Source organism: Sminthopsis crassicaudata, chromosome 2 (genome assembly GCF_048593235.1).
Source record: "Sminthopsis crassicaudata isolate SCR6 chromosome 2, ASM4859323v1, whole genome shotgun sequence".
Classification (NCBI taxonomy): domain Eukaryota; kingdom Metazoa; phylum Chordata; class Mammalia; order Dasyuromorphia; family Dasyuridae; genus Sminthopsis; species Sminthopsis crassicaudata.
Genome location: NC_133618.1, coordinates 343,821,571 through 343,893,659, shown reverse-complemented (window position 1 = coordinate 343,893,659; position 72,089 = coordinate 343,821,571). Strand labels below are relative to the sequence as shown.

Genomic DNA, 72,089 nt, shown 5'->3' with positions numbered 1-72,089 from the left:
TTGTCAGTAGATACCATTCCAGGATTTTTTTGGTAGTCTTTTATTGTAGCTGCTGATAAGTTCTCATACAATTTTAATTGTAGCTCCAGAATATTTGAATTGTTTTTTTCTTATTTCTTGAAAAATTTTCTCTTTGATCTGAGGGCTTTGAAATTTGGCAATAATGTTCCCATATTTTCTTCAAAGGATCTCTTTGAGGTGGTGATGGGCAGATTTTTTTCTATTTGTACTTTTCCCTCATATTCTATCATTCCAGGGCAATATACTGCATCATTGTGTAAAGGTTCTCTTTTTTTGGTCACAACTTTCTGGCAATCCCAATTATTATGTTTTCTCTTCTTGATCTACTTTCCTGATTTGTCATTTTTTTTTCCTTATGTTTTACATTCTGTTCTATTTTCTCATTCTTTATAATGTTTTGTTATTTCTTGGTCTCTCATAGTTTTCATAGCTTCACAGGCTTCTCCTTGCCCTATTTTAATTTTCAAAGAATTATTGTCATCTTTGAGACTCTGTACCTTCTTTTCTAGTTGGTTAATTTTTTTTTTCATAAGCTTCTTGTTTTCCTTGGATGGTTTTTATTTATTTATTTTTAAGAGTTTTTCCTCACTATCTCTAATTTGATTTTTAAATTTATTTTTAAGTTATAGTCTATAAATTCTCTCTGGGCAAGAAGCCATTTCCCATTTTTTGGGGGGTAGAAGCTTTTTTTTTTTTTTTTTTAAACTAAGGTATCCTTTTCTGAACATGAACCCTGGTCTTCCCTGTTCCCATAGTAAGTTTCTATGATGGGGCTTTCTTCTTTATGGATTCAGTTTTTGGTTTTTTTTTTTTTTTTTTAAATAATAGAGATTAGTGTAAGCACCTTTAATCATGGGGTGAGGGGATAGTTCCTTAAGCTTTCCTTCAGCTCTCCACTCTGACCAGGAACCCAAAATCAAGAGCTCTACCCTCTCCCAAGTGCCCACAACTAGCAGTATCGCTGGCCACTCTCTCTCCACTCACCAGGTACTGGTTCCTTTTTGGTCAGGTTAATCCCCAGCCCAAGGGATTTGTTCAACTCTTCTCAGGTTGTATCAGGAGGGCCCCAGTTATGCCTCAAGTCTTCTAGATTTTTCATCAGTCTATGTTTACCCTGAGGCGTAAATTTGTTCTCTTTGTGGGGGAAATTAGCAAAGTTTGAAATTTACTAACCTACTCCACCATCTTCCCAGAATCATTCATATGGCCTTTATCTTTGCAAATGTCTTTTGTTCAGTCATCATTAGCAGTAGTCAACTCTTCTTGACCCCATTTGGGATTTTCTTGGCAAAGATACTAAAGTACTTTGCCATTTCCTTCTCTAGATCATTTCACAATTGAGAAAACTAAAGCAAAAAGGATGAAGCCCAGAGTGGCAAGGTAGTTAAGTTATCTGAGGCCAGATTTGAAAAGTGTTCTTGACTCCAGGTCAGGTACTCTATCCACTGTGACAATTAGTTGCCCTAAATGCAAATTTGTTGCAGCTTACTTAAATTAAAATCAGACAATACTAATTGGCTAACCTTTTTTTTTTTTTAAAGGAAAAAAATATAAACCTTCTTGAAGAGTACTATACAATCCTTACCTGTATCTTCATCTTCAGAATCAGAATCAAAATATATGTCATTATAATAATTTGGCAGAACCATTGAAATTTTTCCAGTTCCTAGGGAAGAACCTGTTTTTAAAAATAATGAAAAGCCAAATGATAAAAAACACCCACATATACATTGCAACAGATGGATTTATCCAACATTCAAAGAACAATCCCATCATATAACTTGTAAAAAATAGGAAAAAAAAGCATCCTATAAACTCTTCCTCTAAAACAAATAAGATCTTGATACCTAATGAACTTGATATTTGTCTGGAATATAACCACACTTTATCCAAGAATTTAGTAACAACATGATACCCCTATGGTCCAATTTGGGTCAATGTTACAGGGTAACTATCAGAATTCACAAGACTATTTACTGTTATTAACTCAAAAAAGAAAAGAAAAAAGTACTTGTTTTTCAAGGACGATGCAAAATGGAGAACAAATTTCAATCAGGGGAACAAGAAGGAAATCAAATACAATAAATCTTCAAATCTTCCTTATGCAAGTGCCTAATCCTAAATGTATTTCTTTTTTCCTCTTCACAATATCATCTCATTCCTCTTCCAACACAAATAATATCATAAAAGTAAATATCACTTGTATCCTGGCAACAAGACAAGTACAACTTCTGTGGTAATGATACAAACCTCAGCTAAGTCTCTGGGAAAAAGAAAATGTGAGTCTGCTCTTTAAACTAGTTTAGAATAAACTAAGCTTAAAATATTGAGTTGCACACTTCCAGTTGATCAATGATGGACAGAAATAACTACACCCAGAGATGGAACACTGGGAAGTGAATGTAAATTGTTAGCACTACTGTCTATCTACCCAGGTTACTTATGCCTTCGGAATCTAATACTTAATATGCAACAAGAAAGTGGTATTTACACACATATATTGTATCTAGGTTTTATTGTAACACATGTAAAATGTATGGGATTGCCTGCCATCGGGGGGAGGGAATGGAGGGAATGGAGGGAGGGGGGGATAATTTGGAAAAATGAATACAAGGGATAATATTATAAATAAAAAAAAAAATTACTCATGCATATATACTGTGAAAAAAATTCTAAATAAAATAAAATTAAGTATATATATATATATATATATATAGTTGCAGATTTACCTGTTTCTAGTGATGACAATTTATCTTCCATTGTTTTTATAGTAGAATTTAATTCAGCTTCCATTTCTTTTTCAAATTCATCTTCACTGGATGATTCACTTTCACCAGTAAGACATTCTCTGATAAGTTTTCGTTTTTGGTCAGGAGTGCCATGTAAAAGTACATCTACTTCATCTTCAGAACTAAAATTTAAAGATAATCAATTAGCAGACCCTGGTATACAGTTTTATAGTAGATTTATAATTTTTAAAGGCATAGTGGCAAGGAAACAATGTAGTCAATAAGCATTTATTAAGTACTTAGTCTGTAGTAATAAAAAGAAAGGTATAAGATAGTTCTTGCTTTCAAGAAGCTCACAAATAGTAAAAAAAAAAAAAAAAAAAAAAAGTTATATACAGAATAAATAAGAAATAATCAACAAAGAGAAGGCATCAGGATTCTAGAAAAGACCTAAAGGAAGCCAAGAGATGGAAATGAGGAAAAAGAGCATATGGGACACCAGTGAAAATGCAAAAAATTGTGCGAAATAGTAAGGAGGCCAGTGTCACTGGACTGAAGAATATACCCAGGAGGATATAAGGTATAAGATGACTGGAAAAATAGGAAAGGGCATTATGTCTTTACTTTTTAACAACAGATACTTTTTATATTGAACACTGAAGGTGAGTTGAAATTACTGAAATTTAATGGGATGAAATAAATGGTCAGACTAGCACGTTAGGAAAATCACTTTGGTGGCTGATGTACTGGAATGAAGAAAGATTTGTGATGGGTATGCCAGTCAGTAAGCTACTTCAATAGTGCAGGTATGAGGAGATAAGGGCACATACTGAGTGGCAGCCATCTCAAGAGAGTTTTCAAATAATTTAAGGCAGGCTTTGGCAAAAGACTGAATTTTTAGTCTCTAAATTTTGGTGGTGAAGGTTTAAAGAATAGAAGTAGTGGGCCTTGAAATTTCTAATATATTTATTTTTTATTATTTTCCCCTTACATTTATTTATATAGGAGTTCAATTTTCAAAGCATTTGTGCAAGCATATTTAAGTTCATCAATGTAAGCTCCTTGAGCTGGGATTATTTCATCATTGTGTTTGTACACTTAGCCCCCAACATAACATACATGTTAGTTGCTTGTTAATTGAGCCTCATAAGAGCCTAGTTAAGTACAGCTAGTGTCATTTCTTTTACAGAGTAGTGCTTTAGATTCAGAGGAGGTTAAGAACAAGTAAGGGTAAATGATGATGTGCCAGTAATGAAATACTTACATTTAAATCCATATGATCTAGTTCTAAATACAGTATAATTCCTACTATACAAATCAATCTCTTTAAAAAAACCCCAAAAAACCTGTTTCTGAAGTCTTTTATATTTATATCAGCTAAATGGCACAATGATCAAGTACTGGAGAGAGTAAGAAAGATATGAGTTCAAATTCAGCCTCCTACATATAATAGTTGGGTGACCTAGGTATGTGGCTCAACTTTCTCAGTCTTAGTTTCTTCATCTGTAAAACACCGATGGGACTTTGATTAGAACTGAGTAAGACAAAATATAAAAAAGTTCTCTGCATATATAAATGCTAGTTTATACACACACACACACACAATATCCCTTCAGTCTTATCTATCCAGCGAGTCAGCCCTTGAAACAAAAATGCTAAAAAAAAAGTGGGGAAAGTAATTCAACAAAACTAATAGTTTTGTTGTAACAGCATCCACTGATTCTGGAAATAAGTGCAAGGCTCTACATTCATAAGCCTCCATCATTTGACCATATTGCCCTTTGTTAGCTCCTTACATAAGTCTGGTTGAATTTTTGGATACTATGAGATTTGAAGGATTATTTATAAATTTCATTCAATCAGTCTCAACTAGTTTTCTTCACCTCAACTTACTGACCTTGTGGCTACCCTAACACCCAAAGGCCCATATAAAGGAGCATGAAAGTACAACAGGATTGATGAGATAATATTTGTAAGGTAAGTATTTGTATACTTGGCATATACTATGAACTATATAAATGTTTATACCCCCAACCATCTCATGCCCAAACTCCGACAAAAGTCACAAGTCTCTCCCCACTAATCCATCCTAGACTCAGCTGACAAATATCTTTGTAAAAGCACAAATCGGATCATGATACCACTTTGTTTCCCATTTCTTCCCCCACTTTTCAATAAACTCCAGTGGATTCCAGTGACCTTCAAGTTCAAATATAAAATCCTCTAATTTGGCATTCAAGACTCTATAACCTGGTCTATTTTTCTAGTTGCCACCATTATTTTCCACAATTCAATAACACAAGCTCTTTTATTGCTTTCACTCACAAGACACTTCGTTTTCCAATTCCGTGCATTTTCACTGTCTGTCCCCTGTGTCTAATGTTCTCTTTCCTCATTTCTGCTTCTTGGCTTCTTTCAAGCCCTAGCTTCTATCCTCTGCCAGACTTTTCTAAAACCTGGAAAGATGTACGCCAACTGATGCTAAGTGAAGTGAGCAGAACCAGAACACTGTACACAGCAAAAGCAACATTGTGCAACTCTTTCTCCACAATTTAATGATCCAAGACAATTCCAAAAAACGTGTGGTGAAAAATGCTATCCACATTCAGAGAAAGAATTATCGAAGCAAACTGTTTTCACTTTTTTTTTTTTTTAGAGGGGGGGGTTGTGTGTGTTTTTTTCCCTTTTTGTTCTGTCTCTTCTTCACAATATGATTAATTAGGAAATATATTTAACATGATTGCACACATATAACATCATGTTGCTTGTTATTTTGGGGAGGAGGAAAAAAGAGAGAAAGAGAAAAATTTGGAACTCAAAATCACATTAAAAATTAATTAAAAGACTTTTTAAATGTAATTAGGAAAAATACTACTCGAGACTAAAAGAACACACGAAAATAAGACTTTTCTAATATCTCTTAATACTAGCGCCTTCCTTCCAACATTATCTCCAAGTTCATGTTGTATATAACTTACTTGTATAGCGTAGTTTCATTCTCACCAGACCCTGAGTTCCTCGAGATCATAAACTCTTTTGCTCTTAGCGCTCCGGCGCTTAGCATGGCGACAGGCACATACTAGATGCTTGTTGACATGGCGCCCGCAAACTGGCTCCCAACTAACTATCCCCTAAGTTTTATTTTATTTTGTTTTTCGAGAAGTTCCAAGCTCAGGAGGCTCCTCCCATTCGTTTGCGTGGGTTCAGTGGAAATGCATCAAGAAGCATACCAAGACCCCAATCTAGTTCATCTTATTCCCAGTCTCTACCTCAAGACTTCAGGGAGGGAGAACTCACTCTCCCTTCCGAGGCTCCAACCGTAATAGTTTTCCCACTTTAAGCCTACATCTGCCTTTGTGCTTTATCTCGGGGCCGCTCCGGGAACAGAGATCCTGAGCAGGGCCCGCGCCAAGCCTACCTGCTCAAAGCTGGCTCCTCATCGCTGGGCTCTTCAACTACATAAGGGTCATCGTCTTCAGAAGGCCTGTTCATGGCGAGCCGGTACCATAGCACAAACTGTCCTCGTAGACAAATCCACGGAACTACCGTAGCAAAAGTATTTTCTAATGGCTGCAGATAGATGCACTTCCGCCGTTGTCGCCTTGCTATTGCGCCTGCGCAAGTAGAGCTCAGGAAGGGGCGGGGAGGAAAGTGAGTACCGGGACGGAGAGAAACGAGGCTAGTGCTCTGGGCGGGGCAGTTTGGGGCGGGGAGGTGGCACAAAATGGGGCACGGGGGTGTGGTAATAATCAGTAGCAGTTGAGCTCCAGCTTCAGCACTCTCAGAGGAATTTTTTGTGTGTGTTTGTGTTTTCTTTTTCCCGATTACATGTGAAAACAATTTTTAACGTTCTTTTAAAAAAATTTTGAATTCCAGATTTTCTTCTTTCCTCCTCGTTAATATAGATCATACATATGCACTCATGCACAATATATTTCCATGTTAGTCATTTTGTTAAATAAAACACAGACACCCCCCCAAAGAAATCCCCCCCAACATAAAGAAGTACGCTTCCATCTGCATCCACACTCTTATCTGTGGGTGGATAGCATTTTTTACCGTAAGTCCTTCAGAATTCTCCCTGAGTACTGTATTGCTGAGAATAGCTAAGTCACTCACAGGTGATCATTATAATGAGGAGTAAACTGAGGGTCTAAACCGAGATGGGTCAGTTCCTTTTCTCTCTCTCCTTCCTTCCCCAAAGTAACCAAGGGCAGGATTCGGCAGCAAAGGAATTTGCTACTTAATGCTGAAAGGAAACAAAGTCTTTATTGGTAGTAAAGGGATAGACAGGCATTTGGCCTTCAGGAAGACCCAAACTGCCTGAAAAGGGGGATGTCAGTTGACGGGCATTGGCTGGTATACACCAAATGCAAATATTTCATTTTTCAGCCTTTCTTATATACATACATTGATGACTAGAGTCATCAAAACAATGTTTGCACAGAGATGTTATCAAGAGGTTCCGGAGATATCTGTCAATAATACAAGAATTCCCTGCTGTTGTAAATAAGACAGGAATTTTCTTATTATTGTAAATAAGACAAAAATTCTCTATTATTATCTCCTTCAGTCTCTCCCCAGAAAAGAATTTCAGATCATTAGAATGGGGGCTGAAAACCGAAACTAGCCCAAAGGAAGTTGGAGATTAAACAAGAAATATCAAAGGGGACTACCGCCCCCAACAATTATATATAATTACTGTCATTGTACCCAATGTTCTCCGGTCCTGCTCATTTCATTCTAAAATCAGTTCATATAAATCTTTCCAGGTTTTTCTGAAATCTGCCTGCTCATCATTTCTTACAGCAGAATACTATTCCATTACATCCATGTAGCACAATTTGTTCAGCCATTCCCTAATAGATAGAACCTGTTCAATTTCAATTCTTTACCACCATAAAAAGAGCTGTGATAAATATTTTTGTACATATAGATCCTTTTTCTTCTTTTATGATCTTAGGAGACAGACTTAGTTTTGGGCATAGTTCCAAATTACTCTCCAAAATGGTTGCACCAGTTTCACAACTCTATCAACAAGTCATTAGTGTCTCACTTTTTCCCACAGCCCCTCCAACATTTATCATTTTTTTTCCTGTCATATTAGCCAATCTAATAGGTATGAGGTGATAGCTCAGAATTGTTTTTATTTTAATTTTTCTCATGAATAGTGATTCAGAACATTTTTTTCCATATGATTATTGTGTAGTACAGAAATGGTGAGGGGTCACCATTTAATAAAAAAAAAAAGCTGGAGAAAGCTCTAGAAAAAAATCAAAGTTTATTTTACATTCTCTCAAGAAGGGCTTCCCACCCTTCGAGCAGACAATCGAAGAGAGGAAGTGCCTCCTGTGGGCAGGACAGCACCTTTAATGCCTAACACCAAAGACCCCCTCCCACCACTGACCCTCATCCTCATTGGCTGAGAGTCTTACATTCTAAACTCAAGATCTACCCACGAAATTGAACTTGACCAATAAGTACATAGTTGCCCATATTTGGCTGAAATAGGGAGGAGATATCATGAGAGGGAAACACAATTATGCCCTTGACTCCATGTTCAGAGTCCTTTAGGCCTACTCAAACACTGAAGTAGATGAAGCCTTACTCGATTTTCACAACTGTCTTGAAAGATCTCACCTCATCTCGTTCATTATGATAGTTTTGTTTTACTTCATTTGAAAACTGACTAGCTAGGTGGCGCAGTGGATAGAGCACCAGCCCTGAATTTATGAGGATCTGAGTTCAAATCTGGTCTCAGACACTTAACACTTCCTAGCTGGGTGACCCTGGGCAAGTCACTTAATCCCAGCCTCAGGGAAAAAAAAAAAAAAAAAAAAAAGAAAGAAAACTGTCTGTTCATATCCCTGGACCATTTCTCAGTTGAGGTATGATGGTATAACTCTTACTTCTCAGTTCTATATATGTTTAAAAATCTTTTTCATGATCAGAACAACAGTCTATTTTTTAATTTTCAAAATATTTGTATGGATAATTTTTGGCATATACCCTACAAAACTCTGTGTTCTAATTTTTCTCCCTCCCTTCTCCCCACCCCCATCCCCAAATGGCAAATGATACAATGCATATTAAACATATGTTTTCTACATATATTTCCACAAATATCATGTTGCACAAGAAAAACCAGATCAAAAAGGGGGAAAAAATGAGAAAGAAAACAAAATGCAGGCAAACAACTACAAAAAAAGTGAAAATACTATGTTGTGGTCCACATTCAGTTCTCATTGTCCTCTCATAGGGTGCAAAAGGCTCTTCTTATCACAAACAAGACCATTGGAATTGGCCTGAATCATCTCATTGCTGATGAGAGCCATGTCCATCAGAATTGATCATCGTAGTTTTAATCTCCTGGTTCTGCTCATTTCACTTCACATCAGTTCGTGTAAGTCTCTCCAGGCCTCTCTAAAATCATTCTTCTGATCATTTCTTATAGAACACTAATATTCCATTACATTCACATACCACAATTTATTCTGCCATTCTCTAACTGATGGGCATCCATTTAGTTTCCAGTTTCTTGCCACTACAAAAAGGCTGCCATAAATATTTTTGCACATGTGGGTCCCCTTTCTCTTTTATGATCTCTTTGGGATATAAGTCCAGTAGAAACACTGCTGGATCAAAGGGTCTCAAAGGGTATGCACAGTTTGATAGCCCTTTGGGCATAGTTCCAAATTCCTCTCCAGAATGATTGAATCAGTTCACAATTCTACCAATAATTTTTTGTTTTCCCACATTCCCTCATTATCTTTCCCTGTCATTTTAGCCAATCTGAAAGGTAGTGTATATCTAGTTGGTATCTCAGTTGTCTTAATTTGCATTTCTCCGGTCAATAGTGATTTAGAGCACCTTTTCATATGACTAGAAATAGTTTCAATTTCTTCAACTGAAAATTGTTCATATCCTTTCTTATCAATTGGAGAATGGTTTGAATTCTTATAAATTTGAGTCAATTCTCTATATATTTTAGAAATGAGCTCTTTTTCAGAACCCTTGAATATAAAAATTTTTTCCCAATTTATTGCTTCCCTTCTAATCTAGTTTTGCTTCCCTTCTAATCTAGTTTTGTTTGTACAAAACCTTTTTAATTTAATATAATCAAAATTATCTATTTGGTGTTCAATAATGTACTCCATTTCTTCTTTGGCCACAAATTTCTTCCTTCTCCACAGATCTGAGAGGTAAATATCCTTTGTTCTTCTAATTTGCTTATAATATCACTCTTTGTATCTAAATCATGGACCCATTTCAACCTCACCTTGATATATGGTTAGGTATGGCCTAGTTTCTGCCATATTAATTTCCAATTTTCCCAGCAGTTTCTGTCAAACAGTGAATTCTTCTATGCCCAAAGGGTTATCAAACTGTGCATACCCTTTGATCCAGCAGGGTATCTACTGGACTTATATCTGAAAGAGGTCTTAAAGGAGGGAAAGGGACCCACATGTGCAAAAATGTATGTGGCAGCCCTTTTTGTACTAGCAAGAAACTGGAAACTGAGTGGATGTCCATCAGTTGGAGAATGGCTGAATAAATTGTGGTATACGAATGTTATGGAATATTATTGTTCTGTAAGAAATGACTAACAGGATGATTGCAGAGAAGCCTGGAGAGGCTTACATGAACTGATGCTAAGTGAAATGAGCAAAACAGGAGATCATTGTAGACAGTCACAAGATTATATGATAATCAATTATGATGGTCATGGCTCTTTTCAATAATGAGATGATTCAGTCCAGTTCCAATGATCTTGTGATAATGAGAGCCTTCTACAGAGTGAGGACTGTGGGAACTGAGGATGGATCACAACATAGCATTTTCACTCTTTCAGCATTTTTGGTGGTTTGCTTGAATTATATTTTCTTTCTGATTGTTTTCCATTTTTGATCTGATTTTTCTTATGCAGCAAGATAATTATATAAGCATGTATGCCTGTATTGGATTTTACATATATTTTTACCATGTTTAACATATATTGGATTACTTGCCATCTAAGAGAGGGGGATGGGAAGAAGAAGGGGAAAATTGGAACACAAGTTTTTCCAAAGGTAAATTGAAAATTTTTCCTTGCATATGTTTTGAAAATAAAAAAACTTCAATAAAAATATGAGTTCTTTTCCCAAAAGCTGGAGTCTGGGTTTATCAAACATTAGATTTCCATAGTCATTGACTACTTTGCCCTGTGAATCTAACCTGTTCCATTGATTGACTACTCTGTTGCTTAGCCAGTACCCAATGGTTTTGATAACTGCTGCTATGTAATATAGTTTTAGATCTTACACAAATTCTCTATATATTTAAAAAATGAGGTCTCTAATCAGAGAAACTTGTTGAATTCCCTTTTTCATAGTTACGATTACTATGTATTTCCTGTCATATTTTCTCTTATTTATCCAACTTTCTCTCTGTGTGTCTATGTGTCTGTCTGTCTCTCTCTCTGTTTCTGTCTCTGTCTCTCTTCTTTCACCCTATTCATTCTAAAAAAAGTTTTGCTTCTGACTTTTACCTTCTCCAGTCTGCCCCTTCTTCTATCAACCACCCCTTTCTTTTATCCCTCTCCCATCCTACTCTCATGTATGGTAAGACAGATTTTTATATACAACTGAATATGTGTGTGTTGTTTTCTCTTTGATCCAATTTTGATGAAAGGTTCACACCCTACCCTATATTCCTATTTCAATCTCTTTTATGTCACATAACTTGCCCAATTTTATCTCTTCCTTTCCCCTTCTCCCAGTGCATGCTTCTCTCATCTCGTAATTTCGTTTTTTTAAAGATAATCATCTCATCATATTTAACTCACATCCATGTTCTCTACATATATTCCTTCTAACTGCTCTAATAATATGAAAGTTTTTAGGAGTAACAAATATCATTTTCCCATATAAAAATATAAACAGTTTAAGCTTATGAATCCCTTATGATTTCTCTTTCCTGTTTATTTTTTTATGCTTGAGTCTTCTATTTGAAAGTCAATTTTTTTTTAAATTCAGTACTTGTGTCTTTTCATCAAGAACACCTGAAAGTCCTCTATTTCACTAAATTTCCATTTTTTCCCCCTGAAGGATTACATCCAGTTTTGCTGAACAGGTGATTCTTGCTTATAATCTTGGTTCTTTTGTCCTCTGGAATATCATATTCCAATTCAATCCTTTATTGTAAAAACTGCTAAATCTTGTGTTATCCTAACTGTTTTTTATAGTATTTGAATTGTCTTGTTTGACTGCTTGCAATATTTTCTCTTTCACCAGATAGTTCTGGAATTTGGCTGTAATATTCCTGGGAATTTTCATTTTCGGATCTGTTTCAAGAGGTGATTGGTAGATTCTTTTAATTTATATTTTATTCCCTGTTTTTTTGGTACCTTCTTTACTTCTTTTTAGTTTGTGTTTTGATCTTCTCTGTTACCATTTGACTTTCTATAGTCAGTTTTAAAGACAGCCTATTTTGTTTATACAGCCATTTGGTAGGGAAATGCAGAATGTCTTCTAGAAGCAGGTCCCTATGTAATTTCCTAAATGACTGCCTCCAATTTAAGTGATCTGAGCATGAACAAAGCAAAGCTCTGGTTACACTCAGACACTGAAATTCTTTCCCTTAAATCTGTCAAAGAAGAGTTCACTCTTGATAAAGGAAATGCCTGATGTAGCATCATTTTTTTTTGCAGTTAATTTAATATCTTGCAATTGCATCCTAGACTGGATTGAGAGTTGGCAAAGGTTAATCTAAACATCTGTACTTAAGTCTTATGTGCCATTCTGTTAATGGGTGCAGATCTCACTGGAGCACAGAATTTTCTAAACATTGGTTTTAGGAGACCTTGGGAGTGATTATGGGAGAATGGTGCAATGTGAGAAATTTATTTGGTTTCCACAGTTATGAAAATTAAATTGGAGAAATGAAACTTAAATTAGAAAACTGAAACCTATAAGGGCATCAAAGAATAATCAAGGATATAGGTTATCTTCCCTTAAAAGAATGTAAGCTCCTTGGGAGACAGGGACTGATTATGTAATAAAGGATAAAGATTCATGTCATATAATTTCTGTAACTTCCAATTAATAGGGGATCAGGGGAGGGACTTGTGCTTCAGGAAAGGAAATAAAATGCTGCCTTTGAAGTTCCAAAGGTGTGTCTAGTAACTTAGGCCCCCATTTTTGCAAGAATGTAAAATAAATCTTTCCTGTATCACTGAGTCAGTGGAATTCAAGTTATTTTGTTTCTTATAAATGGGGGCCTGTCCAAGATCCAGAGTTCCATGTGGCCTCTGGCAAAGGAGGAGGAGATGCATGCCATTGATTGTTGATTTCAATGGCCTCATGGATCAGTTCCAGGTCTCCCACTCATAGATTGTCCTAGATCCTAGGACTATGTTGGTTACTAAGGTCACTGATGAATCCAGGAAATCAGGAAGGGAAATAGAGTACATTCTGTCACAGCCTAGTAACTCTGGCGCAGACCAAGGGTAAAAACGCATACTATTTATTATTGCCATTGGTTGTTGGGACCATCTTGCAGGGTCTAAAGTGTCAGACATATTGGTAAAATGGGAAATTTAATGGTGGCAAGGAGTGGGAACCTCTGGGACATATACTCCTGAAAGAGAGGGGATGTCAGGAAATCTAGAGCTGAGTACACATTAGTGTTAAGGTTCACACCTAAGTGTGAAGGGATAGGTTGATTCTCCAAAAGCCCCCACAGTTGTGAATCATAACATCCTTGAAAGAACTGAAATTTAGCCTTTACTGACACAGATGTTACTTGTGAATTGGAATGAAATAAATTGGAGGGAAGAGGGAAGAGGAGAGAAGTCAGAGAATACAACTGCCTTTCAGTCTCCTTATATCATTATCATTTTCTCACATGAAGGGATCTATTTTGCTGGACAGATTTAGATCCCGCAGCTACTAGCAGGTAGCTCCCATGACATATTAATGATCCCAGATCACTGGAGTGTGGAGATTTTTATGCTGGGGTGCATGAAGGATTTACATAAGAGAAATTTACCAAAAAACTCTAAGAAAGAAGCAGTAAAGAAGTTGGGTCCCAGAAGAGGTTTTTTTTTTTTTAAGAAGTAAGGAAGGAACAACTCTGCACTAGACAGAAAAGGAATTTGTAAAAGCAGTTTGCGTTTGTGTGTGTGTGTGCTTGTGTGTGTTTTGTCCTCTATTACAAAGTAAAAAAAAATTGGCCATTTAGGATTTAAAAGCACTTGTTTGGTATCTCCATTTTAAGTCTCTGTGTGCTTGTCAGGCATCTTGATACAAATCTGAATTTTTCTTAAGCTTTTAAGATTTCTCTATAGAGGGAAATGACCAGGGCTGATGCATATGAACTATGTCCACTCCAGCTTTTTCAAAGAATGGTAGGTACCCTAAAACCTCTATCCCAGTCTGGAGGCAGTCTCAGATGGGTCCTTATGTCCCCCAATGCTGTAGAGTCCCAAAACTCTTCTCTGGGGTCTCTGGGCTCTAAAAGGGTGTGATCTATTTCCATGAGGCTTGGGGAAATCTAGGGAAATCCACTTTACATGTTAAAATCTTTCCCCCTATACATAGCAATCCACATGGGTTTTAAAGAAGAATACAAAATTTAGGGGGGGGGAGATAGGAGCCATTCCCATTTGCTTCCAGAGGCCTGTGTCTCCATCTCAGATCTGAAATAGTTTACTCCTAATGTAAATTAAGACAACTCTGAGGTACCACTATATACTTCTCAGATTGGCTAAGATGACAAGAAAAGATAATGGTGAATGTTGGAGATGTGGGAAAATTGGGATACTAATACATTGCAGGTGGAGTTGTCAGTTGATACCATTCCAGAGAGCAATTTGGAACTATGCCCAAAGGGCTATCAAACTATGTATATATACCCTTTGGTCCAGCAGTGTTTCTACTGAGCTTATATCCCAAAGAGATCATAAAAAAGAGAAAGAGACCCACATTGCAAAAAATGTTTGTGGCAGTGCCTTTTGTCGTGGCAAGAAACTGGAAACTGAGTGGATGGTCAATTGGAGAATGGCTGAATAAGTTATGGTACATTAATGTTCTGAAATAGTCTTGTTCTATAAAAAAACGATCAGCAGGATGATTTCAGAGAGGCCTGGAGAGACTTACATGAACTCATGCTCATAAGTGAAATGATGACTTATAAGTGAAATGAACAGGATCAGGAGATCATTATACACGGCAACAGCAAGATTATGCGATGATCAATTCTGTGGCTCTCTTCAAAAATGAAATGATTCATATACTTTAACATATTTAACATGTATTAATCTATCTGCCATCTGGGGGAGAGGGTGGGGGAAAGAAGGGGAAAAATTGGAGCAAAAGGTTTTGCAATTGTCAATGCTAAAAAGTTACCTTGCATATATCTTGTAAATAAAAAGCTATAATAAAAAAAATAATAATGAATAAAATGATTTAGGCCAGTTCCATTAGTCTTGTGATGAAGACAGCCATCTGCACTTAGAAAGGATTGTGGTAACTAAGTGTGGATCACAACATAGTATTTTCACTCTTTTTTGTTGTTTGCTTACACTATGTTTTCTTTGTCATTTTCCCCCCTTTCTGATCTGATTTTTATTGTGCAAGACATTTTTGGAAATATGTATAGAAGAACTGCACATATTTAATATAAATTGAATTACTTGCTGTTTAGGGGAAGGGAAGGGGAGAAGGAAGGTAAAAAATTTAGAACATAAAGTTTTGTAAGGGTGAATGTTGAAAATTATCCATGTATATATATTTTGAAAATAAAGTTTTAATTTAAAAAATATATATAGTTTAGTCCCTTTTCAAAGAGTTTGGGCAGTATAGGAGAACAGAATTTTTGAGAGAGTTTTCTCCCAAAAAGATGACCTAAATTTCTGTGTTTAAATTTAAATTGTGTAAGAGAATTACTTTCAATTAATGTATTTGTGGATAAGATTTTAGAATTATATGTGCATTAATATCCTAATATTGCTTCTAGAAATTTAAGTCTATATTTGATTTGATTTTAAGTAAAAACAATGGTTATTAAAACAAAATTTTTCTGGTAACTTACCTAAAAAGGTCAAGTGTTTGTATATCATAATTAGATAAAATATATTTAAGTTATTATGTTGCTTTCTAAATTGTATATTGGTCAATTTGTAAAAATTAGGAGCTATGCTTTAAAATTGTCAGTTTTGCTAGATAAAAGCAATAAATTTTGTGAAATTTGGTCCAAAGTTATTTAGAGATTACCTTTATTGATTTATTGATAGGAATGAGAACCTATATGTATTGTTCTGTCTCTGTCAACCTGGAAAATATATCAGGAAAGGTTTCAACCTAGAGAAGTGGTTAGAGGAAACCTGTTATATAGCTTTTGGTTAGAAACCTGAATTCATGTGGTCAGATGAAGAATCAGACTCATCCACCTTCAAGTCTCTGACTTCTTACGTGATTGGCCATAGATCATGACAAATAGTGCTACAGGAGAAAGGGCATTGGCTCTGGAGTCAGAGGTTCAAATTCAAATTGTTTCTGATACTGTATGACAATAGATAAATCACTTAATCTTTGGATCTCATCCAAATTGGAGTCTGTGGCCCTTGGGGCCCATTCCAACTTTCAAACTATGATTCTATAATTTTCATAAGCAAATTATGCTTATTAAATTAAATTTTAAATTATGCTTAAATTTTCAAATTATGATCAAGTTATGGCAAGTTTGAGAAGATAACAAGATTTGTTTGATTATAGAAGAAAATATAGCAGTTGCTGATCTGGTGAAGAAAGAATGAATCAGTGGAAGGCCTTATGACCAAAGAGAAAAGTTTGGACTTAATACAAGAAATCGTTGTTCAATGGAGTGGGATATGATTCCAATTCTGCCATTATCTTCTAACTTGAACAAATTATTCAAACTCTCTGAGTCTCAGTTTCCTAATATATATATAAAACAAAGTGTTGGCCTCTAATGTTCTTTCTAGCTTTATAATATGATGACAAATAGCACATGAGAGACTATATCATTATCTGTAAATAGGTTATACAACAAGGGATGGAATTAGAGATACAGATTAGTTCAGATATAAGGTCATTAGCACTTGGGGCCAAGGTTTAACCAAGGAAACAGAAATGAAGGTCTGAGAGGCATCTTGAAAGACTACTGTGAGGGATGGTGATATGTAGGGAGATTGGTATAGCACTAAATAAATGCCCTCCTGGCAGTTACAATTATTAGTCTGCCCTAGGCCCAACAGAGTACCTTTGACCACTGTCCTTTGCAGTGTGAACTCTACCCGGCTTGCCTCCTCTGAGGCCTTCAAAGGTCTCTGGCCACAATCTCTTGAATCTATAGTAGCATGCTCAAGAACAGCCACGTGTAATCTTAAAAGCCTTTATTATACCTACTCACATAATGCCCTGACTTGTCAGTTCCCTAGTGAACACCTGAGTCAGAAGACCCATGTGTTCACTACCAAACTCCTTACCTCTCCATTATCCATCTGCTTGGCTTGGCTAGGCTACCCCAGGTTAGGGAGCCAGGTTAAAGAGCGCCAGGTTGAAGAATCAGGATGATTCTGGTACCATTGACCATGATGCAAAAATGAAAAAGGAATAACTTTTTTGCTGGCATATGAGGTTATGAGTTTTTGTTTTTTTAAAGTATGTTTAATATTATATGACAGCAATCATCTTAATGTTCTCTTAATAGCTATCCACATGGATCTTTTTATTAGGGAAGGTATTCCAAGTAAAAAATGTAAATAATTTCACAAAAGTTTTGTAAATTCATAACAATATAGAATCTTAATGGAAATCACAGGAGAATGGAGGGAGTAAGTTAGAGGGAAGAAAGTCAGTTGTGCTAGAACTAAGTCTCTGGGAAAAATTCATCTAGTATTGGGGGCAATGGCAAAGAGAGTATGGATTGACTTTTACCAGAACAGTCTCTATTTCAGAGAGTTTGGCCTGGATAAGGCCTCTTCCCTTTCTTTTTTTTTTTCCCTGAGGCTGGGGTTAAGTGACTTGCCCAGGGTCACACAGCTAGGAAGTGTTTTAAGTGTCTGAGACTAGATTTGAACTTGGGTCCTCCTGAATTCAAGGCTGGTGCTCTATCCACTGCGCCAGCTACTGCCCCCAAGCCTCTTCCCTTTCTAAGACAATCAGTAACAAGCAGCAACTAATGAGATCAGTCTCAGAAGCAAAAATGGACAAAGATTTTTTTCTTTCTTTCTGGAGAATAGCAAAGAAGCCCATTTATTGAAATTGGTATCAAAACAGAAAATCAGAAATCATATATAGGACATCATATGCCAGGCATTACAAAGTGAAAAAGGTCTCCCATTGGGAGCAAGACAACTCAGCTCAACTAGAAAAGTGTCCTAGATCTCACTCAGGGGAAAGTCTCTGGAGTAGCTATTTGGGAATAGAGGCATGATAGAAACTGGCAGCTCCTCCCATTGATGAGATCTAGATTTCTGGGTTCCTGATCAGGGAACCAAAATGATGAGATTAAGGTTCCTAGTGGTCAGGGAGTTAAATGATGAAGTTAGGGGCAGGTTTGCAGTTCAGGGAACCAAATGAAGAGGTTTGGCTCCCCTAAATCCCCCTAGGAATTGGCACAAGGTAGGGAGTTATGGGAACCCCCTTCTGGTGGCACAGAGGTCCTTTGTAAAGGAATTTACAAACCCAAGAAGCTAGACTGGTAAAAGAAATTTATTATTGGCATTGGGAAGTCATCCTTTGTTATGCATGAATAGAAAGACTGAATTATTTGGTGGCAAGGTCCTGATAGAGAAGTAAAATTTCTAGTGGATGAGTCCTGGCAGAGAAGTAAAGTTTCTAGCCGAGAAATCATGACAGAGAGGTATAAAGTCTTGTTAGCGAAATAGGTGAGAAAGAGATAAAGAGGGGATATCGCTGAAAGAGATTACCATTTCAATGGGCAGAGGGTTGCTGCTATGCCAAGGGGAGAGAGAGGTATCTTGGCATAGCAAGGCATGGCACATTAGGTCCTCTGCAAGGAGCAAGCCCCAAGTTGGCTCATTTTATAATTGAAGCCTAGGCTAGCAGCTCTTGATGGGGGCTGGGTGCAGTTTGAGCTGGACTCAGAATAGAGAATCTTGGAATTGAATGAGTGTCTCTGGGTTAATCTTCACCTCAATAGGGTGCTTAATCAATGAGGGTGGTGCCTATCTCTCAGGAAAACAGAATGAAGCTGTTTTCCTTCTTTCCCTCTGGCAGGGTTTTTTTATAGAGGCCAGGATTCAAGGAGACTTTCTCCTTGAAGAAGTTTTAGAGAGAAAGTTTGAGGTCCCCCCTCATTACCATGTTTTTCCAGACTTTTCCTTCAACAACCTGATGTGGGGATGGCTTCTTACAAGAATCTTGCCTTTTGAAGTTGGAAGCCAGAAGCTCTTGAAATGAATAGATATTACTCAATGCTTAAAGACTGAAGGAAGCCTAAAGAAAATTGTGAAGCGGGACTCAAAGGAAGCATCCCAAAAGGTTTGAAGAGCTCTTGTCTCTCTCATCAACTCTACCTACATTCTACTCCTTACCACTTTACCAAATACAAACTTTTAAAATTCAGTAAGTTTTACCTCTATATTTACCTCTCTTTCTAGAAAGATATTGCTACAAATACCTATTACATAGGTAGACTGAATTGCTCTTTTCTTGCATCTTACAGGAAAATACTTTAAAAAAATCCCTTTGCCTGCCTTTTTCTTGTTGTTCTGTTTTATTTCTTTGCTCTTCAAATAGTATGAACACAAACTACATGGCATACAAAGAGGAATATTTCTCTTGCTTAAATCTGTTTCAATAGTGGTCACTAAAATCAGACTAAAATCAGGTATTTTATTAACAAATTTCCTGCATGCATATGTTCAGGAAATGTAAAATGAATTTTCTTTTTAAATACAATAAAACTTTGTACTTGAATGATAAGGCTGTGCATGTGTACATACATGTTTGTTTTTTTAACTATTTTAAAAACACCCCAATATGTGGACCTTTGTTTGAATTCAAAGGTTTATGCTCCAATTGTTAGACAAAAGTAAGTACTTCACAAATGATAAATATCCATTTTAAGAACATCCCCCTCCCATCCTTTATCTGACAATATTGAAATGTCTTTTCCAAGCTCAAGAAATTTAGAATCGCATCTTATGAGCAGGAAGTGGGGAAAATTGATGAGAACTTCCTAGCCTAATAGAGGAATGAAAACTTCTTATATATAAGAAAGGACCAAAGCATTACCTTTGGATTGCTGTGAACAGCTATTAGCACTTAGCAGTATAGTACTTCAAATTGGATTTAAAGGATGGCACAGATTCCAAAAGGTGGAGATAAGGTTGACTCCAGGCATGGGGATAGTTTTGGGAGACAGTATCACGTGTGCAGAAAAGGAAACAGAATAATATGTTTAAGCTACAGAATTTGTAGAGAAGAGTAACACATAAGGAAACTAGAATGGTAAGAAATCAGATTGTGAAGTTTTAAATGCCAAACAGAGGAATTTATATTTGATACTAAAGATAACTGATAGTTATTGGAGTAAAGAGTGACATTGTTAAATTTGAATTTTAGGAAAATTACTTTGATCTTTGTGTGCAGAGTGAATTAAAGTGAAAAGGCTAAATAAGAGGGCATCTAAGACTAAAGAGGTCACAACAGCCTGGGTGAGAGGTGAAGGCCTGAACTAAAATAGTCATAGTATGAAGGGAGAAAAGATGCTATCCTAGATATGTTGAATAAAAAATGCATATGGCTTTTACACCCATTTACACACACACATTTGTATATGTCTCTTAGTTGTCTGTATTTTAGATAGCAAATACTTAAATAAGAAATTTTATCCATTTTATTGTTTGTAATTTTCTCTATACATTATTTGATTATGAATACCTCTCCTACCTATAGTTCTGTTTGGTTGGGTTTTTTTGCGAGGCAATTAGGGTTGAATGACTTGCCAATAAACTGAGTTTTGATAAGAGAAATTTAACATACAGAAAACAGTTTTCAGCTGACCAAAAGTTGAGGAAGAATGATCCTGATCCCTGATCCTTTCAGACAAACATAAATGCACAAAACATCAAAGCCAAAGTAATATAATAATGATCATCAATATTTTTAAAAAATATCAAGTCTCTCTTTTTTTTTTTTTCCTTCCTTGTGGTTTCCCTTTTTGTTTTGATTCTTTCACAACATGACTAATATGAAAATATGTATTTATATCAGATTGGTTACTGTCTTGGGGTGGGGGAAAGGTAAGGGAAAGATGGAGAAAAAAAATTTAACTGAAAGTCTTACAAAAGTGAATGTTAAAAACTATCTATACATATAATAAAATACTACTAAGTGAAAAAAAAATAGGAAGTCTTCCTCTTCCAGATAATCCACTCCCAATATCCATTTAACCAGCATATTTTATTTTGTGAACCAGATGTTACATATGGCAATCTGACTCCTGGAAGCATCTCTTGGAAATTCTGGAATAGGCCCTTCTCAGGGCACTCCTGTAAGGAACTTCCTGTTGGCAGATCTGCTTCTCTGGTTCCAAGTCACTTGTAGAAATTCCCTTGTTATTTCTCTTAAAATCTGTCAGTAACAAAGCAAAATTCCTCCTAAATTTGGTTTTCCAAAGCCAAAACTAGTGAAACTATCTCAAACCTACATTATGAAGCTAATTCTATGAAAGATAGATCTAAAAGAACATCAAATTCAGTTTTTGTTTACCAGCTTCACCTGATAGGAATAATGCGATAACAGGCTTCAAGAAGAACATAAAAAGAATTCATGATAATGAAGGAATCAAAGCAATTATTAGCAGTTATTTGATCCAATCATATGCCAATAAATTTAATAATTTAAATGAAATGAAACAATTCCTAGGGAAAAATATGAATTGCCTAGATTAAAAGAAGAGTAACTAGGTTGTCAAAATAAAGCTATTTTAGGAAAATAAGCTGAACAGGCCATAAATCAGCTTCCTGGATAAAAAAAGCATCAGGATCATATGGGTTTGCAAGCAAAACATTTAAACATCAAAAAACTCTTTTTATGAAATAAATATGGTGTTGATACCTAAATTAGAAAGAACAAAAACAGAAAGGAAATTTAAAAATGAATATGGATACAAAATTCCTAAATAAATTACTAGCCAAGAGGACTACAACAATATATCACAAAAATGCAGATATGATTTAACAGAAGAGAAACTATGAACATAATTGGCTATACTGATAACAAGAGTAACAATAATCATGATTATCCCTTTAAAAGATGCAGAAAAAGCTTTTAATAAAATAACACTTGTTCCTATTTAAAAAACAAAAAACAAACTTGAAAGCAAAAAATGATAAGAAATATCTACCAAAACTGTTAGCACTTTTTTTTTGGAATGGGGATAAGCTAGAAACCTTCACAATATGATCAGGAGTGAAACAAGGATGCCTATTGTTGCCAATATCATTCAGTATCATACTAGAAATATAGTAATAATAAGAAACAATTGAAGAAATCAGAATGGGCAATGAGGTAACAAAACTATCACTTTTTTTTTTCCAGATGATATGAAGATATACTTGAAAAACTCTAGCGATTCAACTGAAAACTTAATTGAAAGAATAATTTTGCCAAAAAGTCCACACATCATCATTTTAATAAATCCTCAACCATACACTGCAAGAAAGAATAGTAAGAGATACTCCATTTAAAATAACCATAAAAAGCTTAAAATACCCGGGATTATACCTGTCAGGACAACTTAGGAACTACATAGTCATAATTATAGAACTTTTATTATGTCAATCAAGTCAGATTTAAATAATTCAAGAAATATTAATTGATCATGGGTAGGCAGAGCCCCTTTCATTAAAATGATTATTCTACTAATTCAATGCCATCCCAATTAAATTACCAAAAAATTATTTTATTGAACTAAATATCATAAGAACAAAATTCATTTGGAAGAAAAAAGTCTAGATCTAAGGAATTAATGAAAAACATGTAAAGGAAGGATTGTAGTATCAAACCTTAAACTGTATTAGAAGGCAATAATGATCAAAACTATCTGATATTGTTTAAGAAATAGAAAGGTGGATCAGTGGAATAGAGTAGACATACAATATATACTAGTAAGAGACAGTAATCTTGTATTTGACAAATGTAAAGTTTTAAGTTGGTGGGAAAAGAATTCACTATATGATCAAAATTGCTGGGAAAGCAATTTGGCAGAAATTGGACATAAGAGTACATTTCTTTTAATCTTATGGCGTAGTTACCTTTTACAATGCTTTTTCAACCCAAGATTATAAAAAAATTGGATAACTGCTTCTATTTTTACTCTATTTGCTAGAAAGTGATGGACCAATTGCTAAGATTTTAGGTTTTTTGATGTAAAGTTTTGAGTAAGCTTTTATACTTTTATTTTTAATCTTTATTTTTCCTTTTCTGCAGCAATTGGGGTGATTTGCTCAGGATCACACAGGTAAGAAGTATTAAGTGTTTGAGGCGAGATTTGAACTGAATCCTCCTGACTCCAAGTGCCAATGTTTTATCCACTGCGTCACCTAGTTGCTCCTTGTACTCTCTTCTTTTATCCTTATCAAGAGGCTTCTTATTCCTGTCAAGAAAAGCAGGACATAACAGAAAATGGGTCTCTGGACCAAAAATGCTTCCTGCCCTAGTGTTAATGAACTTCTTTTAACTTTTACTTCCTTAGTTTTCTCTCTTGCATCTGGGTAAATGCTTAAACATAGAATTTTTCTTTTCACATTACTAACCTTTATTCTCATCATGAAAATGTTTTCCCTAATTTGACAAGAAATCTCTTTAGGCTCATGTTTTCTGACCCTTCTAGATGTCAGCTTTGTTTCCTCTTCTCCTATGGCAGGATGCTGTCTATGGAGGCACACCCTTTTCAGAGGTATAAATCTCTCTAAGCAGTAAATCTACTACAGATTAGACGCATTTTAAGGTCCCTTATGTCCAAATTATTGATTTGATTGGAGTACATCATACATTCTCCCTTCCTTGCTTTCTCTCCTCTCTTCTTTTATGTGTCCTCCCATTATGTAGTTTGGTCCCACAAATAACCACCACCACCACCATTGATTCACCTGTAGATATTGTGAGATTCAGATCACAGTATTTCTGGTCTGTTCCTCCACCATCAACTGTTATTTAAGTTTGACTTTTTCATTTCTCTGTGCACTTTTAGAAAGAAAACTCTTAATGAGCTTCTTTTAAAAACTGGTCATACTGTTCTTATTGTGTATTTTAACCCCATAGCTTTCTATAGGTGTGTTCATTAAGGGTGAAAAATTCAACATCTTTTTGTAGATCAATCTTGGAGTCAGCAATTTAGTATTAGAAAAAGAAAAAAAAACAATTTTGTTGCAGAATTGGGATGCTGTTTGGCAGAAACTGGACATTTCACTGCGATTTCACCATTAAGTTCAAATTCTATCACAGGCATAAACATGAAATTGCTGTGTCACTCTGGGCAAGCTTCCGTTTCCATATCTGTAAGTTGGGGATAAGAATAGTACCTGCCTCACAGCAATGTAGTGTTCTCTTCTCTAAAATATAATTGTTCTCTGGGAGCAGGTTTCTTGGGAAGCTTCTGGAGGCATCCTTAGTTTAAGTTCAGTTCAATAATCCCAAATGCAGCCAGGAGTTAAAGTCTAGATCCTTTATTTTTTCCTTCAAATTCTTGTCTCTCTTCCTGGGCCCGGTTAGTTTTCTTAGAGGCCTATCTCTCTCCTTGGTTCAGGGAGTTCTCTCCAAATGTCTCCAGCCAGCACAAAGGTGGAAGTTGGAATGAATCTTGACTCCTCCCAGAGAGTAGGCTCGTAAATCTCCCGGAAGTCCAAGAGTGGGCTTTGTCCTTTAGTGGGCTTATGAACTCCTCCTTATATATGCTCTCTAAAGGTGTGAAGTCTAATTTAAAGTACTACGTATATAATCACTTAGCATCTTGTTTCAAGTTCTGGCCCATAACACAGCAATGTTGAGAATCAAGTAATATATATTAAATGCTTTGGAAACCCAAAAAAGTGATGATGAGGAATGACGATGACAATGACAACAACACATCTGAGGAGGTTGGAAAAGGAGTTACCCTTTGTCCCCTTTTAGGGAGATAAGATAGGTATTACATTCAACTGGTCCCATAATAAGTTGCCACTATAACATGCTTATTATTGAGGGTCTCCAAAGGAGTTCCTAAAAATAATAGGTTTCATAAGTTAGATTGTACAAAGCCCTAATATGGCCTGCTATATAACTTATAGCTAGTCTAACTCAGGGGCAATTAGTTACTGCCTTCTTAGCAGAATAGTACTCTGAAAACTGCAGGCTTTAGCTACAGGTTTTACTATACAACTATGCAGAAGTAGTCTGATAAACTAGTAAAATCTGAAGCAGATATCAGGGCAATAGTGTCTATTTAAATAGGCACTCTGAGCATAAACACCACACTGCCAAGAATAATAACATTTTTTGGAGGGAGCTTTGGGTATGTAGTTCCTAAAACAGGGCTGATAATAACATAATTGATGACAAGCCTGTGGAAATATCAATACAACTGTATGAGGAAATATAACACTATGACATTAGGGGCCCTTCAGTTTCATCTCTGCCATGTGATAGGGAGTCAGCATATGTACTGAGCCCCTTTGGGGAACATCTATGTAGGTTATTTTGTGTCGAACATAGGGAAACACTTGGTGTTATCTGAACCCTCCCATATAATTAACCAAACAATACTGGATACCCATGGGGAGAAGAAGGGTTGTTGTGAAACATATTTCTTCTTTAGTGATGAAGATAAAGCAGAAGCCCCTCCAAATTTCCCACACAATTTTGTGTGGTCCATAGAGGAAGGTAAACAGCACCTTGCCACAGGGAGTGGAACAAAGTCATGCCTATCACAACTAATAGTTGTGACCTCTTCAATGTCACTGACCAAATAGCTCAAGTCTAGGGTAAGTGGTAAGTGATCACTGACTTCATCAGTGCTTTTTTTCTTCATTTCTGCAGCTGAGAAGTCCAGAGTATTTTGCTTTTACCTGGAAGAGTCTAGTATAACTTAGCCATCCTTCCACAGCACAACTTGGAATTGTGCTTCTTATTGATACATTAAGGTGGGAGGCTTCCCTTTATGAGGGCCTTGATATATGCCATCATACTGACAATGCTGACTGTACCATTGTGGCCTTAAACACAATCATTGAAGTCCCAGATAGCAAGGCAGCCTGGCCCAAATCAGCCTTGACTAGGCAGTCAAGTCTAAGCAAGTCCAGGGTCCAGCCTATTAAATTTTGGGGAATATGGTGGATAGGGAAAACTCAGGATATTATGAACACAGCATACTGACTTCTCCCTGTATTTGGGGGACTTCTATTTCCCTGGGTAAGAAGACCAAGTCTTTCTACTATTTAGGAGCCTTATGTTTCCTGCTTTGAGAGAAGAGGAACAAGGTTAACCTTCCCTTTGTCTCGGTCTTGCATCTGTTGTGTCCATCCCTGGAAGGGAGAGGAAACAGAAAATTTCTGTCTTCTGTCCACTAAATTTCTTGAAAGGCTGTGGTCTACCATAAATAGTTCTATTTTCTCTTAACATTTCTTAATTTTCTCAACTTTATCAATAATTTGGCTTCTCAACTCATTCCACTTAAGAGAAAACAGAAAATTTCTTCTGTAGATTCAACTTTCATTTCCAGTTGTGCTACTTTTTGCTTATTTTCCAGTCTCTGGAAGGTAGAGGGGTAGTGAAATAGGTCCTTCTATCTGACTGTCTGCCTTCCCTTTCATGCTGCATTTGTCTTCCATTTAATGATGAAAATTCTCACACCTGATCATATCCTACAATTCTTAGTGATTCTAAATCACTGTGGGTAATTATTCCCCACCCCCCACCATTCTTAATTTTCTTTAAATACTCCACCTCAAATACCATTCATTTCTTTGGTTACCTGTTTTTACTTAAAAAAAAAATTTTTTTTTGAAACAATTGGGGTTATGTGACTTGCCCAGTACAGCAGGCCACACACAGTGGGGGAACTCTGGGTGAGGTATAAGACCCTTCAGCTCAGAGGGAACCTGCTGATAATGTCTGGTTTGGCTTTCATCTCCCCTTGAGGCATCTCAGCCTTCCTGAGAAGTCAGGGGGCGTGGCAACCTGTGTTCTACATAAAGCAGAGATACTTGCAGTAAAGAGGCATCTACATAATAATAGTAAGATGCTTATAGTTAGCACCTGTGCAGTATGCTGTAGTGATGTAGTATGCTGATAGAACTTTAAATAAAGGGACTCCATATTTAGCCAATCACATGGGTTCCTGCCTCTTCACTCCTCTTCTAAGACCAAGGACTTTGGCTGGCACCAGATCCTCCAGAGAGCTAGTCTGGACGATACTGCCCAGGGTCATACAGCTAGGACATGTTAAGTGTCTGAGATTGGATTTGATCTCAGGTCCTCCTGACTGCAGGGTCCGTGCTCTATCCATTGCACCATTTAGCTGCCCCCCCTCCATTCACTTCTACTGCGGTGTCTGGAATGCCTTTGGAATGGCAACAAACTTCCCTGCCCCCTAAATCTTTTCCTCTCCAACTCCTACTCACCTCAACTTCTCTTGTCCACCCTTTCTAGTACTAGCTGTATCCCGACTCACTAGTTGAGACAAGGAAGTTGGAATACTCTTCTCCACTTCCATCACTCCTCTTCCTTTCCTCCATCCTTTCCTCCTGTGAGGTTCATGCAATTCATATCTATCACCAAATCAAAATCCTAGCAGCTCCCTTGCTTCCTCAATGAGTCTGGCTCACAATTTTTCTCTCTTCTCTAATTCCTGCTTTCACACTTAAGGACTTCAAAACACATAGACATCCTTTCACTTAAACCTATTTCTTTAATCTACTCACTTTCCAAGATTTATTCCTCCTCACCTCAGCCATGTACAGATTATACTTCTAGCTATTCTCTCTTTTCCCTGTCTTGATCCTTTAGTGAACCAACTCTTTACATTATCCTCTTCATTTGAATACCTACCTCCATTTTATCATTAATTGTACCCTGCCAACCCTCAGTTTTGTATGACTCCATATGGCATCTTTGTGTAGATACATGCTACTGAATGTTGGTTAGTCATACAATTGTTCTGAATAGATCCATTATAAATTAATACTATATAATATCAACTGGGATCTCATTTTCAGTAAGCAATCGTATATCTTCTGGCTCTCCCTTTTTTTAAAATCCCTTCTCAAATCTTCCATAGCTCCTCCCTCCCACCCATGCCTATCACTTCTGTCCCGATTCTCAGCTGATATTGTTCAGAAAAAAAATTGGAGCTGTTCTTCATAAGCTTCTCGTATTACTCATATACCATCTGCCACCATTTCCTCCTTAATCTATACCTCAAATGAAAAGGTAGATTTACTCCTTATCTGGAGTTAATACTTCTATTTGCACCTGTAATCTCAAGCCATCTATCCTATACTGCCTATTATGTCACCTCTGCTGTTATCATTGATTTTTAGTTTTTCCTTGTCTATGAGATCCTCCCCCACTGCCTACAAACATGTTCACCTCTTAAAATAAATGTTTACCTTTAAAATAAAGCACCCAAAATAACATTGTTATCTTATAATGAGGCCAGATTGTGAAAATTCACAATGTTTAAACAGGTAAAATAATGGTATAGTTGTGCCTGGAACATATGCAAAATAGGGCAAGAATAATCACTGATACTTTTTTAGTCCCCAAATACTAGCCTGAGAATTAGAATCCTAATATTCAGTATCTTAGTCCTTTCTTCATTTGTAAAATAAAGTTTTGATTATATTTCAAATTCTATGAAATTGGCCTTCTTTTTGTCTTTGCATGTAGCCCAATGCTTTTATTTTTTTAAAAATTGGCTTAATAAATGTCAGCTAATGAATTATTTCCTAAAATTTATCAATAATATAATCTGGGGATTCTGAAAATTAATCAGTTAGTAGCAATAAATATAGAACAGAAAAAATATATAGCATGAGATTAAAATTAAGATTAATTTTAAACAAAGAAATTTTCCCATCAGCTGATTTTCAATTTTGATCACCAGTCTTCACCACAGAAAAATTATGTTTTGGAAATACATTTTATATATATATATATAAAAAAATTTTTTTTTTGGGGGGGAGGTTGTTTTGGGTTTTTTTTGCTGACGCAATTGGGGTTAAGTGACTTGCCCAGGGTCACACAGCTAGGATGTGTTAAGTGTCTGAGAGCACATTTGAACTCAGGTCCTCCTGACTTTGAGGCTGGTGCTCTATCCACTGAGCCACCCAGCTGCCCCTGGAAATAGAATTTTTTACAAAATACACAACATACACACATCACAAAGTGTGAAATGCTATTTTAAAAAACAAGATTGTAAAGTTTCTTGGATTATAGTTTCATTAATTATTCACTGTAATATTTTATTTTAAAGCATCAGCTATAATCCTGAAATTCAGTTTTACAGTGTTCTCTTTATTGTGTACTTAATAAAATTACCATATAAAATCAAAATTTCATAAATAATGCTAAATAGGTTAATTACTTCTCCAAGTACTTTATCATAAAATATTTTGTCAATGAGAAATCCACAAAATAGGATTAAACTATTAAAATGGTAGGTATTCCTTTATTTTAACTCTAGTAGGATCTTCTTTGCTCTTTCACTAATAAGAATTTTTTTTAATAACATTAAAGCAAAATAAATATTCTATAATGATCACAGTCTAGATAGATGAAACTACTGTTAAGTGTAAACTTACAAAGGTCTCTTATGCTCAATTAAAATATTCCCACTTCGTCTTGTTATTATTTCTACAAAATTTTGTTCAATACTATAAATACAGGCAGGTAGATTTTTGTGCCAGACAATTGCTGAAGCAAGAAATCTAATGAACTCAGATTAAAAAAATAGAAGGAAATCAAAATTTTTCAATGCTACATTAAGAAAAACTTTCACAGAACAGTGAAACAAGTTTCAAAGGTTAAGAAAACACTGATATTTAGAATACAAACAACACAATATCAAAAAATACAAAACCATCATAGAAGGGAATATTTGAATAATAAATACAACACATGAGTGGAAATGGCTTCTTTGTCCTACTAATATGGAATTTAGTCTTTATATTAATAACATAACATATGTCTGGAATCTGCTGAAGTCTCATTTTAACCAAGGGAGGTTGCTTCTTCCTTTCAATGGATCTCTGGTGTGTTGCTTCTTGAGCACATTGTATTCACTGTACAATCTCAAAGTAATGTAATATCGCCAAGATATGTTGAGGCATGAAGATATATCCAGTGTATAATGCCATTCCAACAATGGAAATCAACATGGAATCTGAGTTGTAATTAAGGAAAATTATTAGATTATTTCTCGTAATACAATCAAGAATTTTAACAAAGGCAATTTAAAATATATTATATAAAAGTATACAGTCTAAAAATGTAAACTCAAAATTTTAAAATAGGGAATGTTTTCTTTTGTAAACTGTAGCATTTCATACTGAAATAATCACAAGTGGAAAAGCATCATAAACCAATACACGATGTAATTTAAATTAAAATTATGAGAATTTAAACCATAAACATACCTTCAGTTTATGCTGAATTACTTCAATTCTCAATATTTTTTTTAATACATTTCACAAGCATTGCTATATGGCAGCAAAATTTGTAACACCATTGCTTAAACTAAAAATGATATCACACTAAGGCTTATGGAGAATTGTAAAGCAAATGTGAGCAAACTACAAAATATAACTAACTAGAACAAAAGTAAAGGATGTTTTCAATAAATTACAGGACAGGAAGAAAAGCTATCCTATTCCCTCCTACCTCAATTTTCTGCATATTGTACTTGGTATATATTACAACCCTCCAGGTTAGAGTCTCTTTCATTTTTATTTTTGTATCACATTGCCAAACAGTGCCCTCCATAAATCTACGTATTTAGTTATCAATCATTATCTTCCAGCTATTTTAAACTTTCATCTTGTTTTAGCCAAATCTTGGCAAAGAAAGTAGCAATAATCTATTACTATTAGGGGAAAACTTGAAATTCAAAACCTCATTTCAATAATAGAATCAATGACTCATAGATTGCAAAAAGTATGATTTTTACCTCTAATTGTTAAACCTGCAGACAAACTGAATGGCTGGCTCTAGAAAAACTAGCCATGTGGACAGTAATTTTGAAGCTTTTTAGTCCCTCTAAGTAGTCCCTTAAAATTACAAACATCAAAACTGCTTTCCTATAATGAATAATATACTCTCAGAAAAAAACAAAAACAAAACCAAAAACTGGAAAGTTCTCCATGAATTCAAACAAAGTGAAATGTACTATACATAAAATAATAGCAATGTTTCTGGGATGATCAGTTGTGAATGACTGCTATTCTCAGTAGTACAATCATCCATGACTATTCTTGAAGGACTTATGATATACAGGTTGCCTCATCAGAAAATATGAGTGACTATGAAATAAGGAAGAAAGCCCTGGGTTTCAGGTATCTGATCCCCAGTTAACCTGCCCATACCACCTACTGTTGCTTCCAAAAGGACTATCCTGAGTAGTTTTGGTTTTCTACAATTCAGAATGGCCAAGTCTGTCACAGCTCTGAGTCACCTCACCATCACCTCCTGGTGCCCAAGCGTATGCCATGGCTATTTATAAGAAGTTAGAACTCATGACCTAAGTGGTTAAGTGCTATCCCCATCATGAAAAATATACCAAGTACAGAAACGTCCTGGCATCTGACCAGGCAGAAGGATACCTATGGGCTGAATACCTCAGTGATGTCATCACAATGCAACAGAGAATATCTGTTCCTTACTAGTCCCCAGAAGTCAGCTGTGATTGTACTATAGTAATGGAGTACTATAATCAATTACAACTATATGAGTAACAATTCCTGCATGGGGGGCATGAACCTGCACCTGATCCTCACCATCATAACCCTGGAAGACTCCAGTGGTCAGCTATTTGGATGTTGGAGCTTTGTCGTTTTGAAGAGACCAGCAAACTGAGGAACATTTCTGTGAGAAAGGAGGTTACAACTCACAGCCAATCTAACACAGCAATAAGTGTGCATTGCCCACAATTCCTGGCAGGACCCCCAAAGCTAAGAAACAGCTAATGGATGGAGAATATTCACCTTCTAGATCTGAGATTGCCACTGCGCTGTAAGCTATTTGGGGAACTGATGAAGCCTTAGAACTAAAAGAAGCTCACAATGGGAAAGAATCTGAAAGGAGCTGTCCCTACCATAGCAAATTGAAGTTAAAGAGAGGAGATTCTATCCCCTATCAAGGCAAAAGACTTTAGATGAAAAGTCCTCTCAGAGGACTTAACCTAAGTACTGTGGTCCTTTCTCTTGCATAGTGGATTCTTTTATTTTTATTTTTAATATTAACTCTTTATTTGAAAATAAATTCTATAAAAATAGTGAAAAGATACACAAAAGGTGTTTGTGAGAAAAAAATGAGGAAGAAGGAATCGGTGGGGCAAGGAAAAGGGAACAAAGTATTCCTGAGAATCTAGGGCTAGAGCTGAGGTTCTTAACCTTTTTATGTCAAACCCCTTTGGTTTGGCAATCTGGTGAAACTTACAGCTCCCTTCTTAAAATGTTGTTGCCTATATTCATCATGAAAAGAAATGCTGAATTTCAATTAGAGGTGAATGAAAATAAAATAGGACCATGATTCTAGCCAAGGTAGAAATATTTTGGTAGTAGCACATTCCAGCATTTCAGAATAAAGTCTGGAGATGGGGTAGAGAGAAGACATACTATGGACACAAGATGAAAATGTAAATGGAAGAAAACATTTAAAACAATAAGATCACAAAATGAATTAAGTAGATATTTAGTCTTTACTTGGACACCTCCAATGAGAGAACCTATTTCTTGATCTCCAGTCACACGTCAAATGTTTGCTGGATATGCCCACCTGCCTATTTCATAAGCCTGTCATTCATTTTTTGTAAAACTTTATGTTCTACTGGAAAATGAGTGTAAACTGTTTGCATTTTTGTTTTTCTTCCCAGGTTATTTTTACCTTCTGAATCCAATTCTTCCTGTGCAACAAGAGAACTGTTCAGTTCTGCACACATATATTGTATCTAGGATATACTGTAACACATTTAACATAAGACTGCTTGCCATCTAGGGGAAGGGGTAGAGGGAGGGAAGAGAAAAGTCTGGACAGAAGTGAGTGCAAGGGATAATGTAAAAAATTACCCAGGCATAATAAAAATATGTCAATAAAAAGTTATAATAAAAAAACCTCAAAAACTTTTATGTTCTAAATTTTTCTTCCTCCTTCCCTTACTTTCTCCCTCTGGAATTACAGAAAGCAATCTTGATTTGGATTAAATATGTGCAATTATTTTAAATATAATTCCATGTGTGTCATATGGTGCAAGAAAAATCAGACCAAAAGGGGGAAAAACATGAGAAAAGGAAAAAACAAGCAAACAAAAAGGTGAAAATACTATGCTTTGATTCATACTAAGTCTCCACAGTTCTTTCTCTGGATATGATTGGCATTTTCCATCCCAAGTCTATTGAAATTGCCTTGAATCACAGCATTGTTGAGAAGAGTCAGGTCCATCACAGTTACTCATCATATAGTTATTGTGTACAATGTTCTCTTGATTTTGCTTATTTCACTCACAAGGAATTCATATAAAAGAGGATTCCATATCATCTCTCAAAATCTGCTTTAGGAAAATTTCTCATTTCTATTTGAGAGTACACCAACATGCTTCTAGTCACGCAGAAAAATAACCTCAGAGTTTTGACTTCTTGACCCTTATCTTCCTGGTCCAATCAGCTGCCAACTCAACTCTACTTTGACCTTGTTACTGTATTTCTGGTTCTCATTACTTCTCTTCTCACTGATATGACAGCTTCACTAAACTGTTAATTGGTCTCTCTGATTTGAATACATCTTCCAAACAGCTGTCAAAATAATTTTCTTGAGTTTTGATCATGGCAATGAAGAAATTTTATTGACATTTTACTGATTCAAGGATAAAACACAAACTCTTCAGCTGGCATTTAAAGCTATCCACATACAGTATGTTTCCAACCTACCATTTCAAACATTGCACAATACTCACTTTACATACTTTAAATCCCAGACAAATTATGCTACTTGCCATTCCTGAAATTCAGCATTCCATCTTCTGCCTCTATATCTTTAAATAAGTTGTTGGACCCCTGGAAGGCACTATCTCTCTTCATCTCTACTTCTTTGGTTTCCTCCATAGCTCAGTTCAAGTTCCACTTTTCTACTGGAAGTCTTGATACCCCTAGTTAATGTTCTCTCTTTTTAAAATTACATTGTATTTCACTGGGAAATGAGTGTAAACTGTTATTTTTACCTTCTGAATCCAATTCTTCCTGTGCAACAAGAAATTTGGTTCTACACACATATATTGTATCTAGAATATATTGTAATATATTTAACATGTATAAGACTGCCTGCCATCTGGGGGAGAGGGTTGGGGGAGGAAGGGAAAAAATCTGAACAGAAGTAAGTGCAAGGGATAATGTTATAAAAAATTACCCATGCATATGTACTATCAAAAAAATTATAATTATAAAATAAAATAAAAATTAAATTAAAAAAAAAAGAAATAGAAAATTACATTGTATTTATTTATCTATTTACATGTTGTATCCCTCAGTAAACTAACTCATAAAAGATAAGAGATTATTTTTCATTCTTTCTTTGTATCATAACTGCCACTAGCACAGGGCCTTTTAATTATAAACAATATTTGCCAAAGAAATTAGCAATATCTAGCTAGGATGACTTTTGACAGCAAAAGATTCACAGAGTATTAGGTATGGAAGGGTTTGCTCTGATGTGATGTTTATTCAATTCTGTCATTTTATAAATGAAAAAAATAAGACTGATATGAAGTGACTGACTTAGACAAGGTCCCAATATTACAAAGTCTGGACTTCTAGTTGCTAGTTTATTATATTCTTTCCATTATGCTAGGTTACATCACCTTTCATAAATAACACACTATCAAAAGTGAAATGGCAAAACATATTTTTATGTCTTATTTGCCTTGAAAAAAATGTATTCTTCAGATATTCAATGTAACACAAATACTATGTGGTATTTAAAAATTTTTGAAAAGTTGGAGATATAGAAAAAAGAATCAGGGAATTGGGGAATCAGGATTGTTGGGTTTGAATCCTGGTTTTGCATCATCTGTAGAACTGAGTAAACTACAGCTCCTGACAGTCACAGTCAAATAAGCAAATTAAACAAGATAAGTCTTTAAGGGAATTTGGTTAGTATATTTAGTTGAACAGGATCAAGTTATATCCTATAGATAGGAATCTATATAAACTATTAAGATTTTTTTAAAATAACCTCAAATTTAGTTCACCAAATTCATATCTGATTCATATTTATTTGACAACTCAATTATACTCATGTTATTTTATCATGCTCCAAATTCAAATTTAAAAGTTATTTTTAATTTTTCTCTTTTTTCTATGGATACACTGACAAGAAGCATCTCATACTAGTTTTGTACCAATTCAGGATGGTTGGCTGCAAAACAAGTACAACCTTGACACTGATATGCATACCCTGTTCCATTATCTTTTGGTGTCTCACATAGTTTTTTCCTTTGGATAGACTCATATTCATGGGTATATATACCTCCTTGAGGAAACTCATCTACCAATGTTAATCTGGTAGGTATACCAGCTGTACAACTTAGAGGCTACTCTGGAGCACAGAGAAATTAAGTAATTTGCCTAGAATCATATAACAAGTATGTCTCAGAGACAAGGCTTGAACACAATCAGGTTTCCTAACTACAAGGTTGGCTTGTAATTTGCCTCTTCTACAAAATATTAACAGTTAATGTTTAAGACCAGTTATAGTACAACATATCCAAAGTCCAGCTTTAACAGAACATTCATCTTCAAAATCGATGTTGACTATTAACAAAGTATAGAAAATAGGATAAATCTACAAAATTAGCATAAATTATTAGCATTTCAATATATCGTTGCAATAAGAAAGCAATATTTAAAAGAATTTCTCAGAAATAAACACAAAATGTACAAAATATTTGGGAATCAGCTTAACAAGACACACCCAAGATTTATAATATTACATCTTTTTTGGAGGAAAGGGTGGAGAGGCAACTAGGGTTACATAACTTGCCTGGGATCACACAGATATTAAGTGTTTGATGTCTGAGGCCACATTTGAATTTGGGTCTTACTGACTTCAGGGACAATACCCTATCAACTGGGCCATCTAGATACTCCTTTAATACATTCTTTATAAGAATAAATTAAACTATGAAGACTGAATCACTGTTAATTAAGTCAATTTACATATTTAGTGCTATAGCAAATAGCAACCACAGCAAAGTCTTGAATAATGATCAAGAAATCCAAGAAGAAACTAGGCAAGTAACTTCTCCCCAAGAATTGCATAAAAAATTATCCAGAAGTCTAGAGACAATAGGAAAATGGGTCCTACCGAAAAGCAGGTGCCAGAGTGGCTAGAAAGTGAACATGTGCACTCTATAAGGATATATTTATAGAGGAAACAAGAGAACTATCATAAGAGAGTCTAAGGTTATAGACTTTTGAATCTCTAGGGAGAGATAGAAAGTATCAGCAGAGCAACTAGTGAGAAGTCAGGAAATGCATTGGGTTCAGAGTTTTAATACATCTGGATAGTTCAGGGTAAAATCAAGATGGAAGAATAAATGGTCACAATGGCCAAACTTTCCCTAAAATCTTTCCTGCAAAATAACTACAGGAAATGCCAAAATGTCTTCTGAACAGAAAAGCCAACAAAAACTGAAGTGTTTAATTTTTCCCACTCAATGCAGCTTAAATAAAACAGATAGTGAGGCCTGTGGACACTGGGGATGGGGTTGGCTCAGTACACAGCCAACATAGAAGTTGTTGGGCACAACAGAAGTGACAGCAGCTGTAGATGCTGGAGGCAAGAAAAACTACAGCAGTATACCCAATGTTCAAAGATGATAAAAGCATGGAAGACCTGATCAGAAAGAAATTCCAGGGGAACTTGTGCTAGCACAGCACTCAGAACTGGATGCTATTTAGTAGATCCAAAACCTATTACCACATTCTAGGATGATAAAGAAAAGTTGTACTTGAAAGGGAACAGGTGCCTTACCTGGAAAAGGACAAGAGGCAGACCAGAAGGACAGTAACCAGACCCAGATCACATTAATTTGGAAGCACCAAAAACTGAAGGCCCACTAGATTAAGCAAGAGAAATTCAGACCAGCCATCCTACTAATCACTAAGAGGTGAACAGTGCCCCATCCCAAGGTAGGCAGAGCTGAACTTTAACATAAAATCCAAAGTCAAAAAATAGCCTGAAAAAATAAGTACATATAAAAAAAAGAACTTGACCATAAAAAGCTGCTATTGTCACCAGGAAACTCAAGAAGAAACAAAACAAGAAGAAAACAACAAATTGAAAATATCTACCAAGAAAAAACGCAGATTGGACACCACCCTCAAAAGAATTCCTAGAAGAACTAACTAAATAAAAGAGCAAAAATTATTTTTAAAATCAAATAAGATAGAAGAAAAAATGAGAAAAGAAATGAGAATTATACAAGAAGATTATGAAAAGAGAATTAAAAACTTGTAAAAGGAGGAACAAAAATAATTGGAGAAAATAAAATCAAAAATTTCATCTTGAATCTGTATTTGAGTAAATATTCATGGAAGCCATGTACAGTCTCTAACTTTCAAGTTACTTTTCTATGCCTCACCCTCTTCCAGAATGAGCCAAAAGCCCCTCCTGCCAAAAGATGCAAAAAGAAATTGAAAGATTAAAGCCCAAATCCAGAGCTCCCAAGTTTAAAAGAAAATACTACAAAAGCATTCATAAAGAATTCAATTAACAAAAGTTATAATACAAGATTTAGCAACTACTATACATTAAAGAGGAAGAGAGGATTTAGAATACGATATTCCAGAAGGCAAAGGAAATAGGATTATAACCAAGCATAACTTTACTAAGCTGAATATAATCTCCCAGGGAGGAAGTGAACATTTAATGAAACAGAGAATTATCAAGGATTTCTGGAAAAGAGTAAAACTGAATAGAAACCGTCAAACATAAGACTCAAGAGAAGCATTTTCCAATTCTAATTTTTAAGGAATGACTTTCTTCAATGAATTTTACTTTTATTCCCATTTAATCAATTCTGTTTTTTAAGGAATCCTTTTTGACAGTGATATTTTATACCAATTTTGTTTTTTCAAGACCTGATTTTCTTTGGTATTTTTTGTTGTCTTTATTATGTCACACTATCAATTGTCTCCTCATAATTTTCTTTTCTCGTTCTTATTTCTTTTCCCACTTTAAAATTTTTTTGTTTTCTTATGAGGCAATTAGAATTAAGTGGATTGTCCAGAATCATAGTTAGGAAGTGGTAAGTGTCTGAGAGCAGATTTGGATTCAGGTCTCTAGGGCCAGTGCTTTATCCATTGAACCATCTAGCAGCCCCTTCTTTTCCCAATTTTTTATTTTTAAAATCGTATTTTTTTTCCCGTTTAAGTCTTCTAGGAATTCTCTTTGGGCTTGTGTACAATTTGCAGTTTTCTTTGATGCTTTAGAAGTAGCTTTAAAGCTACTTTCACATCACTGTCTTTCCTGTCACCATAATAGCTTTGTTATGATTGAGTTCTTTTTGTTTGTTGTTAGGGACTTTCCTTCTAAGAATTGCCATGTATGCCATGTCAGCTAGTGGGGTAGACCCAGGAGGTAAAAAGGGGCTTGGCCTCTGAGGCAGAAGGTTGTGTCTAACTGATGTTAAAGGTTCCTTTGAGATGGAGAGGGGTGTGTCTTCTTGCTGGATCTTAGGAGGCAGCACTAACTCCAGGTATCTCCCTTCTGCAGATCCACCTCGGCAGTGCTAAGTGAACTAGGCAAGGGATAATACCAGAGGAGCGTAAATATAAATAATTAGCTTTGAGTCCACAAATCAAGGATGCAGAGAAAAGTAGAGAGACTCAGAGATGTAGAGAGATTCAGAGATGCCGAAAGAGAGACACAGAGATATACATACACTTGCTCTTCCTTCCTGCTAACCCATGCTGAGATTACCAATAAAGAAAGGCCATTTAGCACCTTAATGTCAGCTTGTCTTTATGTGTATCCAGGGAAGATTTGTATGTATGGCCCTGGCAATCAATAGTCTCGGTGGAAGGCTACAGTTTGTTCACTTTCCTAACCCATTTCTTAACAGTGACCTTTAAGTTAAAATAGGACTTTCCTTATGAACGAGATGAGGTGAGATATCTCAAGACAGTTGTAAAAATTGAGTAAGGCTTCATCTACTTCAGAATTGAGTAGGCCTCAAGATCTTTGATCTATGATCAAGGTCATACTTAATTCCCCTTCCTGCTATACTCCCATGACATCATTTTCTCCCTATTTCAATCAAATATGGGCAACTATGTACTTATTGGTCAAGTTCAATTTCTTGGGTAGTTCCTGTGTTTAGAATGTAAGACCCTCAGCTAATGAGAATGATGGTCAGTATTGGGAGGGGTATCTGCGTCCCAGACTATTTAAAGTGTCAAACCTGTCCTAAAAGGGCCTCCTCCTTTCGATTGCTTGCTCAACTGGAGGGATACCCGATTCCCGCAATAATGTACAATAAACTTTTGCTTGGCTCCTAGAGATCTTGCCAGCTTTTTTTTTTTTTTTTTTTTTTTAAATTAAATGATGACCATTCACCAATTTGAGCCACACATTTACCTGGGATAGAAGGCAGCTGTAAAACTGTCAAAAGCTTCAGGTTTTTCTAATCTGCAATTTTGACAGCAGTTCTACAGTGTTTTTGATGTTTTCAAGGAGGTCTGACTGGGAGGAAATGTGGTCACTGATCTAGTTCGTACTGTGGACCTTGTAGTTGCAAATTCTAATACTTCTCTTCTACTTTGAAGAAACTAGAGAGTGGAGAAACTACCACTAATGGTAATTGCAAGCCAAAACCATTTAGCCCATGAACCCTTAACTAGAGTCTCTACTCCCATGACTCCAAACATTCCTCTCTACCCTGGAACTGGAACCCAGAACTGCATAATGGGCATGGGAGTTATCAAACACCACCTACCTCTGCACCTAGTACAGATGTTATCACCATACAGCACTCCCAGCCATCTTCCATGCCAGTATCACTGAACTTTCCTTCTAATTTCCTAAAATGTCTTGATCTGGAAAAACATGTCTCACCCCAATTGTTAGTTAGCTGTGCTGCTCCAGAACTCAGCTGTAACTCTTCCTTTACTCTGCCATATGGATTATGCTCTACATTCTCATATGGGAAGACAATATATGTAATCCCTAAGAATTTTTTTCTTCATTATAGCAGTTATAAGGAGTCTGCTTAGCTATAGGGCATGGATATTACATTGAAATATCTCAAATGAAAAAGGGAAGGGTGATAAAGATGCATTAGGGAAAGGACTTAGAGGAAATGAAGAAAAGTATGAATGAGAAAAAAATTATCTAACACAATTAAGAGGTATAAGAGAGGGGCAGCTATGTGGCGCAGTGGATAGAGCACCAGCCTTGAATTCAGGAGGAGCAGAGTTCAAATCTGGTCTCAGACACTTAATACTTCCTAGCTGTGTGACTCTGGGCAAGTCACTTAACCCCAGCCTCAGGGAAAAAAAAAAAAGAGGCATAAGAGAGTTTTTAAATTGGTTCAGGGAGACAGATGTATATAAGCACATGCAGATGGGTAGAAAAATTCATCTTAACCAACAAGGAAGTAAGAGGGGAAGGTCCTTAAGAGGGGGGGTAAATCATGGAAGCAGTGGTCAAAAGCAAAACAGGCTTCTGAGGTGGAGACAAAAAAGTTTAAAAAAAAAAAAAAAAGAACAGAAAAGAATGGCAATCATACCTGTGAGTGTGAATGGTTAACTAACCCACAAAATAGAAAGAATAAGCAGGATGGATCAGAAACCAGAATCCAACAATATATTTATAAGAGATACATTTGAAACAGAGTTCAAATAAAAGGCTGGAGAAGTATCTATTATGCTTCAACTGAAGTAAGAAAGAAAAGGGTAGAAATCCTAATATCAAACAAAAACAAACAAAGCAAAATTTAGGCACAACTAAAAGATTCATTTTGCTAAAAGATACCATAGACAATGAATTGATATAATAATATGCACAAAATAGCACCGCATACAAATTCTTGAAGGATGTTTTAAAAAATAAACAAAACAGACTTCCGGCCAAGATGGCGGCGTGGAGGCAGACAGCTGCTTGAGCTCCTCGTTTTCTCTCAGAACTTACTTCATGACAAGCCTCTGACTTAATGCTTGACCCAGAAAGAAATCCACAAATAATCACCAAGAGAAGACATCCTTGAAAGTCGCCAGAAAAGGTCTGTGTTTGCTCGGGGGAGGGTCAATCAGACTGGGCGCAGACTGAGGGCAGACAGCCAGAGCAAGACAGGCAGCTCACACGGCTCAGACCAGGGGGGGAGGGGTGTGATCTCTGCCGTTTCTGTGAAAGGGCTTTTGCCCCAGTGTGGATGCTCCGTCTTGGCAGCAAGCCAGGAGTAACGGAGAGGGTGTAAACACTGGAGGTGAAGATTAAAACCCCAGAAAGCTAGCGTCTCTCAGAGCCCGGCCACCCCCAACCCCCACCTGGACTGACTCGGTGCGTTCTCAGAACCTCAGAGCGCAGACTCAGTACAGTCATTGCTGTTCTGTTAGTGGCTCTGCTGCCTTACCACCAGTCTGTAGAGGAAGCCCATTAATACCATCCAGCCCCATCCCCCGCAAAACAGACCAATTGTTTCTCTTGTCAGTTTGTTTTCTTTGATTCCTACTCTGACAAAATGAACAAAAAATTCAAAAGGGCTCTAACCATTGACAGCTTCTGTGTGGAGAGGGAGCAGACTTCAAATGCTGAGGAGACTAGGAACAGACTGTCCCCAGATGTATCCCCTGGGAGGGATATAAGCTGCTCCTCAATACAAAAGAACCTCATAGAGGAAATGAAAAAGGCTCTCACAAGAGAGCTGGAAGAGAAATGGGAAAAGGAAAGGGAAGCTTGGCAAGAGAGCCTGGAGAAGTCATCCCATGCATTCAAAGACAGAGTGGATAAAGAAATCAAATCATTGAGAAACAAGATTAGTGAGCTGGAAAAGGTAAACAACTCCAAGGAAAACAGGATTAGTGAGCTGGAAAAGGTAAACAACTCCAAGGAAAACAGGATTAGTGAGCTGGAAAAGGTAAACAACTCCAAGGAAAACAGGATTAGTGAGCTGGAAAAGGTAAACAACTCCAAGGAAAACAGGATTAGTGAGCTGGAAAAAGAAATCAGCTCTCTAAAAAATAAAATGGATAAAATGGAAAAAAATTCCATAGAAGATAAAAACTCAATTGGACAATTACAAAGAGATATAAAAAAAGTGAGTGAAGAAAATACATCATTGAAAATTAGACTGGAACAAGTAGAAATGAATGACTCAAGGAGAAACCAAGAGGTAGTCAAGCAAAACCAGAGAAATGAAACAATTGAAAAGAATGTCAAGTACCTTACCAGAAAGACAACAGACCTGGAAAACAGATCCAGGAGAGACAATTTGAGAATAATCAGACTCCCTGAAAAATGGGAGAAAAAAAAGAGCTTGGACACCATTTTCGAGGAAATTATCAAAGAGAACTGCCCAGACATTCTGGAAACAGAGGGTAAAATAGACATTGAAAAAATTCATCGATCACCTACTGAAAGGGACCCTAAAATCAAAACGCCAAGAAATATAGTGGCCAAGTTCAAGAACCATCAGACAAAGGAAAAGATATTGGAAGCTGCTACAAAAAAGCAATTCAGATATGAAGGATCCACAATAAGGACAACCCAGGATCTAGCAGCGTCCACATTAAAAGAACGCAGGGCCTGGAACATGATATTCAGAAAGGCTAAGGAACTTGGTATGCAGCCAAGAATAACTTACCCAGCAAGAATGAGCATCGTTTTCCAGGGAAGAAGATGGACATTTAACGAAATAAATGAATTCCATCTATTTTTGATGAAAAAACCAGACCTACATAAAAGGTTTGATCTTCAAATACAGAACTCAAGAGATTTCTAAAAAGGTAAAAAGAAATCTTGAGAACTATACTTCTGTCAAAAAAATATGTAAAGAACATATGTACAATTTGTCTTAGAAACTAGAGGTGGAAAGGAGATTATATCATAAAAAAGTGTAAAGTGGTGGTACTACATCTCATGAAGAGGCAAAGGTAACCTATTATATCTGAGAGAAAGAAAGGAGGGAGATGAACATAGCGTGTATCAATAGACATATTCGATTTATGGTGAAACTTCTTCCACTTCATTGAAAAGTGAAAGGGAAGGAGTAAGCTAAGGGGAAGGGAATACAGTAATTTCGAGGAAAAGGGGTAAAATAGGGGGAGGATCTTTAAGGTGGGGGAGGGATCCTAAAAAGGGAGGGCTGTGAAAAGCAAGTGGTGTTCACCAGTTTAATACTGGATAGGAGGGTAAAAGGGAAGGAAAGGGGAAAAGCATAAGCAGGGGTTAGTAGGATGGCAAGCAAAATAGAATTAGTCCTTCTAACCATAAATGTGAATGGGGCAAACTGCCTCATAAAGAGGAAGCAGTTAGCAGACAGCATTAAAAGTCAGAATCCTACTATATGTTGTTTACAGGAAACACACCTGAAACAGGGTGAGACATTCAAACTAAAAGTAAAAGGGTGGAGCAGAATCTATTATGCTTCAGGCAAAACCAAAAAAGCAGGAGTAGCCATCCTCATCTCAGATCAAGCAAAAACAAAAATTGATCTAATTAAAAGAGATAAGGAAGGGCATTATATCCTGCTAAAGGGCAGCATCAATAATGAAGCAGTATCAATATTAAACATATATGCACCAAGTGGTGCAGCATCTAAATTCTTAAAAGAGAAATTAAGAGAGCTGCAAGAAGAAATAGACAGAAAAACTATAAGACAGTGGGAGATCTGAACCTGGCACTCTCAGAATTCGATAAATCAAACCACAAAATAAATAAGAAAGAAGTCAAAGAGGTAAATAGAATACTAGAAAAGTTTGATATGATAGATCTTTGGCGAAAGCTAAATGGAGACTTTCTTCTCAGCAGTTCATGGAACCTATACAAAAATTGATCATATACTAGGGCATAAAAACCTCAAAATCAAATGCAGTAAGGCAGAAATAGTAAATGCATCCTTTTCAGACCATAATGCAATCAAAATTACATTTAATAAAAAGCCAGGGGAAAATAGACCAAAAAATAATTGGAAACTAAATAATCTTATACTAAAGAATGATTGGGTAAAACAGCAAATCATAGACATAATTAATAACTTCACCCAAGAAAATGACAATAATGAGACATCATACCAAAATGTGTGGGAAGTTTTATATCTCTACAGGCCTACTTGCATAAAATAGAGAAAGAGAGGGCCAACGAATTGGGCTTACAACTAAAATTGCTAGAAAAGGAACAAATTAAAACCCCCAGACAAACACAAAACTTGAAATTCAAAAAATAAAAGGTGAGATTAATAAAATTGAAAGTAAAAAAACTATTGAATTAATTAATAAAACTAAGAGTTGGTTTTATGAAAAAGCCAACAAAATAGACAAACCCTTAGTAAACCTGATTAAAAAAAGGAAAGAGAAAAAGCAAATTGATAGTCTTGAAAATGAAAAGGGTGAACTCACCACTAATGAAGAGGAAATTAGAACAATAGTTAGGAGCTACTTTGCTCAACTTTATGCCGATAAATTCGATAACTTAAATGAAATGGAAGAATACCTTCAAAAATATAGCTTGCCCAGATTAACAGAGGAAGAAGTAAGTAGTCTAAATAGTGCCATCTCAGAAAAAGAAATAGACCAAGTTATTAACCAACTTCCTAAGAAAAAGTCCCCAGGACCAGATGGATTTACAGGTGAATTCTACCAAACATTTAAAGAACAGCTAACTCCAATGCTATGTAAACTATTTGAAAAAATAGGGATTGAAGGAGTCCTACCAAATTCCTTCTATGACACAGACATGGTACTGATACCTAAACCAGGTAGATCGAAAACTGAGAAAGAAAACTATAGACCAATTTCCTTAATGAATATTGATGCTAAAATCTTAAATAAGATATTAGCAAATAGACTTCAGAAAATCATCCCCAGGATAATACACTATGACCAAGTGGGATTTATACCAGGAATGCAGGGCTGGTTTAATATTAGGAAAACTATTAGTATAATTGACCATATTAATAATCAAATTAATAAAAACCATATGATCATCTCAATAGATGCAGAAAAAGCATTTGATAAAATCCAACATCCATTCCTACTAAAAACGCTTGAGAGTATAGGAATAAATGGACTATTCCTTAAAATAATAAGGAGCATATCTTTAAAACCTTCAGTAAACATCATATGTAATGGTGATAAACTAGAACCTTTCCCTGTAAGATCAGGAGTGAAACAAGGTTGCCCACTATCACCATTACTATTCAATATAGTACTAGAAACTCTAGCCTTGGCAATAAGAGCCGAGAAAGAGATCCAAGGAATTAGAGTAGGAAATGAAGAAATCAAATTGTCACTTTTCGCAGATGACATGATGGTATACTTAGAGAACCCCAAAGACTCTGCTAAAAAGCTATTAGAAATAATTCAGAATTTTAGCAAAGTCGCAGGATACAAAATAAATCCACATAAATCCTCAGGATTTTTATACATTACCAACACAATCCAACAGCAAGAGATACAAAGAGAAATTCCATTCAAAATAACAGTCGATAGTATAAAATATTTGGGAATATATCTACCAAAGGAGAGTCAGGAATTATATGAGCAAAATTACAAAACACTTGCCACAAAAATAAAGTCAGATTTAAATAATTGGAAAGACATTCAGTGTTCTTGGATAGGCCGAGCGAATATAATAAAGATGACAATACTCCCCAAACTAATCTATTTATTTAGTGCTATACCAATCAGACTCCCAAGAAACTATTTTAATGACCTAGAAAAAATAACAACAAAATTCATATGGAAGAATAAAAGGTCGAGAATTGCAAGGGAACTAATGAAAAAAAAGTCAGAGGAAGGTGGTCTAAGTGTACCTGATTTAAAGCTATATTATAAAGCAACAGTCACCAAAACCATTTGGTATTGGCTAAGAAATAGACTAGTTGATCAGTGGCATAGGTTAGGCTCACAGGGCAAGATAGTGAATAAAAATAGCAATCTAGTGTTTGACAAACCCAAAGATCCCAAATTTTGGGATAAGAATTCATTATTTGACAAAAACTGCTGGGAAAACTGGAAATTAGTATGGCAGAAACTAGGCATGGACCCACATTTAACACCACATACTAAGATTAGATCAAAATGGGTCCAAGATTTAGGCATAAAGAACGAAATCATAAATAAATTGGAGGAACATGGGATGGTTTACCTCTCAGACTTGTGGAGGAGGAAGGAGTTTGTGTCCAAGGGAGAACTAGAGACCATTATTGATCACAAAATAGAACATTTTGATTACATCAAATTAAAAAGTTTCTGCACAAACAAAACTAATGCAAACAAGATTAGAAGGGAAATAACAAATTGGGAAAAAATTTTTACAGTTAAAGGTTCTGATAAAGGCCTCATCTCCAAAATATACAGAGAATTGACTTTAATTTATAAGAAATAAAGCCACTCTCCAATTGATAAATGGTCAAAGGATATGAACAGACAATTTTCAGATGATGAAATTAAAACTATTTCCACTCATATGAAAGAGTGTTCCAAATCACTATTGATCAGAGAAATGCAAATTAAGACAACTCTGAGGTATCATTACACACCTGTCAGATTGGCTAAGATGACAGGAACAAATAAACGATGAATGTTGGAGGGGCTGTGGGAAAACTGGGACACTGATGCATTGTTGGTGGAGTTGTGAAAGAATCCAACCATTCTGGAGAGAAATCTGGAATTATGCCCAAAAAGTTATCAAAATGTGCATACCCTTTGACCCAGCCATACTACTACTGGGCTTATACCCCAAGGAACTACTAAAGAAGGGAAAGGGACCTGTATGTGCCAAAATGTTTGTGGCAGCCCTTTTCATAGTGGCTAGAAGCTGGAAGATGAATGGATGTCCATCAATTGGAGAATGGTTGAGTAAACTATGGTATATGAATATTATGACCAACAGGAGAAATACAGAGAGGCTTGGAGAGACTTACATTAACTGATGCTGAGTGAAACGAGTAGAACCAGAAGATCATTATACACTTCAACAATGATACTGTATGAGGATGTATGCTGATAGAAGTGGATTTCTTCAACATAGAGAAGAGCTAATCCAATTCCAATTGATTAATGATGGACAGAACCAGCTACATCCAGAAAAGGAACACTGGGAAATGAATGTAAACTGTTATTTTTACCTTCTGAATCCAATTCTTCCTGTGCAACAAAAAATTCGGTTCTACACACATATATTGTATCTAGAATATACTGTAATATATTTAACATATATAAGACTGCTTGCCATCTGGGGGAGGGAGGGAAAAATCTGAATAGAAGTAAGTGTAAGGGATAATGTTGTAAAAAATTACCCATGCATATGTACTGTCAAAAAATGTTATAATTATAAAATAAAATAAAAATTAAAAAAAAAATAAAATAAACAAAACACATACATGGGAATGGAACATTTCTTAAAATAAATTATTTAAAAGTACAAGCAAGTATTATATACAATAGAGAAATTCCATTAAAAGCAACTTGTCCAGTCATTTTTTATAGTTATCCAATTCTTTGTGACCCCATTTAAGGTTTTCTTGGCAAAGATACTATAGTGGCTTGCCACTTCCTTTTCCAGCTCATTGTACAGATGAGGAAACTGAGGCAAACAGGATTGTTACTTTTCTACTGTTACACAGCTAGGTGTCTGAGGCCCGACTTGAACTCAGTTGAGTCTTCCTGTCTCCAGAGCCTGCACTCTATCCACTGAACCACCTAATTGCTCCCCATTTCAGCCATTGGGATTTTCTTGGCAAAGATACTGGAAGGGTTTGCCATTACTTTCGTTAGCTCATTTTATATGTAGGAAATCGAGGCAAAAAAAGGTAAGTGACTTGCTCTGCATCAAAGATAAATGTTTGAAGCTGGATTTGAACTCATGAAGATGAGGCTTTCTGATTTTCAAGTCCAGTGTCCTATCTAATGCACCACCTAACTGCTCTTTAAAAATAAATGCAAACAGTATAAAGTACTTGGGAGTCTACTTGCCAAGGCATACATGGCATCTACATGAACACAATTTCAAAATACTGTTCAAATAAACAAATGACAGACTTAAACAAATGGGGAAATATTAACTGTTTGTGGCTAGACTGAGCCAATATCATAAAATTCTCTCTGTACTGATTTGCTTATTCTGCACCATATTAATCAAACTACCAAAGAATTACATTGTAGAACTAGAAAAAAAACAAAAACAAATTTCATCTGGAAGAAAAAGACTAAGACTATCAAGGGAACCAATGAAAATATATACAATGAACAGCAATACTGAAAGGATAATCATCTGTAATAGACTTACTCTAAGACAATGTTCCAAGATAATTTCAAAGGACTTTATCATGAAAAATGCCATCCATCTTCCAATAGAAAGGTAATGGACTCAAGAGTATTTTCTGATAAAGCCCTCATTTCTCAAATACATAGATTGAATCAAATTAAAAAAAAAAAAAAAAAAGACATTCAACAATGGATAAATGGCCAAAGGATACAAACATGGAGTTTTCTAAAAATAAATAAATAAAAGCCTTTAATAATCACAAGAAAAAATCTAGACATTAAAGTAATATTGGAGTTGTGAATTGGTCCAACATTCTGGAGAACAATTTGAAACTACCTAAAGTGCTATAAAATGGTTCATACCTTTTGATCCAGCAATACTAGTAACAGTTCCATTCTTCCCCCTCCCCCCCAAAAAAGTTCTATATGTATAAGTATTTACAACAGCTTTTCTTGCATGGGCAAAGTGGAAAATAAGGGAATGTTCATTAACTGGGAATAGTTGAACTAGTTATGGTATATAATTGTGATGGAATACTATTGTGCCTTTAAAAATTGATGAAGTGGATGGTTTCAAGAAAAACCTGTGAGGAATTATATGAACATATAAAAAATGAAATAAGCAGAATCAGAAGAACATTGACAATAATTGTCCTTTTAATAGCTATCACTTACATAGCATTTTACATTTATATTATCTCCTTTGATCCCTGTGAGGTAGGTTCTATTATTTTCATTTTATAGATGAGGAAACTGAGTCTGACAGAGGTTAAGTGCCCTAGGTCACAAAGCTAGATTAAGTTTCTTTGGAATCTTCTGCACTGAGGTCTTGACTCCACACCCTACATTCTATCCATTAAAAAACCTATAAAGCTGTTTCGGAAGCTTTATAGCAACATATACAACTACGACCAGGTTGGAATTATTCCGGTAATGCAAGATTGTTTCAATATTAGGAAAAGAATAAATCTAAGAGATTGCATTAATAACTGGAACAAAAATAATATATCACTAGGATAGGAAAAAGCTCCCAACAAGACATAATAGCCATTCTAAAACACACACACACACACACACACACAAACAAAAAATGTGGAAATAAATGGATCTTTCCTTAGATGATAAATAATATCTAAAACTAAGAACCTTCACCATATGTAATAAGAATAAAGTACAAGCCTTTCCAATAAAAGTATGAATAAAGCAAGAATGTCTATGATTACCATCATAAAAATGCTAGCTGTAGCAATAAGACAAAGAAATAAATAAAATAATCACAGGCAAAGAGGAAATGAAGTGATTATTTTCTGCAGATGATGGTTTACTGAAAGAACCTTAGAGTCAACTAAAAAATTAGTAATTTCAGCAAAACTGCTGGATATAAAAAAAGTCACCAGCATTTCTATATACTATCAACAAAACACAGTAGAAATCTCATAAGATAGCCACAGAATATATAAAACACTCAAAGGAATTAAATTAGTAAAACTTGGGCATTCATTATGAAAACAGACCAGCATAATAGAAAAATGAATATACTGAGCCACTATAATACCAATAAGAATAATACTTACATCAATTTATTTAGTGCCACAGCAATCAAACTACCAAGGTGGTGTTATATAGAATTAGAAAAATTCATCTACAAGAGCAAAAGGCCAAGAAATAATGAGAAAGAATGAGGTGGAAAGAAGCCTTAGCAGTACCATATTTCAAACTGTATTACAAACCAGCAGCTTTGAAACAACTTGCTACTGGTTTAAAAAACAAAGAGGTTGACTAATGTAACAGATTAAGAACATATAGAAGCTAATGAATAGTAGTTTAGCATATGATAAACTATTACTGGACAAAAACTACTGGGGGAAATAGAAAATAGTTTTAAAGAAATTAGACTAACATCTCACACTAGATAAGCTCTAAATGGACACATAATCTAGATAGAACAAGTGACATCTTAAACAAATTAGAGGAGCAAGAAAGAAATCACCTTTCAAACCTATGGAAAAGTGAACACTTCATGACCAAACAAAGATAAAGAGACCACAAAAAAATCAAGTGGGCAATTTTGATTAAATAAAATTTAAAAGATTTTATGCAAGTAAAACCAATTCAGCTAAAATTAGAAAAAAAAAAAAAAAACAGAAAAACTAGATGCAATCCTTGACTTCTAGTTTCTAACATCACCATTTCCAATTAATCTGTTATCAAGTCCTGTCAATATTATCTTTAAATCATCTTTCCAAATTCCTCAAATATTACTACCACTATGATTATAGGTCCCAATCATTTCACATCTTAACTAATCTAATCTTCTAATTGATGTCCATGCTTTAAGTCTTTCACAAGTCCAGTCCATCCTCCACTCAGCTGCCAAGTGATTTTCCTAAAGTACTAAAGATCTAACCACATAAACTTTTCCCCAGTGAATTCTAATAACTTCCTGTTAACTACAAGATCAAGTATATAATCTTGTATGACTTTTAAAACCTTTCATAACTTGCTCCCTTTCTAGTTTTCCAGTCTTGTTATACTTTACTGTTAGGATTACAAGGTGAGAACTCAGGTTGTCTGGACAGTTCTCTGATGTTAGGTGAGAACTCAGGTTGTCTGGACAGTTCTCTGATGATTGGGATTATAAGGTGAGAACTCAGGTTGTCTTGACAGTTCTCTGGCTCAGAGTTCACACCTTTGGTTCAGGTCTTTATTCTGAGGTGTAGTTTACATGTTTAAAAGAAGTTTGTACCTTTAAGAGGAGGAAGTCCATTGGTTGAAGTATTTCTCCAGGCCGGACTGAGTTCTCACATGCCATTCTCTGGGAGGATAAAAGGAGGGTAACATTGGGTCTGAAGGAGTCTACTCTAGGTCAGAGTTGGGACAGCTCTCTACAGGAAGAAGAGTCTGGCCAGGAGATTGAGTTGAGACAGCAGATCTCCTCCCAGAGAGCGATTGGCAGTTTCTGGAGACAACAGAACTTTACACTTTACTTTCCCTCATATTCTCTGCCACCCAGTGACGCTGGCATTGACTATTCCCTGGACAAGATATTCTTATTCTCTATACTTCATTTATTTTAATAAATTTTTCAAAACAATGTTATAACATTCTCATTCTTTTTGTTGTTTGCTTGCATTTTATTTTGCTTCTCTTTTTCTTTTCTTTTACTAGTTTGATTTGATTTTTCTTTTGAAGCACAATACTTGTATAAATATGTATGCATATAGTGGATTAAACATATATTTCTACCATATTTAACATATACTGGACTACTTGCCATCTAGGGGAGGGTGTGGAGAAATAGAGGGAAAATTGGAACACAAGGTTTTGCAAGGGCTAATGTTGAAGAGTTGTCTATGCATATGTTTTGAAAAACAAAAAGCTTTAATAAAAAAAAAAAAAGAATGTTAGCTTTTAAACAGGAAATATTTAGGAATATTAGGAAAATGTTAGGAAATATTTAACAAAAATTTATATTTCTTTTAAGATTACATTCAGATTACCTAGTATACATTATTTATTCATAGTTATTTCTATGTTGTATCCCCCATTAGACTATGAGATCCTTGGGAGCAAGGACTGTTCTTTCCTTTCTCAGGACTTCAATCCTTAGCACAGATGCTTATTGACTAATTTGTTTTTTGTTTGTTTTCAAAAAATTAATAAATTAAGTAATTGTTTTTATTAAAGCTTTTTATTTACAAAACATATGTATGGGTAATTTTTCAACATTGATCTTCGCAAAACCTTGTGTTCCAAATTTTCCCCTCTTTCCCTCCACTTCCTCCCCTAGATGGCGGGTAATCTAATACATATTAAATATGCTAACATATGTTAAATTCAATATATGTATACATATTTATACTTGTTAACTAATTTAAATGATAAGTCACTCCCCAATTGAAAAAAATAAGATCTAAGATTAAAAAAAAGTAGTTTTCTAAGGAAAAAAATATTATATATATAGCTATTGACATAGCTATATAAAAAAATGCATTAAATTACTAGAGAACTGCAAATTAAAACAAAAAGCTATTTGAATAAAAAGGAAAATGACAAATATTGGAGATACTGAAATAAGAGGTTATGCCAAACAACACTTCTGCCTACTGGCATTTTAATCATTGATTTTCAGGGACAGTCCCTTAGCATTTCCCAAAAGGGTTTGTGATCAAGAGTGGGAAGAAGTACTGGTAAAGCAAGGACTTTCATACCTGCTCCTTCTTTTGTCTCACAGCCTAAGGCCCCTGATTGTTACAGTTTTAGGCATATATTTTGGAGTTTGTGCCAGTGCTGGAGAGGGAATCTTTATAATAGAAAAGATTAAAGACTATAAAGAAAAGTGGTTGTGGAAGAGTATGAAACACTGAGAGATTTTGAAGATGGGAGACTAGAAGTGTAGTGTTGATTATAATTATGTCATACAGCACAGCACGAAATAGAAGATGTGGAAAAGAGACCCTAGTTCAAAGTCTTCACAAAAAACCCGTCTGTATTATTTCAGGAAACTCTCCATTCAAAATCAGTTGACAGGTGCCAGCTCATAAAGAAAATCAGTTGTAGATAGTGTTGAGCCCACAGGAGTGGGTCTGATAAAGGTAGAAAATATCAGCAACTAGAGCAACCCCTCCAGGATCTCTATACCAAGGAAGCACAACTCATCCTTATTTCTTGCCAAATTTAGATATTATTCAATTTTATGGATATGATGGGAGTGTCAAGTTTAGAAAAAATTAGAGCCCAGTTTAAAGTTGTGAAAAAAAGGTAATTTAAAAAAATATTGAAAAAGTAAAAATCACTTGATTGTAAAAAGCTATAAATGTCAAAGCAGAGTTTGAACTTTTTCCTGTAAGAAACTTTTTGAGGTGGGGCAGAGCCAAGATGGCAGAGAAGACACACCCATCATTCTAATCTCCTCTTTTATCCTTCACTACAAATTGCCAAATTCAGCCTCAGAAATTGTGCTTGACTGGTAAAATTTATGAATATTGGAAGCACAAAAAATTATCAGCCAAAGATAATCTGGAAGAGTGCCAGAAAAAGTTTGTCCTGATGGGTGGGAGCATGCCAGGACAGCAAGAGAGGTAGAACACAGAGACTAGCACACTGAGCAGATGAGGGAGGGGATGGTCTCCACAGGTGGAAATTTTCCAGGGAAGCCTCTACCACAGGTTAGCTGCTCTGCTTTAGTTGCAAAGCAGTAGATCAGCAGAGAAGTTAAGAAAGGCCAAATAACGCTAGAATCTAACAGGATCTGGCTACACCCACCCAGCACGAGAAGTGACTCAGCACAGACCACAGCACAGCTGTGCAGCGCATTCTGCAGTGTGGGGCTTTTGCCTGGGTCAGCCACAAATCTGCATAGCAAGAGGGCTCTGCCAGGGCAATAGAACTTCCTCAGCCTTTTGCACTTCCCAAGGCAGAAATACTTCCGTGCAGGGCTCTTCCCAGGATACATCCGCAGCTTAGTTGCTCTTAGCAACCTGTTTGCAGGACAGCTACTATCCATATATCTAGCCCTGCTCTGCAGAGGAAGCTGGTAATCTCCTTGCCCTAAAGGAAGACCCTAAGAACTTAAAAAAAAAAAAAAAAAAAAAAAAAAAAAAGTAAAAAAGCCAAGCATACACTAACCATTGTAACTATACAAAAAGAGAGCAGGTTTTCAACCCCAAGGAGACTAATAGCAGACAGTCTCCAGACAAAATACCAAAGTGGAACTTAACCTGGTCCCCATCACACAAGGCTCTCCTTGAAAAAATTATAAAAGCTCTTAAAAGAGAACTAGGAAAAAAAATGGTGAAAGGAAAGAGAAGCTCTGCAAGAGAGTATGGAAAAGGTATATAATTCACTTAAAGAAAAATTTGATAAAGTGGAAAAAGAAAACAATTTCTTGAAATGTGAACTGGAAAAGGTAAAGAACTCCCAGGGAAGCAGAATTTGTGAATTGGAAAGGTAAAGAAATCACCGGAAAGTAGGATTTGTGAATTGGAAAAGATAAAGAATTCTCAAGAAAGTAGGACTTATGAATTGGAGAAAGAAAATAACTCACTAAAAAAAAAAAAAAATTAGTGAAATAGAAAAAAATTCCATAGAGTAAAACAACTTATTTAAAAACTCAATTGGACATATGCAAAAAGTAAAAAAAGCTATTGAAGAAAATAACTTACTAAAAATCAGAACTGAACAAATAGAATGATTTATTGAGACATCAAGAATCAGTCAAGCAAAACCAAAAAAATAAAAATTAGAGAAAAAAGTTAAATATCTACTTGGAAAAACAACAGACCCGGAAAATAGACCTAGGAGAGATAATCTGAGGATTATTGGACTTCCTGAAAATGATGATGAAAAAAAAAAGCCTAGACACTATTTTACAGGAAGTCATCAAAGAGAACTGCCCAGATGTAATAGAATCAGAAGGTAAAATAGGCATTGAAAGAATTCATATTTCTGAAAAAGACCTTAAAATAAAAACTCCAAGGAATATTGTGGCTAAATTTCAGAACTATCAGACTTAGGAAAAAATGTTACAAGCAGCCAGAAAAAAACAATTCAAATACTGAGAAGCCACAATAAGCATCCCTCAGGATCTAGCTGCTTCCACATTAAAGGATCGGAGGGCCTGGAATCTGATATTTTGAAAGGCAAAAGAACTTGGAATACAGCCAAGAATAAACTACCTAGCTAAGCTGAACATTTTCTTTCAGGGAAGAAGATGGACATTTAATGAAACACGTTAATTCCATTTGTTTCTAATAAATAAATCAGAGCTAAACAAAAAAATATGACCTCCAACTATAGAACTCAAGAGAAACAATAAAAGGTAAAAAGAACTCTTGAGAACTGTATTTCTGTTATGGACATACATAAAGAGTGCATGTATAATTTGATTTTACTGATACAATATTTAAAAAAAGGGAAGTAGAAATGCAAAGGGGATAGTATTAGAAAAAGGGAAAAGGGGAGCTAAAAAGGGAAACTACATCCCATGAAGAGGCAAAGGAAACCTATCATATCTGAGGGAATTTAGGTAGGGGGAGGAACATTGTGTGAATCTTACTCATTAGATTTGGCTCAGAGATAATAATGAACATATTTGGTTTACAGAGAAAATCCTCTCACCTCATTAAAAAGTGAGAGAAAAAGGGAAAAGGAAAAGAGTAATAAGGGAAAGGTATAAAAAAGGGAAAGGGATTCAAAAGGGGTGGGAGGGATTCTAAAAGAATGAGAGCTGCATAAGGCAAGTGGTGCCCATAAGTTTAATACTGGGGAGGGAGATATGAGGGGTAAGAAAAAGAAAACCATAATCTGGGGATAATATGATGGCAGGAAAATGCAGAATTAGTAATTTTAACCATAAATGTGAATGGGATGAACTTTCACATAAAGCAGAGGCGGCCAGCAGACTAGATCATTCAACAAAAAGCTAGGAGTAAATAAACCAAACAGTAATTGGAAACTAAATAATCTCATCCTAAAGAATGATTGGGGGGCAGCTAGGTGGCGCAGTGGATAGAGCACCAGCCTTGAATTCAGGAGAACCCAAGTTCAAATCTGGTCTCAGACACTTAACACTTCCTAGCTGTGTGACCCTGGGCAAGTCACTTAACCCCAGCCTCAAAAAAAAAAAAAAAAAAAGAATGATTGGGTGAAACAGCAAATCATACACACAATTAATTATATCATCCAAAAGAATGACAACAATGAGACAACATACCAAAATTTGTGGGATGCAGCCAAAGTGGTAATAAGGGGAAATTTTGTATCTTTAGATTCTTACTTGAATAAAATAGAGAAAGAGAAGATCAATGAATTGGGCTTGCAACTTAAAAAGCTAGAAAAGAAACTAAATTAAAAACCCTCAATCAAATACTAAACTTAAAATTCTAAAATTAAAAGGAGAAATAAAAATTGAAAGTAAAAAACTATTGAATTTATAAATAAAACTAAGAGTTGGTTTTATGAAAAAATAAAATAAAATAGATAAACCTTTGGTAAATCTGATTAGAAAAAGGAAAGCAGAAAATCAAATTGTTAGTCTTAAAAATGAAAAGGGAGAACTTTCCATCAATGAAGAGGAAATTAGAGCAATAATTAGGAGTTACTTTGCTCAACTTTATGCCAATAAATTTGATAACCTAAGTGAAATGGATTACTACCTTCAAAAATATAGGCCTCCTAGATTAACAGAGGAAGAAGTAAATTGGTTAAATAGTCCCATTTTAGAAAAAGAAATAGAACAAGCTATTAATCAACTCCCTACTCCAATGTTATTTAAATTATTTGAAAAAATAGTTTATTTCTTACTTTTATTCCTTTTATGACACAGATATGATACTGATACCTAAACCAGGTAGATTAAAAACAGAGAAAGAAAATTATAGACCAATTTCACTAATGAATATTGATGCTAAAATCTTAAATCAATTAGCAAAAAGATTACAGAAAATCATACCCAGGATAATACACCATAACCAAGTAGGATTTCTATCAGGAATGCAGGGCTGGTTCAATATTAGGAAAACTATTAGTATAATTGACCATATTAATAACCAAATTAACAAAAACCATATGATCATCTCAAATAGATGCAGAAAAAGCATTTGATAAAATCCAACATCCATTCCTATTAAAAACACTTGAGAGTATAGGAATAAATGGACTTTTCCTTAAAATAATCAGTAGCATCTATTTAAACCCATCAGTAAGCATCATATGTAATGGGGATAAACTCGAACCATTCCCAATAAGATCTTATCACTACTACTATTCAATATTGTATTAGAAATATTAGCTTCAGCAATAAGAGTTGAGAAAGAGATTAAAGCAATTACAGTATGTGATGAGGAAACCAAATTATCACTCTTTGCTGATGATATGATGATATACTTAGAGAACCCCAGAGATTCTACTAAAAAGCTATTAGAAATAATCCACACCTTTACCAAAGTTGCAAAACACAAAATAAACCCATATAAGTCATCAGCATTTTTATATATCACTAACAAAATCCAACAGTTAGAGTTACAAAGAGAAATTAAAGTAACTGCCGATAGTATAAAATATTTGGGAATCTATCTGCGAAGGGAAAGCCAGGAACTATATGAGCAAAACTACAAAACACTTTCCACACAAATAAAGTAAGATCTAACCAATTGAAAAAAATATTAAGTCCTCTTGGATAGGGAGAGCAAATACAATAAAGATAAGATACTACCTAATCTATTTAGTTAGTGCTATGCCAGTCAGACTCCCAAAAAACTAATTTAATGACCTAGAAAAAATAACAACAAAATTCATCTGGAAGAACAAAAGGTCAAGACTTTCAAGGGAACTACTGAAAAAAAAAAAAAAAAAATCAAATGAAGGTGGCCTGGCTGTACCAGATCTAAAACTATATTATAAAGCAGCAGTTACCAAAACCATTTGGTATTGGCTAAGAAATAGACTAGTTGATCAGTGGAATAGGTTAGGTTCAAAGGACAAAATAGTCAATAAGAAATCAAGCCATTCTGCAATTGATAAATGGTCAAAGGATATGAACAGACAATTTTCAGATGATGAAATTGAAACTATTTCCACTCATATGAAAGAGTGTTCCAAATCACTATTGATCAGAGAAATGCAAATTAAGACAACTCTGAGATACTACTACACACCTGTCAGATTGCCTGAGATGACAGGAACAAATAATGATGAATGTTGGAGGGGATGTGGGAAAACTGGGACACTGATGCATTGTTGGTGGAATTGTGAATTCATCCAGCCATTCTGGAAAACAATTTGGAACTATGCTCAAAAATTTATCAAACTGTGCATACCCTTTGATCCATCGGTGTTACGTCTAGGCTTATATCCCAAAGAGATTTAAAGAAGGGAATGGGACTGTATGTGCAAGAATGTTTATGGCAGCCCTCTTTGTAGTGGCCAGAAACTGGAAACTAAGTGGATGCCCATCAATTAGAGAATGGCTGAACAAATTATGGTATATAAATGCTATGGAATATTATTGTTCTGTAAGAAATGACCAGCAGGATGATTTCAGAAAGGCCTGGAGAGACTTACATGAACTGATGCTGAGTGAAATGAGCAGGATCAGAAGATCATTATATACTTCAACAATACTAGATGATGATCAATTCTGATGGATGTAGGACATGGCTCTCTTCAACAATGAAATGAATGAAATCAATTCCAATAGAGCAGCAATGAACTGAACCAGCTACACCCTGGGAAAGAACTCTGGGAAATGACTTATGAACAACTATATGGAATTTCCAATTCCTCTATTTTTGTCTGCTTGCATTTTTGATTTCCTTCACAGGCTAATTGTACACTATTTCAAAGTCCAATTCTTCTTGTGCAGCAAAATAACTATGGATATGTATACAAGATTGTATTTAAGATATACTTTAACATAATTAACATGTATTGGTCTACCAATACCATATCTGGGGGAGGGGTTGGAGGGAAGGAGGGGAAAAATTGGAACAAAAGGTTTGGCAATTGTCAATGCTGAAAAATTACCCATCCACATATCTTGTAAATAAAAAGCTACAATAAAAAAAAAAAAAAAAAAAAGAAAGAAAGAAAAAATTTGAGGTCTGTGATCAGAGCAGTGACAAGGTTTGATCTGTGACTTATGGTGACTTTGAAAGTTTTATAAAGGAGGGATAGAGTAACAGAAATATCAATTAGGAACGTACTGTCTAAGTTCTAGTAGGACTCAAAGCTTTAATGTAAGTTTGAACATATACCTTTTTAAAATCTCTGTAATTAGAAAAAAGGCTTATTTTTGTTGAAACATAACCAATGAAGAAACTTAAGTTTGCAGCAATGCTTACAAACAGAACTAAACAAATCATCAAGTTGTTGATATTATCTTCAATTAATTAAAATAATAATTTTTATGCAGCTAATTAAAATAGCTAAACCAAAGTATTTTTCAAATTAATCACGTTAACAGAATGGTGCTCAAGCAGGTATAACTAAAAAATTACTTGTACTTCAAAGTAAGATTAATATTCTGAAACCTCAATGTATTTTCTTGTTTTTTTCTTTTTTAACATCAAGTTATAATAATATCACCTAAGTCACAAAGAACTAGCAATCCAATTAGGAATAGCATTTTCACCTTCCAAAGCATTAGACTAATTTGATCTATCCTCTAAATTTTTTTTATAGGATGCCTAAAAGGACTCAGGAGTTCAGAGTAAGGTGAGGGTAAAAAGGTAAAAAAATAAAGTCAGTTACATTCTCTCTTTAAAACTGATTTGATATCAATGTTTTTCTTTTTAAAACTACTCTATTAATCCTCAGCATCTACTTTTAAGTGAATTAGATAAATAAAATTACTTCGCCTACTTTACTTTTTACATATTTATTTTTTTCTCTTTTTGGTATCTCTTTTTTAAAAATTATTATAGCTTTTTATTGACAGTACATATGCATGGGTAATTTTTCAACACTTGCAAACACTTATGATCTAACTTTTCCCTTCCTTCCCTCCACCTCCTCTTTCTGCTTGAATTTCTCTACAAAGTGACTAATAATATGGAAAAATGTTTTACACAATTGCACATGATATAGTGATTGTTTCCCCTATATTAGCTTGCTTACTGTCTGAGGGAAAGGCAGGGGGAGGAACAGAATATGGTATTTATAACTTAATTTTTAAAAAAAGGCTAAAATTACTTGGAGAGGAAAATGAGACATTATTATTATTTTTGCTAAGGCAATTGGGGTTAAGTGACAAGTGCCCAGGGTCACATAGCTAGGAAGTATTAAGTGTCTGAGGCCAGATTTAAACTCAGGTCCTCCTGACTTCAGGGCTGGTGCTCTATCCACTGCACCACCTAGCTGCCCCATGACATTATTTTTTTTTAAAAGGAAAAGAAATTATGTCTAACAATGTTTTGGGCTACTAAGATTTAGGAAGAATCAATCCCTTAGCTATTTCCCAGGGAATTTGTGATCCAAGAGCGGACAGAGAGGTATTGCACAGCAATGTAAGCATTCTCACTCCTGTTAATGCTCTTTTATCTCATAGCCTAAGCCTTGGACTAGTGTAGTTTTAGACAACAGATTTTGGATATTTCAGGTGAGAACAGTGGGAACAAGACCCTAGTTCAAAGTCTTCTCAAAACACTTCTTTCAGTGTATCAAAAGCCTCAAGTACACAGGTATCTCAATACAACACTACACTCTACAGCAATGAAGCGACAAATTATCTTTACTCTTAGACAAACCTAGATATTATCCAACCCCAGGGATTGTCAAATTTGGGGAAATTTTAGTAGTTCAATTTATTTGAAAAGCAAAGGAAGATGAAGAAAAGTAAATAAAGTAAATAAAGGAAAGGTAGGGATCACTTGATTGTAAAGTGCTACAAATGCCAAGGTAAGAAATTTTCAATTTCTTCCTATGAGAAATTTTTTTAGATTTGTGATCAGAGCAGTGACAAGGTTTGATCTGTGATTTAAGGTTACTTTGGAAGTTTTTGTGAAAGATAGATTAGAAGGGACAAGTAGACATATCAATTAGGAACCCAATTAGGAACTCTTTGAATTTCTAATTAAGTCTCAAAGCTCTAATACAGTTTTGAATTCATTGAAAATGTCTTTTCAATAATTCTGTAGTTATTCACTCCTATGAATGCAGTTATGTGCTGAAACATATCAACTAGTGATGAAACTAAAGTTTTCAGCAGTGCCTAAACACAGAATACACCAGAGAAACCAATCATTTAGTTGTTGATATTATCCTCAACCAATTAAAAGCTAACACACCTTTTAGATTCTTTTAGATTAGTCACTCAAATTACTCATACTAACTACATGGTGCTGGGGCATAAATTTCAAAAAACTGCTTGTTTGAATTTCTAAGTAATAATATTTTCAAACCTCAAAATTCTATGACAGACATTTTAAATCAAGCTACCATAAATCATGTAACTCATAAAGAACTAGAAATCCTCCCTAGGAATTTGAATTGGAAATTTCACTTTCAAGTTAAGAGACTGAGAGCATTACTTTCCAAACCATTATCTTAAAAGAACCAAATTTGACCCATCACCTGAAATCTCTAAGATAACAAGGGATTTAGGAGTTCAGGTTATGGGAGGGTTAACAGAAAGGCCTAGGAATGTTAGTGACATTCTCCCTATAAGACTGATTTGGCATCAATGAAATTTTTTTTTAAACCACTCCAATGACTCCATCACCACATAGTTTTAAATGAATTTAAATATTTTATATACGATAGTAATAAAACTATTTGTGCATTTTACTATAATCTTTTACAAGTTCCTTTTAAAAACTAAGCCACCGCCAGAAAAAACATATTGAAAACAATGGTAAATCAAAAAGAATCTTACTAAGGCAGGATTCAAAATAACTATATGTAGGGTAGTCAAGAACATAAATCCTCTGGAAAAATCAACAAAAATAATCCCTTCAGTCAGGGCTGTGCAAGCCTTATTATTTGTTGCTAATTCTAATCCAAATATAACTAAGAATTCCTTTCTTTACCATTTATAAATAGTATACTGCAGAGTTAAACGTTAATGAATAAAGTCTGGGACTTAAAGCGGATCCCGCACAAAGGTAAATCTAAATGGTTTTTTTCTGGACCAACTATTTAGAAACTTGGGGAAAACGCTGATAAAGTGATTTATATGGTGTTGCTCACAAATCCCCCTCCCCTCTCTCTCGCTCGCAATCTCGGCCAGGACCTTCCAACCCCACCACACAAATCGAAACATCTTCACTTCCCTGGGCATTTTTCTCAGCGGTCATCCTCACTTGGCCACCTCTCCTCCCCCATCCCACTAGGATGCACGCCAGCGCGGACATGTCTCTCAACTCCCCCCTCTCCAGGCTCTCTTCCACAGGTACCATTAGAATTTTCCAGGCACTTAACAGGTCCACGCCCGCTTTCTAGTCTAGGTTTCTTCCTCAGACTAGCAGGAATTCTCTCAGCCATTCGGCACCGGGAGTCTGACCTCTTTAGGACTTCACTACGAGCCACAGTTACCTCCGCCCCTCCGCGAATCTGGCTCTTACCCCGCGCCCACCCGCCCACCTCCAAGCCCCTCACTGCCCTCCCCCGCAGCCAAATGAGCAGGATACTGAAGACAGTCCTCTCCCAGGGTTCCAGCATGTAGAGCGCGGTAACGAGCAGATACTGGTAATAGAACCAGGACATCTGTTGCCAGGCCCTTCCGAGCGTCATGCCAGCCATCAGAACTTCTACCGAGAGAGGAGTCTTCCGGGAGCCTCCTTCGCGGTCTACACCCACTTGCACTCAGCCCATTCAGCCCAACGAAACGTGGACGTCACCCCGCACGCCGAGCTTGGCGCGCGAGCTGACGCCAGCCGCGCGCTCCTCGTGGCTCCGGATTGGCCAGATTGCGGCGGTTGCGCTGCACCGCTCGTTCCTGCGCCGGCCGCTAAAGCTTCAGTCACTGAATTACCTGCGTCGGAGGTTCTTTCTCGCTGCATTTGATCTGCTTATGCAAGGGCTCGAAAGCGTAAGCATGCACACACGCAAGCCGAGGACCACTGCTATATCTAAGAAGCCATGTGAAAGAACCAGAAGTTAGGCTGAGAAAAGGCTAGAAAGGATCAGTCAGAACGATGTTCAAAATCAGGTTGTTCTTTACAGACCAGTTGTCTTGAAGACAAGATTAAGAAACTGGACAGGGGAACCTCGTTTCTTTGCATAGCACCATTGATTTGTTGCAGAAATTAGATATAGTTTTGTAAATGCTGGCCAAACAATAAATCAAGAGAAAGAAATTACATGTGTAAATATAGGCAAAGAGAAGACAAGACTATCCCTGTGTGCTGATGGTACAATTGTTTAGAATCAGTAAGTAACACCCAGGGTCTTCAACAAAATTGCAGTCTATTTAATGCCAAAAGTCAGCCACATTTCTTTTTTTTTTTTTTCTGAGGTTGGGGTTAAGTGACTTGTCCAGGGTCACACAGCTAGGAAGTGTTAAGTGTCTGAGACCAGCTTTGAACTGGGGTCTTCCTGAATTCAAGGCTGGTGCTGTATCCACTGCGCCACCTAGCTGCCCCCACATTTCTATATAACAATAAATAAAATAAATAAATAAAAATAAAATAAAAAAGAAAGGAAATCCTATTCCAAATAACTATAAAATACATAGGAATCTAGGAATCAATCTGTGTGGAATAGAGAGATAAGGTGAAGAACTTATAGGAATGTGTGAATTCTTTTTCTGTATTTTATTTTCATTATTTCTGTGTCTCTGTGACCTGCATAAGCACAATATGTGCAGGCCCATATTTGCTTGAGCCTTGGCCAGCTATAAACATATTTACTTAACCTGAGCTGATGACATTTATCAGTATTTGACATTTATCGATAAATTAGACTATTAATTTAAACACTGTCTGCTTGGTTATCTAAAACCTGAAGGCCTGATTTTCTGTTTCCTAGAAATCAGATGATTTCAGGGAAACAGAAACCTATTCCAATCTCTCCTAATAGCAACAACCAATTAGAGGTCCCCCTCCCCCACTTCTCAATGCTCTCTTATTTGTGATATAATCCCTTATATAAAAGCTGTGTATCTTTACTACTTCTTTAGTCCTCCTAGCTTATCTTGTGGTGGGACTGCTCATTCTCATGAGAATTTAATAATAAACAATCTTTCTGTTTTCTACTTTGAGTGATCTCTGAGTAGTCATTTTGGGTAAGGGTCTTTTTGCATTCCACACAAATCCAGAAAATATTTGGATATATTCAATTACAACATGCGCCTTAAAAAATAAAGAACAATAGCTAAAGGAATGTTTAATGATCTTGGCTGATTTTGCTAACATAATATAAATCACAATATGAGAAAGGATATGTTAATTCATCTTTTAATGTTATACCAAATTATCAAATGTTAACTTTATAAAACTTGATAAAATAATACTAAAATTCATTTGAGATTTTTAAGGGAAATTATGAAAAGAAGTGAGAATATTAAACTATTTTATGAAGCAGAAGTTATAACCATCTGATATTATTTAAAAATTGATCAATGACTGGATGTTATGCCACAGTTCTCTTTTATTGTTCTGACTCAGTTTCCCTAATTATCCTGACTCAGTGTCCCTAAATTGCCCTGCCTTGGTTTCCCTAATAGTTCTGCCTCAGTTTATAATTGTTCTGCTCAGTCCTGCAAAACCACCCCTCCCTCTTAATCAGAATATTTGATAAGGATAAAATCTTATATTTTAGAATATCAGAATGCCTTTCCCCATCCCAACCTATTAGAATATTCAGATACCATCTTTTCAATATGCCTCTCCCCATCTCCAGGTGCCTCCCCCATTATGCCATCCCCATCTCTGGTGGCTCACTCCACCCTGTCAGAGTGCCATTTCTGCTCTCAGCATCCTTACTCTGCCCCTGCCTCAGTCTACCTCCTGTGTCTGAGCCACCTGTATGTCATTGAGAACTCACATTGTTTGCTGGGTTCTAGGAGGCAATAGTCTCATTCAGCCATGGGACCAAACCATTTGGTCCCAGTAAATCTCTCCCTTTCAAATAAAATATTAAGTACTCTCTAATCTCTATCTTGCCTCAGTTTCTCCAGCATTACATGGATAAGGGAGAATTGGAAACAACAGAACTCAATAAATCTGTGCTTAATAAATAAAGAAACAATCACTTTGAAAAGGACTTTCTATGTGACAAAAAAACGCTTCAAAGGTTGGAAAGCAATCTGGCAAAAATAAATCTTAGACCAAAACTCAAAGGGAAAGAGGGATCACTAAAATATACATATGGATTCCTGAAAGTAACTTCGATTTATAAAAATCATATGCTAACATTATCTGTTTTATTTTATTTCAATTTATTTTGTTAAATATTTCTCAGTTACATTATAATCTGACTTAAAAAGTAATTAATAGTGTTGTGTGTTAGGATTCTTACAAGGTGCTAAGTCACTGGAATGGATATAATTAACTAATTTAGCGTGGTACTTAACAATTCTTTAGTTCAGTAATGTATTTACTAGAATTCCATGAGATTCACACTTTTAAGAGTGGATACTTCTAAGGAACTCCCACAAGCCCATTCTCTGTGAGGATGTAAAGAGTCAGAATTCTGTCAAGGGGAGAACTTCAAGGAAGCTGGAGGAGATTCAGTCAAGGAGAGGACTTCCAGGGAGGTCTTCAGGAGATTCAGGGCCAAAGAGGACTTTGGGAGGTTCAGAACTAGGATTGACTTCTGGGAGATTCACAAGGCAGAAACCCACAACCTCACACTCTTAGAGGCAGAGACAGATTCATTCCCACATCTACCTTAGTGCTGGCTGGAGACATTGGGGAGGATGAGAGGCTGGAGGCTGAAGGACTAACCTTTGGATTTGGAAACATTCGGACAAGAGCTCTCGAGAGTCAAGAAGAGAGATAGACCTCTATTAAAACTAACTGGGCTCCAGGAAAAGATTCAGGATTTTGAAGGACATAATATAGGATCTGGACTTTAACTCCTGGGTGCATTTTGGGATTACTGAACTAAACTGAAACTAAGGCTGCCTCTAGAAGCTCCCCAAGAAACGATTACATTTTAAAGAAAACATTACAGTTGTGAGAAACAGGAGATCCACAAACCATGAATCTACCATCTGAGACCAATACCTTACATCATATTCCACAATACATTTTAAATTGTTACATGATATTAAAATTAATATGAATATCATACTATAAAAACAAATTAGAAGAAAAGATCATCTTCAAGTTGTGGGTAGAAGATATATTCCAACAAATGACAGAGAAAATTATGTAAGATGGGAAATTGTAATGTTCTTATTGGTTTTCTAGAGGTCTTGGAGCAGCCTTCCTTTCAGTTGAATAATCACCACAAGAATATTCAGGTGTTAAAGTCCAAATTCTTTATTGTCTCCTTGCCCCGGGCTGGGCAGCTTTCTGGAAAGCCTTTCAGACCAGCCTTGGTCTCAGTGGGGGAAGTGCAGGAGGCCAGCCACCACAGTGGTGTTAGATGAAGTGAATGAATCTGGCTTTGAGTCAGAGGGAATGAATCTGGCTTTGAGTCACCAAGGTGGATGATGGAATGAATCTTTCTCTCCTTGGCTCCAAGAGCTTGAGCTCCCGCCTCCAGTCCTCTTATCTTCTCTGGCTTTCTCTCCAAGCCTCCTGGTCCCCTAAGAGAGCCACCAGGAGCCTGACCAAAGATGGAATGAATCTTGTCCAATCCTTGCTGGCTGTTATATATTCTAATTACATTATCATAGGTGTGAATCTTGTGGAACTATATTAAGTACTAAGTACATGTACTGAATTTAGAGAACTATTAATCACCATGCCAAACTAGATAACCATTGTCTTTATCAATTCCACTGAATTAGCACCTTGTAAGAATCCATATTTTGAGTACAGAGTTCTGGCCCATAACAGGAAATGAATAATAGATAACATATCATATGAAATTGAAAAGCTTCTGCTCAAAATTAATGTACCTAATATAACAAGTATTTTCTCAAATTTCTCTGACAAGGGTTTGATATATGGGATTAACACATATTAACATATATGTATATACCCACACAAATGCTCACACATATGTGAGTGTGATAAGACTTTCATTACTGATGGAGATGAATTCTCTAACCTGATGGAAGGTGGAGTTAGCTAGAATAGAAGAGCTCTAGCTTTCTTCACAAATGATAAAAACCACATGATCACAATAATAGATAAAAATCTTTTGACAAAATACTACCCCATTTCTATTAAAAAAAATCTATAAAACATAATGACAAGAGGGGCTTTATTTGATATGCTAAGCAATATCTTTTTAAGAATAAGAGTCAAGATTATATGTAATAGAGAAACTTAGTTGCATCTCAGCTTCAGAGATTGTATTGAATGTACAATCATCCATGAATACAATCATCCACCAACTCTCCCTTTCCTTTGGTCTTGACTTGTAGCTTTTTCAAGTTAAATAATTAATATCAGCATAGTAATTGACCTTGATGCCATTTTCTTCTTATTGAAGGCATCTGACAATATGGCTGAAAAAAAAATTGAAAGAACAAACAGAAACCAAGCAGAAAGATCGGATATATATGCCACCAAAGAAAAGGACAAAAACCAGATAATATTTCAAGACTTTTTTCTAGGATTAGGAACAACAGGAATGGACTCCAATCTCAGATAATTACTAGCTTTATGATTCTGAGCAAATCACTTTCATTACTTTCAATCTCATTTTTCTCATCAGTAATAATTGTTCCTATTTCAAAAGGTTTTTATGAATATCAAATGAGATAATGTATAAGTCTTTTGTAAAAATTAAAATGTTAGTTATTATTATTATTACTATTATTGTGATTTAGAAATGTAGCCAAAGAATTCTTTTTTCAAAGCTTTTTATTTTCAAAACATTTGAATAGATAGTTTTCAACATTCACCCTTGAAAAACCTTGTGTTCCAAATTTTTTTCTTCCTCCTATCGTCTCCCCTAGACAGCAAGCAATCCAATATATGCTAGATATGTACAAATCTTCTATACATATTTCCACAATTATCATGCTGCACCTGAAAAATCAGTTTAGAAAGAAAAAAAAGAGAAAGAAAACAAAATGAAAGCAAACAACAACAAAAAAAAGTGAAAATACTATATTGTGATACACACTCAGTCCCCTTAGTCCTCTCTCTGGGTATTGATGGGTCTCATCACAAGACCAATGGAACTGGTCTGAATCACTTCACTGTTGAAAAGAACCACATCCATCAGAATTGACCATTGTATAATCTTGTTGCTGTGTACAATGTTCTCTTGGTTCTTCTCACTTCAGCATCAGTTCATGTAAGTCTCCCTGGGCCAAAGTATTCTTTTGTGAAAAATTCATATCACTAACCATTTTCATTAAAAAAGAGAACATATTAATGAATTAGGATTGAAATAAAAAACAAATTTGGAAAAACAAAACATTTCAAAACCCATTTAAACAAATTTAGATATGGGAAAATCAAAGAAGAAATTAACAAAATTTAAAGTAAAAAAAAGCATTAAGTTTAAAAAATTTATTTTAGAGAAAATGAATAAAATAAAAAAAGTTTAAGAAAAACCAAAAGATTGTATGAAAAAAGGAAAAAGAGAAACAATAAATGAAGATGAAATAGGGAAACTCTCAGAAATTTTTTTCCAATTACATGGAAATAAAAACACCTTTAGACTTCTGAAAGGAGTTTACACCTTTAAAAGGAGTTAGCTCATTGGCCCCTTAAGGAATTCCCATAAGCCCATGAGTACCCACAAGCCCATTCTCTGGGAGGATAAAAGGAGCCAAGACTCAGTGGGGAGAGTCAGTCTGGAAGAAGTTAGAATCTGGAAGAAATCTGTCTGGATTGGGTCAAGGAGAAGACTTCCTGTAGATTCACAAGTCTAAAGGAAAAGCCTGCTCATGGACTTCAGGGAGATTCACATCTAGGATTGAATTCCCACACTCTTGGAGACAGAGTCTGATTCATTCCCACATCTACCTTTGTGCTGGATGGAGGCTTTGGATTCATAGGGAGCTAGAGACTGAAGCTGGATGGAGACACTTGGACAAGAGCTCTCAGGGAATCAAGGAGAGAGAAAGGCCTTACAGCCGAACCCCAAGTGAAAGATTCAAGACTTTGAAGGACACTATATAGAATCCAGACTTTAATTCCTGGCTGCATTTTGGAGATTGCTGGTACTGGAACCAAAACTAAGCTCCTCAAGAGATCTCCTCCCAGAGAATGATCACAATTTTAGAGACAACAGATTAATCTAGCTCCATTGATTTTTGTTTGCTGTTCTTGATTTCATATAATCAAAATAATCAATTTTATCTCTTGCAATTGACTCTATCAATCATTTAGTAAAGAATACATATCTTATGCATCCTTGTGAAAGTAAATGATTGGTTTCTGTTATATTTTAATAGTAATATCTTTAATATGAAGGCCACATAACCATTTTGAACATATAATGGAAGATGACACATGTTGGGCCAAGTTTAATTTCTGTCAGACTTCTTTCAAGTTTTTCATCTAGTTTCTATTAAATTGGAAATTCTTATCTTAACTAAGGTAATAAGGTAATAAAGTTTGTTGTCCATATTAGTGGATACTAGATTATATCAAAATACTTTATGTAATTTCTGGCTATTTTGAACAAAATTTCCTATTCTATTTTTGCCTCTTGGATTTTTTAAAATAATACTTCATAAATTATGTTATTTAGAAATGTATAGAATTATATGGAAACATTGATGATTTTGTAGGGTCAATTTGTAATCTTCCATGTTGCTAATGCTATAAATTATTTTAATTAGCATTGTTAAATCAGTAAACAATTTTCAAATAAAAATTATGTCATTGAGAAATAGGTATAATTTCATCTCTTTTAAAATATGATTTAAACTTTTAATTTCTTTTCATTGAAATTTCTAGCATTTTTAGAATGACATCAAATAAAAGTGAGGAGAATAGAATCCTTGTATTACTCCTACATTTACTAGGGAAGCTTTTAGTGCATCACTACTGCAGATGATGATGCTCACTTCTGGTTTTAGATAGTTTTTTAAATGATATTTAGAAAGTTATTGGTAGGCCTATATATTGTAAATTTTTGGTACAACTTTGAAGTTTTTCAAAAGCTATTTTAAAATTCTATTGAGATAATTACATTTTGAGTGTTTTTCTTTTAGATACAAATAATTATGTTGATTATTATTATTTTTTAGATATAGAAACAGCCTTGAAAAGCCTGGTATGCTAACTGGAACATAATGAATGATTTCTTGAAAGAGTTACTATATTCAGATAGAATTTTAAACTTTTTATAATTTTTAAGTCAATAATCAATTAATGGTATCAGTCTTTAGTTCTCCTTTATTTTAACTTTCCTTTATTTAGGTATTTGAACTATATTCTTTATTTTCTTAAAAGGGATCTTTTTGAGAGACTTCTACCTTAATGTTTTGAAAATAATTTATGAAGTGCTTTTTTTTTTTAATTGAATGTTCTTTTTAAAAAAATTGATAGATTTTCTTTTGAATTCACCAGGAGTAGGATTTTTTTTTTTTAAATAGTTCCTTTACACCTATCTCTATTTTCTTTTCTGATGCTGAATTATTTAATACCTTCATTTGGTCTTCTGTTAGTTTGGATGTTCCATATTTATGAAAGTAATTCTCTATTTCTTTGTATTTTCAGTTTTGGTAATATATCATTGTGCATTGTAGATTTTGATTGTTATTTTGTTTTGTTATAATTTCACTTTCTTCCTTTGCTATTTTGCTAATTTGATTTTCTTCTTCTTTTAATCAGATAAAGATTAAGTAATTTTGTAAGGTTATTATTAAATTTTTTGTGGCTGTTGTTTATCTTTTAGTTTTGTCCAAAACAAAGAGATGAATATGAAATTCTTCAAGTTTTATGGTATTATCTGGGTCTTGTAATTTCTTCAATTTTGGTATTATGAATTTAGCTGTGAAGACTATTTAATATTGGTATTGGTTTGCTATTCCTTTCAGCATTTTCATTTTTATGTAATGTGTTTTAATTCTGTTTGGTAGTAATGATAGCAACATCTACTTATTTTATTCATCTATTGCATGACTAATTTTGATCCTATTCTCTTGTTTTTATTTTGTACATGCATTTGCTTTTAGGTTTTTTTTTTCCTTATGTATAAGAGATTGGAGAATTTTGTTTTCTTTTTTAATGTATCACTTTTGCTTTGTTCAATGGTTTAATATATTCATGTTTAATGCTGTAAGAGTGGGGTTTCATTTTTTATCATTATGATTATCATCATCATAATGACATTTATATATGACTTTAATACATGTAAAGTTTTTTACACATGCTAACTAACTCATTTCAACCTCATAATAACCATGATTTAGGAGTTGTTTTTTTTTTTTTTTCTCTTTCTTCCTCACTGAAGATATTATTTTGTATATTCCATTATGCTTGATCTACTTTATGGCAACTTTATTCCTATTCTCTTTCTCTCAGCCTCAGTGTTCTTATATACTCATTTTGAGTTTCATCTTTTTTTTTTTTTGAAAATCATCTTTTTTTTAAAAAGGCTTTTTATTTTCAAAACATATGCACAGATACTTTTTCAACATTGACCCTTGCATACATAGCTTTGCATTTCAGAATTTTTACTCTTTCTCTCCATTCCCTCCCCTAGATGGCAAGCAATCAAATATATGTTATACATGTTAAGATATGTTAAATCCAATATGTGTAAACATATTTACACAATTCTCTTGTTACACAAGAAAAATCAGATCAAAAAGGAAAGAAAATGAATAAGAAAACAAAATGCAAGTGAATAACAGCAAAGAAAATGAGAATGTTATGTTGTAATCCACATTCAGTTCCCACAGTCCTCTCTCTGGATATAGATGGCTCTCTTCATCACAAGATCATTGGAACTGGCATCAAGTATCTCATTGTTGGAAAGAGTCATCTTCATCAGAATTGATCATTGTATAATATTGATGTTGTTGTATACAATGATCTCCTGGTTCTGTTCATTTCATTTCACATCAGTTCATGTAAGTCTCTCCAGGCTTCTCTAAAATCATTCTT

At 35.3% G+C, this 72,089-nt stretch overlaps 2 protein-coding genes and 1 pseudogene across 2 annotated transcripts in view; 1 reads left to right on the top strand and 2 right to left on the bottom strand.

Moving 5' to 3' along the window:
* The window catches only part of EAPP (E2F associated phosphoprotein), a 21,102-nt gene extending 14,355 nt beyond the window's left edge, over positions 1 to 6,747 (bottom strand). The window contains exons 1-3 of the mRNA XM_074290622.1: positions 6,169 to 6,747; positions 2,751 to 2,932; positions 1,607 to 1,699 (exon numbers count right to left, since the gene is read on the bottom strand). Coding sequence (XP_074146723.1) covers positions 1,607 to 1,699; positions 2,751 to 2,932; positions 6,169 to 6,242 — 349 coding nt within the window. The 5' untranslated portion in view covers positions 6,243 to 6,747. The remainder of the gene's footprint in view (positions 1 to 1,606; positions 1,700 to 2,750; positions 2,933 to 6,168) is intronic.
* Positions 6,748 to 29,185: 22,438 nt separating this feature from the next.
* LOC141556473 (serine palmitoyltransferase small subunit A) lies at positions 29,186 to 62,777 on the bottom strand. The gene is made up of 2 exons (XM_074290621.1): positions 62,583 to 62,777; positions 29,186 to 30,146 (listed from the first exon to the last, which is right to left on the bottom strand). The coding sequence occupies exons 1-2, from the start codon at positions 62,692 to 62,694 to the stop codon at positions 30,043 to 30,045; spliced, it is 216 nt and encodes a 71-aa protein (XP_074146722.1). The 5' UTR covers positions 62,695 to 62,777; the 3' UTR covers positions 29,186 to 30,042.
* LOC141556153 (cellular tumor antigen p53-like) lies at positions 30,960 to 32,189 on the top strand (annotated as a pseudogene).
* Positions 62,778 to 72,089: the final 9,312 nt, after the last annotated feature.

Coding starts and splice junctions, on each gene's coding strand:
- LOC141556473 (XM_074290621.1), bottom strand. CDS start 62,694: ATGGCTGGCATGACGCTCGGAAGGGCCTGGCAACAGATGTCCTGGTTC. Junction 30,147..62,582: donor CTGGGAGAGGACTGTCTTCA/GTATCCTGCTCA, acceptor ATTACAACTCAG/ATTCCATGTTGATTTCCATT.